Source organism: Cryptomeria japonica, chromosome 2 (assembly GCF_030272615.1).
Source record: "Cryptomeria japonica chromosome 2, Sugi_1.0, whole genome shotgun sequence".
Taxonomy (NCBI): Eukaryota; Viridiplantae; Streptophyta; class Pinopsida; order Cupressales; family Cupressaceae; genus Cryptomeria; species Cryptomeria japonica.
Window position 1 is genome coordinate 375,201,263 of NC_081406.1, and position 72,089 is coordinate 375,273,351.

The window sequence follows — 72,089 nt, forward strand, 5'->3', positions numbered from 1 at the left end:
TTTATCACCGCCAAATATTTCATTTTCACATGTAAACATTTATTACACATATTGAAGTTATGAAAACTCTAAGTTTAAGGGCACACCTTTTGGGTCAAATATGTAGATAGGGGGACCAATGCCACACATGTGATATTGATTCATGCTCATGAACACTTTTGGATTTTGTACAACATAGTCATCAAATATCAATCCTCTATTGCAATCAAATCAACCTCCTCTTCTTCAACATGAAGGTAGCTTTCATTTTAACTAATTTATTCATAATCTAAAATCCAGTGATATAAAATTTGAGATTGAGCTCTTTTATGTAGATGTAGGTAGAAAATATTTTCTCTAAGCTTAATATAAGATAATTAAATAAGATGAGTCCATATAGGCATGCATTAACCTGTATTAATTAATATTGAAACTAAGGGCACATGTCTTCTAAAATATTAAATGCTAAAGTGCAAAATGTAATTGTAACAAAATAAATGTACTTAGATATGTGTTTGAAAAAGAAGAATTATGTCAAAAAATTGAATTTGGAATGCATTAGGATTTAAAATAAAATAAGATAGCCTATAGCTTGCCTTGGGATGTAGGGTTGACTCTATAGACTAGGGTTACAACTACATCTATGAAAATCATTTGGCATCATGCACACTTATGCATGTCAATTTTCTTAATTTACCTTTGCCTCCTCTCCCATTTTTGGTATTTAAAAATGCTTTTAAAGGATTATAGGGGATAATTATCCCATGTCAATCCTTACAAAAACTTAAGTGAATAATCAAAGACAATAGATATTATCTCTCTAAATATTATAGGAATGAATCCATAGACCTAAATTCATTTTAGTGCACCAGATTGAAGTTTTATTCCTTGTAATGCGAATGATATTTGGACAAATTACCTGAATATGAAAGGATAACATGAGATGCAAAATGAATGTAATTAAATATATTTAAACATAATGACAACAATAAATTGCACAAAATATACACGTGTTTAGTTGGCTCTGGGTGGGAAAGGAATGGATGACAATCAACCAAAGTTTGAATTTGAAATTTGAAATTTAGGGGATTGGGTATTCATTGTGTTAGGACGTAATATAACAATGCATATTTTTTCTTGAGTCCTATCTTATTTGTGTGCCCCCTTTGTTTAAATCTACCTCTTATAACCAACTTGAGAAAGTATAAGTGGGATTTCCCTTTTGTTAAATGTTTACCCAAATTTGTTATACAGATCCCCAAGTGGACCTTGGACCAAGGAACTTTAATTCTCAAGGTTTAAGTTGCTCTTGATCTCTTCAACCTGTTATTTTTGTCCATTTTTCTTTATCTAGGTTCCTCATTAAGTCTCAAACCCATGGAGGAACTTTGAACCTTGGGACCTAAGGTTCTTCATGCTAGGTTCCCTCCAACTCTTGATCATTGTGACCTTTCCCTATTCCTTAAAGCTTACCATTGAGCATGGAACTCCAGAGGGAACCAAAACTTTATAACCCTAGATTCTAAGTTCGAGGTTCCATATATTCCCCTATCCTCACTTACATCTGCTCCCACTTCCTTGTGATTTGTTGGACTTCAAACATCTAATTGGACTTTAGATTTCAACACCAAAAAGTTTTGGTGTCATGTCTATCCCACCTCCAATTCCCTATGATTTTTCTTCCCACTCCATTATTATAGTTTCTAATTTGATCCCAAACTCAATCCCTAATCAATTTCTCCTTGCAATTCCCAATTGATGTTCCATTCATGGGCTTGGCCCCTTTGTCACTTTCTATCCTTTGGTGGTTATTTTGGGCCTCAAGACCCCACTTAGATATTTTCCCCTTCTTTATTTCCTAGTTCCTTCTTCCCTCTCATGCCCAATTCCCAACTCGTTCATCATGAGATCCATGGGTTACTCTCAAGCCCACACTTCCACTAGGAGCTTTCAAGCACTCAGAAAACTCTAAGACATGAAAACACTATTTCACTTTCCACTCCAACTCTTTGACTACTATTACAGTTCCAGGAAATCCATTCATGCATTAAAAACATTATTTAATCATAGAATACATTATATCAAGGGAGATTTGGTTATATTTTTGGTGGGTAACCATGCTTCTTTGATGCTTGTTTAGTGAGCTCCAATTACCCTTCATAGCCAATGATGAATATTAATCATATGATTTACAAGTTCCATGGAGCCATATATTTTGTACATGTGATTGAGACATTTTAAGGTAGTTTGCATGCATTAAATCCTAAGTTCTTCTAATGGACTAACTCTTGCAAGCTACTAGGTGTGAAGCCCTTTAAAACTATAAATATTAGTTGAGAACACATTTAAAGGGTCAACCTTTGGGCTAGTCAATCTATTTTTCATAGTCACCCTTGGTTTCAAATATATTAGTCCATTCATCATTTGATTGTGCATCAAAAGGGTTATAGAAAAGTAGATGATTGTAGAAGACATGCGTAATCTAGTGTCTCCTTATCTAAAGTTGCATGCATTTTGGAGAGTTCTAAGCAAATATGGGTGATAAGTTCCTTCTTTCTTTTTTCTAAGTTTACTTCACCATATTTGCTATTGGAAATATAATATAAATATGATCAACGTTGCATCATTTTTTGTTGGCAATTGACACTCAATTGGTTGGTTTCAATATGTTGTCATTTATGGCAACATAACAACATGTTCTGACTTCATATTTTGGTTCAGTTGTGTGCCGACAGGCACTTCACAGACACTTCATTGGCACCAACACCGACACTGGTAGGTTGGATAGATTTCTTTGGTTACCGACAATGCAAGTCGACATGGTTTACATTCAGGTTATCGATATTGGAGGCCAACATTATTTGGGAGATCTGACATCGGCAATTGTTTTGATATTCATGTATTTATGTTATTGAGCCGACATGTATATTCATATTGTAATTATCTCTGTAAGCCAACATAAGGCATGATAGATTGTAAAGGGGTATATAGGTCAGTTGATTAGATCATTTTGTGATATGGGAAGTATATGTATGTGTAAGGTTATGGAATATAAAGAAGATGTGAAACATATGAGAGAGATCATGTATGCGAGGATATTTATGTAAGGGTTATTCTGGTAAGGGTTTAGGGTTTCAAATTGGAACAAACAGAGCTTAACCGAAATTGTATTTAGGCATAGAAGATGCTATCTTTGCACTTCAATCATTTCTCCAGATTGTAGTCTGGATTTGTATGTAGTCAGTGAGGCTCCTTTTGTGATTGAGCAGTGTGTTCTAGGCTATAAGCCTTCCTGCAAGTGCAGGCCCCTATATTTTGTAATATCTCTTCATATGGCTAGTGGATTGATATTGTGGGTCACAAATCCCACCGTGGTTTTTCCTCTTTGAGGTTTTCCATGTATAAATCTGTGTTATGGTATTCATTTGTGTGATTGGCTTATTGGTTGCTTTACTTCTTTCAATTCTATATGTACCGGTATACCGATTGGTGTATGCATGTTTTAATAATGTTAAAATTGATCATTCCGGTAGAACACTAATTCACCCCCCCCCCCCCCTCAGTGTTCTTGAATTCCAACAATTGGTATCAGAGCCTTGTGCCTCAGAGGAAGTTTAATAGCATGAGGAAGATCCTGAATCCGAAATCCATGGATATGAGTTTGGAGAAGCAACTTGAGGTGGCACTTGAAGATTATGATGATGAAAGGATGAATAAATTGAAGTTACAAGATGAATTGAATTCTACTTAGGAATTCATTCTTGTCCTACAGGAGAGGCTGTCATTTGTTCAGGCTAGGAGGAAGGAACTTTTGCAGAATAAGGATAATGAAGAAAAATATGCACTTAATGAGAGATGTCTGAAGCCGAGTCAGGAGAACATGGTCATGAGGAATGAGATGCAAGCTATAACTATGAGGATGTCTAAAGAGATTGAGGACCAGAAGAAAAAGGAAGAAAATCTTGTTGTATCCCTGAAAAACAAATTTGAAGAATGTGATAGGTTGGTTCATGAGAATGATATGTTGAGAACTGATTTAGTACAATCCCAGAGTAATGAACAAGAGCTTGAGAGACAAATGATAATTCTGAGAGATGATCTGACTATTGCAAGTGAGTATAAAGAAAAAATCACGATTAGTTCAACACAACTTGATGGGTAATTGAAGAGACAAAGACAAAATTGAGATTCCAGTGGACTTGGATTTGAACAAGGACAAAGTTCTGGTACTGCAAATGAAGATCAAAATCATAAGGCACCGATAAGGCAGTTTAATGCCTATAAATTTAATGGTAGATGCTTTGTTTGTAATAAATTTGGTCACATGGCTAGGCAATGTAGAAATAGAGCAAATCAGAACCCTGATTCTGCTCCCGGTCAATGTTCCAAATGTAATAAGTATGGTCATAAGACAAAAGATTGCATAATGAATGTTAAATGTTATGCATGTGGAAAATTTGGACATATGGCTAATCAGTGCAGGTCAAGCAATTACACCGATTTTAGCAAAGCAATTCAAAAGAATAATGTTACATGTTATGTATGTAATGAGGTTGAACATGTTGCTAAGTTCTGTAGAAGCATAAATCCACTGGTTGGTAATGAAGGATCAAATGAGAAAGGGAAAGAGAAGGTTAATGAAATCCAACAAGATCATACCCAGAGATGAGTCAGGAAGTCAGAAGAACAATCAATAGATGGAAATGCACTGGTTACTCAATCGACAGAGGAGGTTGCTCCTGCACCGACAGGAAGCTCATCCGGTAACTAAGGCAGATGCCTTAGGGGTAGAAAAATTCATGAAGATACTTCATATTCCCTGGGAAGAGGTTCTGGAAGATGTTCCAGACATTGGAGATGCTTATGTAGCATGGAGATGTTTGATCGAGATCCGGTATCTTCCACCGAAAGTCATTGATATCAATGATGGATTAGAGTTTCTTGGAGGTTAAAAGGTCGAATTCACTTCATTTCTAATCACTTTGCATTCAGAGAGATTAAGAGAGATTCAAAGGATCTCTAAGGTGATTTAGTGCGATCGATATAATCTTGAGCGATTTCACTAGTGATTGGAAGAGTTCTTTAGGGTTTTTCATCGACAACTATTCACATGTATTTATCTTCAATCATGGAAGCGAGATCATCATTTGTATCTATGTTTATTGCAAATCCTACTATTGTTGAGGTCAAGGACTGTCCCAAGCCGATTATCAAGCGATATCCACATATTGCTACTTTGGACGATTCAATTTGCACTTTTTCCCGTGTCCCAGAAGGAGTCGTGTATGTTGAAGATGTAAGAGCTTACATTCATTGCCATATTGAGGATTTGGGAATGAGTGATATTAAGAACATGTACATGAGTGAGCTAATGGGAGATTCTGGAAAGATTAAGCCCAAATACAAACATATTGAGGATCTAGGGTTTATCGACATTCTGGATATTTCAGAATTTGAAGATGAGGTTGTTAGGAATATTTTCAACAGGGTGCATGGAGAGTTTATCTGGTTGGATAGATCATATAAGATCTCGAAGGAGGCCATCAGGGCAATCATCGGTTTACTGCAGGTTGGACAATGTCCAGAGAAAAAGGTTTCTAATGATCAGGTTAGCAAGATCACCGATGCAACATCAGACAAGCGATCAATGAGGATTAGTACTATCACCGACACAAATATTAGATTCGGAAGCATGGTCATCGATTACAAGGTAACTCAATCAAACCGTCTGAATTTTGTTTCTAGTTCTTGCATTTATGCAGCTCATAAAATGATGAGGGAGAATGAGAAGTTAGATCTATGTGGTTGGATGTTGGATGAATTGTTGATTAATCTAGGAAAGATCAAAGGAGAAAAGAAGGGAACATTCTGGTATGGAAACCTAATTGTCTATTTAATGTTGTTTTTCATCAATGAGACTCCCGGTTTTGGGAAGAGACAATGCACATTCGATATCCCGGTAGGGAGGCAACTAAAACAATCAATTGCTACATTGGGTAGTTAGAGAGATGACAAAGTGTGGGGTTACTTTAAAGCGTTTCAGAAGGCTATGAATTCTAGGGTGGGAGTTCCAAAGCACATTGTTGAGAAGTACTCAACTGACATATGCTTCATGGTCAAGAAAGATGAAACTTTGATGGAAGTTGTAAGGCCCCAAAATATTTGGATTGAGAAAATGGGTTATGATGTTGATGCATAGATTCTTGATGCTTATGCACAGATGCTAATTGAGGCACCTATTGATGAAACTGTAAAAACCTTTGGTACTGCTAAGGAGAAGAAGCAAGAGGTTGAAACTGAGTTCAACCGAAAGAAGAGGGAGAAGTAGGAGGGCAAGGGAAGTAAATTTGTTGAAAAGGTTTCAAAGGATATCAAATCATTAATTGATGTTGTTCCGGAGAAAGGCAGGAAGAGGAAAGAGCTAGAAATATTCATTGAGCCTATTGCAATAGAATCTGGATCTGATGATGACACACCCTTGACATTCAAAAGGGTATTGAGGAAAAAAACTGAAGAGACTAAGGTAGAAGCTAAGAAGCAACCGGTTAGGATAGCTACTATTAGGGTACTGACACAGAAGCGAGCACCAAAATAAACACCTTCAACCCCATCCGATACTAGAAGGAGAAAGAAGAAGGATGACATTGATCTTGCACTTAAATCTGGTAATGTAACTATTATTCCACCAAAGACTTGTGTAGAGCTAGTTGATGGAATAACTAAAGATGGTATGTTAAATAATGCACAATTTTATTATGAACATTTAGATAATGATGAACAAAGAGAAGTAGAGGACACATTTTTGTTGTATTTGGATATATATAAGAAAGTCTTGTCAGAAATTGAAAACCAAATATCGACATAGTTATATGACATTTTAGATGCTAGAAGATTATTAGCAATGGAAGAGGACAGGCATATAAAGATTCAAGAGTTGTTATATGTTTGTGTTTCTATTACTCCAGAGGAGATGGACATGACACTTGAGATTGCAGATAGGAAAATCTTTCACAGTAAGCACATAATTATCACTCTTATGTTAGGTAGGATCAATGAGATAATCAAGGAGACACACAAGGCATGGGTTAAGTTCTTTGCAAAAAACCGTGGTTTTTATACTTCATCGGAACCTAAGATAGATACTTCAGACATCCCGGTTGAAGGGAAAGGCAAAGGTATTATGTGTACTTCACCCTCAATTTTGAAAAACATTAAGATAGTGGATATTGAGCCCCCGATAGATACTAATATACAAACAAATGTTGAGATACTGATAGAATCAGAGAGTGTAAAGGTTACTAATGTTGAGGACAATAGTCCTTCGGATTAGATTATACAGGATGAGGTTACAGTTCCTAGGGAGGAATCGACAGTTACTGAGTCTGCACCAAGTTATGAAGCCACCGGTGCAAGTGAGAAAGTTAATTAAAGTTAAACCATCAGAGGGAGAGAAAGGGGAATCCGACAGGGAGTCGATAGTGATACCATCATTGTTGTCAATTGACACCTCGCAGGTTGAAAATAAAAACATAACCGAGATGAGTTCTACTGAACTCATGATGATGGTTGCACAAAAAATGATGAAGGAAGGATCTACGTATAAAGGTGTTATTGATTAGTCTATCACTGTTTTGCATAGACTTGTCCCAAAGTGCAAATTTGACAATGAAGTGAGCCCATCCGACAAGCTTAAGATAATCACAGAGCACATTTCAAAGGATTTTTTAGCCTTTGCAGCAGATATCAAATCGACAAGCATTGGAGAGATTTACACAGGCAAAGAGAGCTACATTTGATCAAATGATTGAGTCGGAGAAGAAGGAGATTAATGATAAGTTGAAGTTGATTGATAATGCATTGAGGCAGTGTACTAATATTTATAGAGTATGTTGTAACGCATGTTTACTCACAGTTGAGATAGATAAAAGGATTAAGGATATTCATGAGGAGATTGTAGGTATAGTCAATTCTTTTGATGGATTGAATTCATTGACTACATCTATTGATGGTTAGATTTTGGTTTTGGAAGCCCAAGTTTTTGCTCTTGAGAGGGAAAAAGATAAAATCATAAGGAGAGCCAAAAGTCTTAGAGGATTGGTGAGTCCCCGGTTGGATTCATTAAGTGTACATAAGGAGTGTATATATATGGTTGGTAAGCCCACACCGGTAGAGCTAAATGAGAAAGAATCATTTGCCCATTTGCTAAATGGACTTGTATCTATTTCCGACACTTTCAAATCTGGCTGGGATACTTATCTAGAGCTGTTGGAGAAGGCCTATTTGGAAATTTTCAAATATATTCAGCTCCGGTAAGGTATTTTGGGACATATTCATTGTACAGTCTGTCATTCTTCATCTCGATTTTTGGCTTTTTGGTATTCTTTTTGGTGTTTTTGATGGCATTGATGTCAAAGGGGGAGTATAGGTGAAAAATATATTCTTGGCATCGGGAGATATGAAGTATTTTGTTCATATGGATATTCAGCTCAGGGGGAGCAGGCTCAGGATGAAACCGACGGATGGAAACCATGATCATTTTTCACATGAGTGTTGCCATCAATGCCAAAGGGGGAGATTGTTGGCAATTGACACTCAATTGGTTGGTTTCAATATGTTGTCGTTGATGGCAACATAGAAATATGTCTCGACTTCATATTTTGGTTCAATTGTGTACTGACAGGCACTTCACAGACACTTCACCGACACCGACACCAACACCGGCACCAAGAAGTTGGATAGATTTCTTTGGTTATCGACAATGCAGGTCGACATGGTTTACATTCGAGTTATCGGTATTGGAGGCCGACATCATTTGGGAGATCCAAAATCGACAATTGTTTTGATATTCATGTATCTATGTTATTGAGCCGACATGTATATTCATATTGTAATTAACTTTGTAAGCCAACATAAGGCATGATAGATTGTAAAGGGGTATATAGGTCAGTTGATTAGATCATTTTGTGATATGGGAAGTATATGTATGTGTAAGGTTATGGAATGTAAAGAAGATGCGAAACATATGAGAGAGATCATGTACATGAGGATATTTATGTAAGGGTTATTTCGGTAAGGGTTTAGGGTTTCAGACCGGAACAAACAAAGCTTAACCGAAATTGTATTCAAGCATAGAAGATGCTATCTTTGTAGTTCAATCATTTCTCCGGATTTGTATGTAGTCAGTGAGGCTCCTTTTGTGATTGAGCAATGTGCTCTAGGCTGTAAGCCTTCCTACAAGTGCAAGCCCCTATATTTTGTAATATCTCTTCATATGGCTAGTGGATTGATATTGTGGGTCACAAATCCCACCGTGGTTTTTCCTCTTTGAGGTTTTCCACGTATAAATCTCAGTGTTATGGTATTCATTTGTGTGATTGGCTTATTGGTTGCTTTACTTTTTTCAATTCTATATGTACCGGTATACCGATTGGTGTATGCATGTTTTAATAAGGTTAAAATTGATCATTCCCGTAGAACATTGATTCACCCCCCCCCTCTCAGTGTTCTTGAATTCCAACACTTTTAAGTTGAACTGTAAGTTGGTTTTTGTAATGGTCATTTTTGTGTTGTATATGAACATTTGCAAATTTGAAGAAGGATTATTAAACAAACTTAATTACTAGTTATCATATCTTTACTATTGTTTAATGTGTATTCCTCCTATGGTTGAATGTGACTCTTTAACTCATAAAAGTCACTGCTCTTGAGATTAGACCCTCCACACACTTTTCAAAGAACAAATCATTTTATTAGTAGTGTAGAAAATGATTTAGTATTTCTGTAGTTTATGATTCAATAATTCAATCAGGGAAACATCATTGCGAGCCTTATTATACAAATCTTTCATGAATCATGTTCTTGTACCCACATCTTACATCTTCTATAATGATGATTGTTTTAGCTACAACAAAGGTCATTTGTGTAGTTGGTGTGCCTTTAACCTAGTGACAACCTTTAAAGTTAAAGTCACCTTAGATACAAGTGCAAATTCCTATATTGCCATATCTTTTAGCACTTTAATATACTATTTATACCACCTTTAGAAATACCATCCTAGAACTAGTTAAGTCTAAAGTATAAGAGAACTTTTCCACTCTCGTTGTTAGCCTTTAATTCTCCATAATTTATGGATGAACATTTGCTTTACCCTCATGACCAACATTCCCTAACCTTGTTGATAAAACTAGGGGAAGCGTACTAGTAATCGTTATAGCTAACTTCCCGCACCCACATATTCTAAACGATACATCATATTTTGATGATTTTTTTTTTGTTGTCTTCACATGTGACTGAACTACTTATAGCTATTGTTTTGGCTTTTGGGTAGTAATGATGCATGTTGTCAGATCCATTATGCGCACAACGGTCAAAAGTACACATTTCAAAGTGTTGCCCAATACTTGCTTAAAGGTGCCCCAATAAATGTGCACTTAAAATTACCAATACATATGCACAAATGCCTTAGTAGTCGTGCACTATGGGTACCAATAAAGGTGTACAAATGGACCAATTATGATTCAAAAGTGCCAAAAAATGAGCCACAATTGATACATGTAAAATTTATTAATAAACTTTGAATTATTTTTTTTTAGTTTTTTTAAGTTAACAATTAGAAATTGAATGTACAAAGAATGACATTATAACATGAATGATAACTGTGCTGTTCTCTTCTCCTATATTTTAGGATTGTGGGAATGCAATTTAACAATCAAATCCAATGATACATGTAGTTCTTCAAGTAAACACAAACCTAAATATAAAGTTACATGCGTACTCAAATTTTACCATTTGAGTAGCTTGTTACTAATCGTTTGATTGCCCAACGACAATGGGGATGATTCAAGAATAGCTGTGGGCGGTTGCGAGGAGGAAGTGAAATTGGAAATGGCGAGGGGAATAGTATGGGCGACAGCAGAGGATTTAGCGCGTAATAGACCAGCCGTTCTGTCGCTTTATCGGAATATTCTGAGAACATTGAACTCCGGAGATTTGCCTTTATCATTGTCTGCGAGACAGCTGAAGAAGGCAGAAGCTCGAGCCATCTTCGAGCTCGGTTCCGAACAAGTTTCTCTGCATAATATTGCCGATCTCATGGACGCTGGCTACTATACACTTTCTCTCCTTCGGAAGGGCCAACTTTCCCCCCATAGAATTGTCTAGTGAGAACACCTTGCTTTCTTCCTTTCCACTTATACTCTTTGATACATGTTACTGTCATCAATGTTTTCCCAATTTTTTTTCAAATCCTCAATAATTGTTTTTTTTTTTTGATATTTCTCTCTGTGACTTTAAATTCAATAAATTTTCGTTTTAGATTGCACTCTGTGTTTGAATACCATTGCAACAGCGAAACCAACTGGTGCAGGCATGTACAATGCCACTGAATATATTATTATGCTTTTGCGATTATCAGAACTCAATTTGACTACATGTCACACCTGAAATCAAGAATATGGTTATTTGAACAAGCAGAAAATGCTTCAAACTTCAAAACAACAGGAACTGCATATTACTGAACACACCTGTGAAATTCATAGCATAAATAGAGGGAAGTCGGAAAACCTACATATCGGCCTGTACTGAAATTTGTGTGGATAGCTAGATGCACGTGGTAGGACCTTCGAGAAGTAACTATTTTGGAATTCGAGGGAATAAGATAATATTAGCTACAATGTTGTCGTTATTTTAGGTGCTACTTCTCTCGAGCATATGCACTTATAGCGGCTACCACTCTCTAACCCCTCCACTCCTCCCTTCTCCCCTTTAGCGAGTTCAATCATAACTCCTGCCCTGGACAGACTAAATCTCTACTTTTAATCATCGTCTAGAAAAGGAGTCCCATAGAAAAATTCCTTGCTTCTATGTTCGGGCAACCTTGGATCCCGCACTTAATCCGTATGGTATCATTATCAATTTGAATGTAAATTGAGGTAAAATTCTCATATTTACAAATGCACAGTTAAATCCATGGCATACTGTAATTATTGTTCACTGTAAGATGATCAATGTTTTAGAAAATTTTCTACAAGTTTGTAGCTGGCGTTTGAGCCATACTTGATGAATGGGAACACTATCTCTTAAAGGGTTTTTTCTCAGCCTCTAAAATGAGATTTAGCGTAAACTTTCTGTTTAAGAAGAAAAGTGGACATATACAATGGAGGGTTCTATGGATATTCTACCTAATTGATAAATTTTGCTCGAGGTCCTGTGCGTAAGACAGAGTTTGATGATGAGGTAACATCCCATGTGCTTATGAGGATGTGGATCACATTCAGTTGTCATAGACATTAGGATATTATGGATAAAAGCCTAACAAATGTGTATAATGTACTTTATTACTGAAGCATGGTGTCATAGATGGTATTCCTGTGCTTTTTGAATTGCGCAAATGGTACGTTAAAATGTTTCACTGTAATTCACTATCTCAGCATCAATTCACTGAGTGCCATTCAGGATTCACTGAAACCATTTTATTCTGCTGCAATTCTTCATTTAACTCTCGAAGGTACTGAAACAAAAATATAACCTCTTAGTAAATGGAATATGCAGACGTAAAGAACATGGTTTGGCTTTATGATTCAAATTAACTTTTGCAAACATAAAGAGCTTGATTGGACAACAAATTCACGAAATCATTCTCTTTCTTTCTTAACATGAATCAGTGTCCCTCTCTTTGCTTTCTACTCATAAAGCAGAGATCGATAGAGTTGTATGTGGACATGCGGGCAATACAATCGAGTCACTTCAATCTCTCCTCGGCAGCCTTCCAGCCTATAGAGGGATTTCTATGTGGAGGATGTTTTGCAAATTGTTGATGGCAACTTCATCCATCTCGATAATATTCCACATCATTGGGGACATGGCCTTGGGATTCCTCTTGGCCAACTAAGTATTCTAAATTTTATCATATTAGTTTTTTCAGTCCAAAAAGACCACATTATTCCAAGAGGTGATAGCGTCTATTGTTTTTATCCTCACTAGGTAGAGGGTCATTTTATTTTGAAGAGTCCTATCAACTCCTATCTACAATGAGATACAGGGAGATCTAACTTTTTATATAAATATTCAGTAGGTTCACCATCTATATTTTTCTTTAATCCCAAATAGAGGTGCTTAGTCCTTTACTTTTGGAAAGTCATCGTTTTAGGCAATGAACTTTATTGGAGAGTTCTGGGACTATCAATTGATCTTCACCCAAGCCTATTCTAGCTTTTGGAGATGTCAAGTGTTGTTTCGATACTACAATTGCTCATACGAATGCTGATATATCAGTTAGACACCATACCTCCTTGTGAGCAGCCATCAGGGTACCTACCCTCTTATTCTTGCATTTGGTGTGAAGTGTCAAGTACTCTCTGGCATTGATAGTTAACCCTCTTCTCTGTTTAGAGAACAACTTATTCACCTCTCCACGTTTAGAGAACAGAATTTTCACCTGACTCATAGTCCAGGCTATGGGGCCAGACATTTTACCATCTTCCTCTTTACATCTGGAGGACCATTGATGATTGATGTTTGGATAGCTTTAGGGAGGACTGTCCAAGAGAGGTTGTCCCGTTAATCCCTCTTAGGCCTAGTCAACATCATTAGAACTTTTGTTAGGTCTTCTTGTGTTTTAGACCTTAAAATAGGTTATAGAGCCAATTTTGGTGTTCATCGCTCTGATTAGTTTTATATTATGGGCGTGTTCTTGTTAACTTGTCTAAGTTTTAACCCATGTAGTTAGAACTTTGATTTTTTAGTTTGAGGCTCCTTTATTGTTGCTAGAATTTGCTTTAGCACACATTTCCTTTTTTAAATTTTTCTTCGGAGTCACATTGATGTATTTTCATTATTCATGGGCTTTTTTTTTTCCTCTGTTCTTTATTGCATCCATTTCTTGATGAGATAACACTTTGATAATAGATATTTCCGCATTATAATCATTGATTTTTCACCAAGCTCAATTTCTTTATGCACAATAAGTATGCCCCTTCCATTTTATCGACAAAAGATATCTTAGCTGTAGGTATATTCAACACACTATGTATCTAGGAACACTTCTTTTGAAAATCCTAACACCTCTATAACAATCTCTTGATGAGTGAATCATCCAAATGTTAGAATTATCCTTCCACAGTAAAAAAGCTACTTTAGTAAGCTCAAATAAATTGTAGGTTAGAGAGCAATAGGAGCAAAGGAGAGTGGAAAGGGAAGGAGAATGTGAAGCAAAATAGAGAGAGGAAGGAAACAGAGGAAGCAAAGGTAAAGAGAAGGAGAAAAAAAGGAATTAGCAAGTGAAGCTAGAAATAGATTGATCCAAGGGCAGGTATCGATTGACATGGATTGTAGGTTGAATAATGAGGAAGAGCAGTTAAATATGGAAAACTACATTTTGTCATTAGATGCTTGGCTATCTTGTGAAGGATAGAGGAATGTTATTGGAGCCCTTGACAACCAAAAAGTAATATCTAGCCCTAGGGAGAGTAGGAGGAGAATAGATTGGTCAAGAGAGGGAGCAAAAAGGAATTAGCAAGTGAAGGTAGAAATGGATTGATCCAAGGGCAGGTGTGGATTGACATGGATTGTAGGTTGACCAATGAGGAAGAGCAGTTAAATATGGAAAACTACTTTTTGTCATTAGATGCTTGGTTAGCTTGTGAAGGATAGAGGAATGTAATTGGACCCCTTGACAACCAAAAAATTAATTTCTAGCCCTAGGGAGAGTAGGAGGAGAATAGATTGACCTTGAAAATTGGAGATCCAAATGACCTTGATATGGGCAAGAATGAGAAGCAATGGTTGATGCCCTTGTCAATATCAATAGGAGAGTTAATGATCACTATAGGCGATTTTTCTCTTGTCATTCAAATCCTATATGAAGTTTTGGATATGGCTACACAATCTCTTTTTGATCATACCCTCATATATGAGTTTATTGATGGGTCGAATGCTATGGATGATCTAAAAATATGGGTGGGTCAAAAATCATTTTAGTACCTTAGGCTGGACGTTGGATTCCTCACAAGAGTTTTTTTTCTTTCAACTTTCAAGTGGTCCCTCAGTCAGCAAAATAATAAAATATAGAGATTGAATTTTTCACGGTTGCCCTCAATTTTCTTTGTGAACTTCAGGCTTTATGTTGTTCGAGTTCCAATTTGATGGGTCCCATTGTGTTATCAGTAATAATATACTATTGGGTTATATATTCATTGAAAGTGTAACTTGCACGGATGAATGTGTACCTTGTATGTATTGTTTGTGCTTATCTTGGGGTAGGTTCTACTGTACCCATAGCTTAGGTCAAATCCTATCCTACGCATAACTTATTTCTTGAACGGTATATATATAAAAGCCACACCTCCTAAAATTTCAAGTATCATATTTATATGTATTCTCTCATTCTTCATATTCTATATTGAGTGATATTCTTTTGTTGTTTTTAAACGCCACCAACATATGTGTACTCTTCTAAGCTTCTGGGGTTTATTCTTTATTCAATTATGGATTTGTGTATTAATCTTACATATTTGAGACCATGGACCCCCATTTTAACCCAAAAGAAGTACCATGGAGGTTCTTTTTTGTATATGCTTCTACAAGTCACCGCTACAGAATTGGGATGAGGAGATTCTAAAATCACCGCTACAGAATTGGGATGAGGAGATTCTAAAAAATGTTATAGAGGCCATTAGTGAGTTTGTAAGGATGGCAGTTACAATAAGACACAAGACACTCTCCACCTACCTAAGGATTTGTGGAACATTTGCTCTGCTTTTTGAGTGTGAAGGCAAGATCTTGATTCTAATGCTTGCTCTTTAGATGCTATTAATGTTGGAGGACATGTCATAAAAATTAAAATTATCAATTACAAGGAACTGATCAACCATAAATATTAATTTTCCTTGTCAAGACTTCTAAAAGAATCATCAAGTGGTGGAGGCCATGGCTACATCGGAAGCATAAAGAGAAGCCTGCAAATGGCGAAACCATGATAAATTATTTGCTGATAAACCAAAAAAAGCAACAATGGAAATGGCTGGGAAAATCCTTAAAGAACTGTAAGTTGTGATCATCCATCCCATGTGAATAAAGGATAGCACTCTTAGAGATATTTTAAATAAGCAAATTGAAGAACTTATCATAGAGGGATTCAGGCTAGGAATTGAACATAGAGCAAAAGAAGCAACTGGATTGGAGGACATCCTTGAGTATTATCCAAAATTGAAAGACTGATGTGGAGTGGGATCATGGAGTCTATTGCATTAGAAGAAACATTGACAAACAGGACAGCTCTTTATCCAATTTGCCATATTCAGAAATTGTAATAGCTCCAAATAGCCAATTTTTTTTGATCAATCACTAAAGGACCTATTTTTCCAACGAATCTTATAAGAAATGTCTGTCTTAATGAAGTGTTCTTAATATCACGTTTAGTGGTAAATAAACCTGTATAGTTATTTGTTATTACTATGCAACTTAGAGTACAACTATTTGAATTTCATTTGCTTAATCCTATTATCGACAATAGTTAAGTATCCTTTTATCATAAGTTTAGATGATATCATCCCATATCTAAAAATTGAGCTCTGAATGCTCTTTTAAGGATTCTTCAGCATTTAGACAATCATGGCTTCTATTCAAACCGTAGAGGCATTCCATTTACACAAAATTGACATGGTGTGGAAAAAATGTAAATTGAATTCAATTATGTGGGTTAGAAATGGGGAAAAAATGGTAACTAAAAACCGTTGTCTTGTATAAAAATAGAGAACAAATTAGTTCTTTTAAAATTATTTTATTCCAAATATTATAATATAGTGCATAGATATAAAAGGAAATAATATATTATCAAAATATTACTCATAAAACTTTGCATAGGATTTAAGAAAGCTATTTTACTATCACCTAGTATGATTTTATTAAAAACAACTGGCTGGCCCTAAAATAGAAGTACATTATGCCATGAAACATGATCTATTAGTTTAGGGGCAACCTCGTGTTTTTTATCTAAATGCTCATAAAGGTAATTAGTTCAAAAGAAAACCCCTCATTGTGTTTTAAAATTTAACTTGAAAAAAAATCTGTTCGAAATAAACTTAAAGAAAATTTAAGATATCATAACCCTACTAAAATGAGTCTACCCATGCTTTATATTTTCCTAAGTTTCAAAATGAATCAAAGAAAGATAAGCATGTGACAAAAATATCAAAACCACTTTTAGAATATCTTGGGAAATGGTGTGGCAAATGTGATGAACACAATTAATTGGGATTAATCGTGAGTTTTTTGAGTATAATTCTACTATAATTGAAACAATGGTTGATCATCTATCATAGAGATACGAATGGCCTTGTCTAGGACCTATCCTCTATTATTATCTTTGTCCATTCTTGCTAAATTCAACGCACTCTCCTTCATCATTTTCTCATTTAAGTTGAGCACGTCATGTATAAGTTGTTGCTAGGAGTTGGAGCTTTGTCATATCCCTCTCTTTTTGAGGTTGACTTGCTAGCACTCTTTAATAAAGGTGTTTATTAACACCACTTAATTATAATTAGTTAATAAATATTTAATATAAAAAAAAATAAAGAATGATGTAAACCTTGTACAATGCATACTGGAGCGTTTTCTGTAGGACCAGAGTCCTTGAGCCAGTCCACAAAAAGAAAAGCTGTCACATGAGAGGAGAATGAGATTTTCTGAAAAGGTGGAACTCTCTGAAGGCAGAATATGATCTGCTACTCATAGTTCCAAGGCCATTGGCATATCTTTGAAGGAGCATCTTGGGCTGACAAAGAGATCCATGGATGCTTTCATGCATGCTGCACAGAATGAACGTTTACCTCTGCACATAGTTGTGCAAGTGCTTTTCTTTGAGCAAGTTAGAACTGCCATGACAGGTGGATTCTTGCTTAATGACTTACCAAATAGTGTCAAAGCATTAACACCTCTGGAAAATGGCTCTCAAGGAAGTTTTTAATCAACAACGGATCCTGAAGATGAGTGGAATACAGTTCATTATGACTTAAAAAGTTTAAGAAGGGATCCTAGAGTTTGTTGTGGCTCTATGGATGCAAGATCATTTGGCGAAAATCATATTTTTATTTTTTCAAAGTGTCAGGAGCTAGGTCAAATGCAGACAATGTTTGCGTTGCTCAAATACATATGAACCTTTCTTAGATTTGAGTCTGGAAAAATTTCAATCGATTTTTTTTGCTAAAGATGCTGCCCCATCTTACTGCAGTAGAACAACTAGGAGGAGAGAAAGTATATGAATGTGAATAATGCAAAGTAAAAGTTTTGGCTCTAAACCAGCTAGCAATAGATAAGGCTCCACATGTTCTTGCTATTCATCTCCAGCGCTTCAGTCCAGTGGGAGAAAAAATCAATAGGAAAGTTGAGTTTGAGCATACATTAAACATGAAGTCCTTTGTTAGTGGTCAACAGGAAGCAAATCTCAACTATACACTATATGGCATCCTAGCGCATGCTGGCTGGAGCACTCATAATGGTCACTATTAGTGCTCCACTCATGTAGCATCTGGCTACTGTCATTATTTAGATGATAAGAGAGTCTATAGAGTGAGGGAGCAAGTTGTGTTAGAGCAGAAGGCTTAGATGCTGTTATATGTGCATGATAAACAAACAATAAATCAACCATAAGTCAATTTGAACCATCAAGGCTATGCGCTCAAGCATAATAAATCAACATTGTTGAATGCCAGCCATAATGAGGGAACTCATTTATCTGTTTCTTTGGCTCAGTTGATCTCAAAAATGTCATCTTGTTTAAATTTTAATGGCACTATAGTTTCATGGAAGGAGGATACAGTACTAAGGAAGGGAACCATGTCAGATAACAATTCTGCTTTTAACGGTGCAGAAGCTAGCAGAATATCAAATAGAATATTCAATATTATAATGACAATCGACATGTTAGCATTCATTCTTTGCCAAAGCTTCCTTTGGTTTCAAACTCAGATATGTTGGAAAATGATGAGGAGGCACAAGGTACTGCAATCATGGAGGATCTCAGTACAGATGATCCTACTACTGATGTTAACTATAACATGGATAAAGATTTGATGAATGATACAGCAGATAATGAGGATAAGACTTCTGCACATTTGAGGGAAGCCACTGGTGCTGATCAGCATCAGATTGTGAAAGGCTTGGGTAATGATGCTGTGATTTAGTAATGGATATCCAGCTGTTGAAAACTTAGGGAATGGTGATAAATTTTTTTCTGCTGCTGCTAAAGTACATGAGGTTACTAATACTCTTATTGAAGTTCATAGGAACCTGTTGTGACGTATTCACACATCGCCCCATTGCAAATGGGGACCCCTACTTTTTTTTTGCTTTCTGGGGTTCGCTTTCTAGGTGTTTAGGGTTTGTCTGTTAGCCTTTGCATTTTGAGTACTGTCGAGGGGATCATTGGATTACAGGCTTTGCTAGAGCCAGGGTGAGTCCACAGGGCCCCAGAATTAGGGTTTCTTTGAGAGTCTTCCTTAGGGCATGGTTTTGCTCTCGTTGCTAATTGTGTCTTGCTTTGTGAGTGGGTATCATTCTTGAAGGTCCGAGCTAGGTCGAGTTGGTGAGTGATGAAGTCTGAAATGTCATCTTGATCTTCAAATGCCCTGAAAATTTGGCTAAGTCTGGAATGCCCTGATCCTGAAATTTGGCTAAGCCTGGAATGTCCCGATCCTGAAATTTGACTAAGTCTGGAAAACTGAAGAATCCTCCAAAAACTAGATTTTGCAATATAACTCCTGGAGGTCCGAAACCACTCTCAAACATCCTGAAAGTATATATGGAATATAACTTAAAGTATAAGAAACTTATACTTAATTGTTATATTCCATAAATGATCCTGATGGAGAGTCCAAAATGTCAAATTTCGCTCCTGACCCTTCCAAAGGGTCCAGAGCGAAATTCTCCATAAGACATTCTACTTTGACCAAAACCTAGAACTAACGCATTCCCAGGCTTGAATGAAGGCAAGAGCACTTGTTTGAATGAAGAAATGCAAAAAAATGAAGTCAGGATCATGGCCTAAGGTGAATTTCGCTCCTGACCCTTCCAAAGGGTCCAGAGCGAAATTCTTATTTCCTCTATTTTTCTCCCAAGTTTGTAGACTCTTGAGGCATAATTGAGAAGGTTTGATGCAACTTTGCCTTGGAGAGGAGATTTTAGACCTTGGGATGATGGATTCTAGCCTGGGAGAGGAATTTCGCTCCTGACCCTTCCAAAGGGTCTAGAGCGAAAATCCTTATAACTCTCATTTTCCTTCCTTGTTTTGGATGGGCATTGGTTTATTAGGCTTTGTGTGTGAGTCTTGATGTGTTCTTGCCTTGAGAAGTGTTTTAAAAAGTGAGGATCTTGTCCAAAAATAGGAATTTCGCTCTTGACCCTTCCAAAGGGTCCAGAGTGAAATTCTTCATAAGCCTCATTTCCTCCCTTGTTTTGGATACCAACCTTGTTCCATGGGCGAATTTGGGAAGGAAATAACATGTCTTTGCCTTTTGAGGTGATGGAACGTAGAAATGTGAAGGATTTTGGCCAAGATTAGGAATTTCGCTTCTGACCCTTCCAAAGGGTCCAGAGCGAAAATCCTTATGCACCTCAATTTATCACTTGTCAAGACCAATTTCATGGTTCCTTAGGCATGTTTGGGGGATTTTTGACATGTTCTAACCTTAGGAGGTGAGTAAAGGTGGATGAGATGAAGATTTTAGCCAAGAATAGGAATTTCGCTCCTGACCCTTCCAAAGGGTCCAGAGCAAAATTCACTATAATTGTCACTTGCTACCTTGAATGGGCTTGAAACCTGGTTCCTCAAGTGGAAAATAATCTATATTTGCCTCCAGGAGAAGATTGAAGTTTGAAAAATGAGCAATTAAAGCCTAAATCAAGATTTTCGCTCCTGACCCTTCCAAAGGGTCCAGAGCGAAAATCAACCTAAGACTCATTTCTGGCCTTATTTGACCAAATTTTGATTTGCAAGGCATTTTGAAGGGAAGAGTAGACATGTTTGGACGTTGGAAATGTTTGAAAGCTTTGAAAAAATGAAGGATTTTAGCCAAGAAGGTGAATTTCGCTCCTGACCCTTCCAAAGGGTCCAGAGCGAAATTCCTTGCAAGCCTATTCTTTTGACCTTGTTTTGGCTTAAGACCTTATCCCTTGGGTGAAGGATGATGTTTAGTTACCTCTTGAGGTAATTTTGAGTTGGAAAAAGGAAGAATCAAGCCCAAATCATGATTTTCGCTTCTGACCCTTCCAAAAGGTCCAGAGCGAAAATCCTCCTAGACCTCATTTCCTTCCCTATTTGACCAAATTGTGATGTCCAAAGCATGTTGAAAGGGGAAATGGACATGATCTTGCCTTTGAGAGTGTTTGGAAGTTGAGAAAATGAAGGATTTTAGCCAGGAAAGGAAATTTCGCTCCTGACCCTTCCAAAGGGTCTAGAGCGAAATTCCTTATAAGCCTACTTTTTGACATTTCTTGGACATGAAACCTTGTTCCTAGGCCAATGAAGGATGAGATTCTACCTTGCAAAGAAGTTTCAAGTTGAAAGAATGATGATTTTGGGTCAAGAATGAGAATTTCGTTCCTGACCCTTCCAAAGGGTTCAGAGCGAATTTTCTCAAAACCTCTCTTTGCTATCAATTTTTTGCTAGATCAAGTGTGGGATAAAGTAAAATCAAGGAGAAGTTGCCCCTGAGAGTGACTTTAAGTTGCTAGAAACCATGAAAGATGAAGGAATTGAGCCTAAAAGTGATTTTCGCTCCTCACCCTTCCAAAGGGTCCAGAGCGAAAATCCTAAAAACCATCTTTTCTTCCAAAATTTGAGCAAAGTTAAACTTGGACAATGGTGCGAGAAGTCATTTGGATTGCCTTAGAGTGGATTTTGGTTGCCAAGAATGCAAATTTTGAAGCCAAATGAGAATTTCGCTCCTGACCCTTCTAAAGGGTCCAGAGCGAAATTCCTAAGATCCCTTATTTTCCTAGCAAAATCAAGTCAAACTTGGGTTTTTTATAGCTTGCATGAGTGTGAGGATTGATGTTCTTGCCCTTTTAAACGTTGGTTGAGGTTGAAAGATGGAAGAATAGCTCTAAAACAAGAAATTCGATCCTGACCCTTCCAAAGGGTCCAAAGTGAAAATCCCAAAATCTACCTATTCCTTTCAAATTTATGCTAAGCTATGCCTAGACCAAGGTAAAAGATGCCCTTAAGATTGCCCTTGTGTTGATTGTTGTCTCCAGGAATGATGATTTTAGGCCAGAGGAGGCAATTCGCTCCTGACCCTTCCAAAGGGTCCAAGGCGAAAATCCTTCAATCACCTATTTTGCCTTGCAAAATCAAGCTAAACTTAGGTTGGATGAAAGGAGTGAAGTGTTTCCTTGCCTTGTGAGGTGGATTGAAGTTGAAATGATGAAGAAGTGAACTACAAGCAAGAAATTCGCTCCTGACCCTTCCAAAGGGTCCAGAGCGAAATTCATCAAAATCCCTATTTTCTCCTTGTGTCAAGTCAAGACTTGGAGTCCTAAGGCGTAGTTGAGGTTGAAATGATGTTTCTTTGCCTTGTAGGGCAAATTGAAGTAAAGGAAGTGTGAAATAAAGCCTAAAGAAGGAATTTCGCTCCTGACCCTTCCAAAGAGTCCAGAGCGAAATTCTCATTATCACCTAATTTGCCCATGTGAGAAGCTAAAAGGATGGATCCCTAGACTTTGTTGGACTAAAACAAGCATATGCTCACCTTTTGGAGGATTTTGGAGTGAAAAAATGGGGTAATTGAGGCCTAATCAAGAAAATCGCTCCTGACCCTTCCAAAGGGTCTAGGGCGAAATCCTTAGGGAAGCCTGTTCTTCACCTTGTTTGGGCCAGGCAAAGTGTTGGTTGTGAGGTAATGTTGAAAAGAGGTCTAAATTGGCCAGGAATGCAAATTTCGCTCCTGACCCTTCCAGAGGGTCCAGAGTGAAATTTTGGATAGGGCCTATCCCTGGAAAGACTCTTGAACAAACTTAATTTTGATGTCTTCTTGTTGATGATTTAAGGTATAAAATGCTATGTTGAAATGAATTTATTATGTGTCCTTAATCATCTTTTGGTTTGTCTTGCAGTTGAAAGAAGACCAGGCCAAGACAAGGACGACCTTCTCCAGTCCAACATCAACAAGGACAACCTTCTCCAGCCCAGATCAAGGACGACCTTCTCCAGTCCAACATCAACAAGGACAACCTTCTCCAGCCCAGATCAAGGACGACCTTCTCCAACATCATCAAGGACGACCTCTTCCAGACCAACATTTGAAGGAAAGGTACACCACCCATCCTGCACATCAAAGACAAAGGAGGTTAAAGCAAGGGTTCGTTGAAGAAGCAAACGGTGTCAGAAAAGTTAATTAAAGTCATCTTCTCAACATCATCAAATTGAATATCTACCAAGTTGCAAGTGTCAGACAAGGTGGCGTCCTAGTCATCATCCCTCCATTTGGATTGGTCCACCTCAGCATGTCCAGGTTCAATGTACCTGACTCATCAAAAAAGACACAAACTTCGATGTACCTACCTCGGCTATCCATTGGTCGAATATTCTAGAGAAGACACGTGTCCAAATAATGCAATTATTTCATTGGTCAGAATTAAGTTTGTTGTAACAAACCCTAATTAGGGTTTTCATTGTAAAATCTCGGCCATTGATCTCAAATTGATCTAAGCCATTGAATTGTATTGTGGGCACTATATAAGCCTGGCTCTTCATTTTGTAAAGGCTAATAGTTAGTCAATAGTCAGAGAATAGTTAGTCAATAGTTGATAGTAGGTGAATAGTTAGCTAATAGTGAATAGTCAGTTGATAGAATAGCAATTAGAGTAGAATAGCAAGAGAAGGCAAAGATTGTTGCCAAGATGTTGTTGTAAAAGACTTGTAAAACTTCATTGAAGAACTGGTGAAATCTATGGGTCGATTCAACAATTTGCATGGTCTTTATACTTCTCAGATTTGATTTCATGTTATTAGATGAGTGGAAGAAATGTGTTTGATTGATGGTGAAATTTGTATATCCATACTACTAGCAGTTTGTTGATTGCAGACTTGCCTTGTGTAGTCAACTGGAATCATTCAGCTTAAGCCTAACTTCAATTGTCGCTTCTTCACTGATATGCATCAACCTGATGGTGTCTATGCCTGTAGCGATGATTTGAACATCATAAAGCTTTCCTCCGAAGATCGCACTAACCTTGTGGAGATGGTCCTGGGATGTCAAAACAAGACTTAGTTAGAATTTCATCAAAGATCATTCATTGCTCCTACATTCTTAGTGTTAGAATTAGATCCTTTCCTTGCCCTCATCCTTTTTTCTTTTTTTTCAAAATCTAGGCTAGTGAAATCCTGTGTTCCATCAATATTCAAAGCAAATCAGACGTTTAGTCATCAAGTGTAAGTCCCCTTGTGATTCCAACAAAATCACATCATACCACAAAGAGCTTATCCACGAGTAGAGAACCTACATACAAGAACCTTGGAATTGCCTCGACTGATCCTTCGGCGAGATCTTCAGCAGTTGGGAAACTTTGCTCAAGAGAGGATAAGGTACCTTTAGGTATTTTATTCTGTGTTCGCATGTGTATAAAAAACACATCAACAGAACCACCATCTGACTGGCTGCGAATTGCATAAGAAAAGATTCAAATTTCAAAGACCTATTGGATATTCAAAGTTTGCCATGCCATTGTCGAGGCGCTTCCCACTTTTTGAACACACACAATGAAAGAAACCTTGTTAAATCTTGCCTGAATTCGGTCTCTTCAAATTATTGAGATATGTGTGAGCAACATTGGGAAATTGTCTGCAAAAATGTAGTCACCTTGGTACCTAATTGGGGTGTTTTTGAGCAAGGGATAGTCCATGCAACAAGTGCAGAACCCAAGATTGAGGAGCACCACTTCATGATCAACTATATTGGCATGAAGGAGAGGGCAATTTCCCTTGATTTATCATTGCTTGTGGGCAAGCAATTTGGGGAAGGGAGGATCGTCATGTCCCTCTCTCTTTGATTTTGACTTGCTAGCACTCTTTAATAAGGTGTTTATTAACATTACTTAATTATAATCAATTAATAAATATTTAATATAAAATATAAATAAGAAAATAAAGTAAAGTGGATTTCAAATTGGGGTGGGGATTGGCTAAAGCATCCTGTTGTAGGCAAGAGGTTATGAGTTCCAGTCTCCTCCCCGTCTTCATGGTACTAGAGGGCATGTTGGACCAATGTTGTTGGGCATGTAGCCCGCACGAGTAGCGGAGTTGGCTTGGGCCATGGGTTTGCTCCCCATTGGTCTCGGGTTCGACTCCGAGGTCCGGAATCACCCGATGCACCTGGTTTGCGGGCGGCTTGGTACATCCCCAATGATTAGTCTCGCCTCAGCTCGCCCCTTCCTGAACCCCAACTTGGCAATAAGTAAGAACAAGGTAAGGCGGGTTGGGCACTGGGCTGGGTCGTGGGGATACCACTGGCGCAACAACAAAAAAATATCGTTGGGCATGTGAACAAGTTTCTAAGGTACACTAGAGTTTATAGGGGGGCTACCCGATTCTTGCAGTCTAAAAGAAAGTGGATTTCAAATTAAAAATAAAAAATAAAAAATACCTTGGAGCCCAATTTGGGGCCTTGGAACCTAAATCTAGAATTAGGTATTTAAGCAGGTCTGGGTGCTATTTCGAGTACGTTAGATTTTGAGCAAGAATTTTGAGTTTAATCTTGAGCAGGTCAGCTGGGATGCAAACCCTAGCTGCCTACCCAGGTCAGGATGGAAACCCTGATTTGGATTCTTGCTTAAATCCTCTATCTTCTTGCTGTTTGTGATAAGGAAACTGCATTCTAGATCTGATTTCTTGCTTTTGCAGGAGTTATAGTCAAGGTTTGCTGGGTTGTTCTAGGATTTGAACCCATTCGAGTGTGGCAGAATGCCCAGATAAACTGTGTTTCAGAGTTGGGAAGGGCTGCACCCTAATCCTACAGCCAGTTACCTTTGAAACCGGGCACCTATACCACCAAACCTGCTCATAAGAGTTGCTGCAGGTCTGATTAGGGTCTTCTGATACTCTGACATCCACCCAGCATATGCACAGCAGGCAGAAATACTGTTCCAGGATGGTTGCAGGTCAATGAGTAGTGTATGTATGCATTTTGTAAGCAGCGAAGACTGTTAATATCTAATTTTCAGGCCTCTATTTGTTTTTGGTGTATTTATATCTGCAGTTCTGTCTATAAATTGTTTCTATTTACCATTTAATCAAGAGGTGTAGTTTAAAGTTTACTTTCTTTTAAAAGTAGTCTGTTGCTTGAGGCATTTTGTTGTACAATCATTAAGGGAATTTAATTAAGTTATTAAGTTACCAGAAAGCCCTAGATCTAAGGAGAGAGGAAATAACAAGCTTCCATTTGATTTTTGCACATGCATAGTCTTGATTCACAAGAGGCATCCCTCCCCAATGGTGTAGACATATGTTAGACTTATGCCCATACATTAGTCTACATGACCAACACACCTTTTGATTCCCCCTATTCTGAATATGTTGGATTGATTGTAAAAAGTTCTTCAGCCACAGTGGTAGGTTTCCCACCATTTGCCTTTCATTGAACCTTTTTATTTATTTTTTATTTTTTATTGAAGGATTTCCATTTGAACCTTATGACATTCAAACCTAGTAAGTGGTCCTAAATAACTTTTAGAAGCATATAGTGTCTACAAAGTGTCAGCCAAACTGTTTACAACACTAGAAGGGAGACATTTTGTTTCTTGTTGTTCAACCCATATTTCAAAATTAAGCGAAACTTTATACGTAGCTCAATATATCATTGGATCTGATTTTTTGAGTAGCCACTGTTGTTTTAAATTCTATCTAGGAGTTGATTATTTTATGAAGTAATATGGTTACTTGATAATCACATATAAACTTTGTAATAAGTAGGGTCCCTTGTATAAGTTTGTGGTGTAGAAGAGATGTTGGCACCATTGCAAGCCACTCCCATGTTTTGGTGCTTTTATAATAAGTTGAATCCCACACATGCATATTTGTAAGTGAACTAACTCTTGGGTGCATCTTTGAGTGATAACTATCTTGTGTGCAAATTTATAGGTTAGTAGTTTGTCAGTATTTTAATTCACACCTTTTAGTGCAACACAAAATGGAATTGATTTGGGTAGATCGGGTCTTTGAATTAAAAGGGGAAGCTCTCTATAAACAAAACTAACCTAATTTAAACAATATGTACTTGTTATTTACAATCTATATAATGTTCTTTTTGTGGTTCGTGTTCATGTTAAATAAAACTAAAGGTGTGCCTTTTTGGATTCAGTTAGGCCAAAAGGGTGACATACTCTTCAACTCAAAACAAACAATTTTTACCTTTTTTTGACCAAAAGAAAAACCTGCTTATGCTGTTAAGCTAAAAGCAGAGACTGAGTAGTGCAAGTTCACAAGGTTGGAATTTGTTTACACAACACAAAAAAATGACAAATTGAAAGGAAAGCAATACATTACAGAGCTATGACGATTGCACTTCTCTTAACTTTGGAATGCAAATCTTGCAATGTTCAGAAAACAACTCAATTACCTTATCCATTTGAACAAATGAGATATTACGAGTTAACATGAGGATTGAATACAAAACCTCAAGGGACAACTTAATTATAATTGCACTGCTCTAGTGGACATCAAATCTATCCTCAGCCAAATTTTTAAATTCAAACACACAATTGGAAAGTTATCATTTTAGGCAATGCAATTTGCACTTCAAAGTCCACAGTAGTTATATAGCGATGTTTGACTCCAAAAATCACATGAAATGTAGAATACTTTAACAGCAATTTTAGTAACAAGTAGGCATGAAAATTACTTATAAATCTAATTGTGAATAATACTTATAAGGATTACAGTCTTCATGAAAATAAATAAAAAAAGCTAAGTGTAGTTAGAAATAACTTAATTGCATGCAACACAATCCATAATACAGAATTCTAATTACCAAAACTAAATCAAAGCTCAAGCATTCTTCAGTTAGATTGCTCATAAAGATTACTACAAACTGAAACTGTAATGTAGATCTCTTGAATGGTAAGAAATTGAAAAAAGACTTCTAAAAATGGGTAACTCCTCAAAAAGCATATCAGGCTAAAAGACCACTAAAAATAGTGCAAGCTATTAATAGGTCCAGCTAAAAATAGACTTTTCAAGATATATCTTTTCCTTTAAAACTGACTTCTAGTGTGGGTCAAGACTCAAAACTAACAAATCTTGACAAGTGGAATTGAAGATGTTTTTAATGAAATTTTTCTGTACTCGAAATATGGTAAACCCTTTGATAAAACCCTAAAAATTTAACAATCATGGCAACTTGAATCTGAAGCTCTTATTTTTTGTTGATTCTGCATCAAAAGCTAGTTGAAAATGATGACTTTGAAATTTTGAATACCCTGAAAACCCTAGTATCTATCCTTCAAATAGTCACAAATTATAGAAAAAACACTTAGCGCTAGCCACCTTGGAGAATATGAACAGCTGTTTGTTAGATGTGGATCATGACTGAAAATTGCTTCAACACACTAAGCCCATGGATTACTACTAACTAACACCATAACTTACATCTCTTAAACTCAGATACCGGTTCTCCCCTATTTTGGCTGGGTCCTGGTCCTGGTCCGTGCCCGGTCCTGGGCCTGGTCCGGTTCGCTCTGGGTCCCACCCGGGTCCTGCCCAGGCGGCTGGGTTCCCTGTGGGTCCTGCCATGCAGGACCCACAGGGAACCCAGCCGCCTGGGCAGGACCCGGGTGGGACCCAGGGCGAACCCAGGAGGACCCGGGTGAACCCAGGAGGGCCCGGGTGAACCCAAGCCCGTGGGTTCCCAAAAACGGGGCCCACGGGTTAGCAAGCATTTAAAAACAATAAAAAAACAATATTTTTAATCATATTCATAATTTGCAAAAAAGATAATATTCAAGTTTCAAGTTTCAAAATGTGAAAATGTCATGACACAATAAAGTATAAAGTTAAACATTCAAATTACAAGCCATCTATGGGATTTAAATTCCATATTCATCTTCATCTGAAGCATCCAACCCAAGCCATTAATTCAGAATATTTATTGGCATTGGCAATTATGGATTTATGATTTATTGATTTATGATTTATCTGTTATCATCTATGTATCATTGTATGGGAAAGTTACATTGTATGTTTGATGTTTCATATTTGTATGTTTGAACTGTGAACATATATAATTTTGATGTTTGAAGTTTGAACATATATATATATATATATTAAAAAAAATTAAAATATATATATATATATATATGTACGGACGAACCTGTACCCGTACCGAATTTTTTTTTTTTTTTGCCGAATCCGCGAACCCGTACCCGAATCCGAACCCGAATCCGAACCGGAACCGGTAACTTAGCTCTTAAATGATAATAATCTAAAAATAGACTTCTAAAAATCCATAACTCCTCAAAAAACATACCAGGATAAAATTAGAAACAGCTAAAAATAGTGCAAGCTATAAATAGCACTGAACAAAAATAGACTTTTCAAAATATGTTCTTCTTAAAAATTGTGATTTCTAGTGCAGGCCAAAAATAACAAATTTTGACAAGCAGCTGCGAAGATGTTTCTATTGAAACTTTTCTCTATTCTAAATATGGCAGACCCTTTGAGAAAACCTAAAAACTCTTAACAATATTGTTAACTTGAATCTGAAACCCATCTTTTTTTTGTTGATTCTACATCAAAACTTAGCTGAAAATGGCAACTTTGAATACATCGAAAACCCTAGCCTCTATACCTATCTGCAGAAAATGTGGGAATAAAACTACTTTAAAACAAACTAATCCTTAAACAATGAATTAAATACTGTTGTCTGTAATGTCCCTATTAAGATACTTAGTGATTATGGGACAGTTACTCACTTTCTTGGGCTTATTATAGATCACAATAACTGATTTCTTTGTTTATAAATTGATAATTAATAGCACAAAGATAAATATGCAAATAAGGTCACTACGTGACATGTCAATGGCACTTGCTCTTTCCCAAGATGGAATGGTGCAAATGCTAAGTGAAGATAGGCCAATAAATTTTGTATTCCCCAATATTGATGAGGGATACAGAATGAGTACAGTGCTGTCTCTGGTTGTGTGATTATTGCCACTGTGATATTCTGACCTGCACTAGATGCCAATGCCTTGCCTGATATGTTGATAGGTTTTTGCAATGATCCTTATCGCTAGGTCTGATGCGAACAACAATGTATGCAGATCTGAAGTTTTTGCCCCTAATGTGAATAGATATTCTTGCAACGAAATAAAGACTTTGGTTCCAGATATATTAATTGATGTATCTAGCGTCTGGGTGCCTTTCCCGATATATGTCTTGCTCCTTATGCAATCGATGGGGGGCCTTAATGACAAACTGCTCTTAAAGATCAAATCCTTTTGGTTATAGAAAAGAGGTATATCTCCTTCAGCAATCTGCTTTGATGTGCTTGAAGTAACCTGCTTTTAAACCTTCAAAACTGAAAGGTTGCATCCCTTGGGTTTGATGAATCAAGTCTCTTGGTTGTTCTCCTCATGACCATTTTATTTACCAATTGTCTTGCTGATACTACAATTTGCTATCGCTGGTTATTATCAACGATATGATTAAGGGTGTTGATTATGTAAGTCACTGTCTTAACAATCGCTGACTAATCACTTGATTAGTGTCTTCTCCTTAGATTAACTGATGCTTGTTATCATATCCTATGTGCATATTATATCATCCTTGATAAAAAGAATCTCTATTTATTATTGGTCTTACTTATCATTGATGTATGCTCTTTCTTATCCTCCGTCGATTGTTACTTTCAGATTCTATCAGATTATGTGACTAGTGGTACTGCCAACGTTGGGTCTTCATTGCACTTGATGATGGTCTATATAGATGTTATCCTACTTAATCGATCTTCTAGAATTTGTTCATCATTAGAATTGTATTCATGCGTCTTCACACACTATTCAATAGCTGCTTCCCATTGCTGCTTTATGAAAATGTTAAATACTAGAAAATCGCGAAGTCTTATTAGTAAGACGATTTTCTGAGCATGGATTTCCCTATTCATTTTTCTTTCCAGGTGGGCGCATGCTAGTCCGCCCTTCCCGAGATTGTTTGTCCTCAAGCAATGATGGTCCCCAAACCAATCCCCAGAGGTTTGTATTTCTTATTTGGTTTGGTTGTCCCATTGTTTCTTGATTCTCTGTATCAAAACGATGGTGATTCTAACATATATTAAGATGAGGATTAGAAATACACATCTATGATAACACATGCAATTTATTTCTTTCTAATTATTCATCTATCAAGTATGGACCAAACACGGAGTTACACATAAAAACATGAAGTATACACTTGAATATATGCAAACACGGAGCATACACATACTTGAAGTATACATATGAATATATGCAATCATAGAGTATAAAAACAAATACACATGTTGTCAAACATTGTTTGAAATTCTGCATTAGGTTAGAAACCATTGGAACTAATAATATAAATCTCTAAAGAAAGATAAATTAAGCATAAATTAACTAAAGTAGGGTCTGGTCCAACTCCCTATAGGAGCTTAATCATAAGAAAGTGGGAGTAAGAGGAACGATGAGTTGTCTAAGAGACCGTGTACCCTAGGCCCAAGAGCGAAGTGAAAGCCAAAGCCCCCCTTGGCCTCATGGGACCATCGGTCAAACTACCAATGAGGTGGTCTACCTAGTGAGGTATCTTATAACCGTTCCTCGTCATCACTTCCATCCTTATCCCCTTGTTAATAATCAATTATGATAGAGTTTGGAAAGATACAATAGGGTGTCTTGAATGTGCTTCCCCTCTAAGTCCAAGAGCGGTGGACTCCGTCTTACACCCCCTTGGCCTCATGGGACCATCGGTCAACTACCATGAGGTGGTCTACCTAGAGGAGGACCTCATCACTGTTCTCCCTCCTTGTACTTCCTTATATTACTATCGTGGCAGTTTGCTCAATAATTTCATCATGGATTACTTATACATTTCATAGTTGTGTAATTTTAAGACAAGTTTTCTCTCTTTCTTACTCGTTGTTGGATCTAGTTAGGTGTATGTATTTATGATCACTAAATGTGTTCTTCCACAAAAATCCATTTGTTTGTTGTCTCATCCTCTTTTGGTTGAAGGAATTTAAGATTTCCTTTATCGTATCTTGTTTTCTTGCAGAGGTTTTCCCCTTCCTCCCTACTCGTTCCTTTATGGGGTATAATTTCAATACGATGGGCTTCACCTTTTCTTTCACACTTATGTCCTGGCTCCCAATTTTCTTTGCACTTGTTGCACGAGCTTTTATTCTTACGATTACTTGGGCTGCAAGCATGCCCCTCCTCCTAGGGATCTTTACACTTGTAACACAACTTTTCCTCTTGATGTCCTTTATTACAAACATGCCCATGCTTCCATGGATCTTTACATTTGAAGCACAAAATTTTCTTTCGAAGGTCTTCTTGAGTGGCTTGAGAAAGAAATATTCCCTCATGCCTGTCCTCTTTATGGGAATACTTAGATGCAATGTTTTTGGACTTTTCTTTTAATGACGGGGTGTCAAATTTTAGGGCCTTTTGAATGGCTTCTTCCAGATTTGTTGGTTCCATGGCACTCACTATGTTTCTGATTGATTCCTTTAATCCTTCCACAAAGAGGTACGTGAGTTTTTCTTGAGATATTTCTGATACCATGACGGCCAACCTTTGGAAGTCAGTGGCAAACTCCTCTACTGTCCTTTGTTGTTTAAGTTGAGTTAATTCTTTGAAATACCATTGTGGATGCCTTTGGTCAAATCTTCTGATGAGTTTTTGTGTGAACTCATCATACGTGAATATTTGTTGATGGTCTTGGGTGACAAGACCATGATGCCACCATTCGTGGGCTGTCCCTGTTAAATGCAGCACCCCAAATTTGATTGCATTCTCTTCTGTCATAGGACTTAAGGATAGGTAAGTATCTAACTTTTGTACCCACGAGTGTGCGAAAGTTTTTCCAGTTCCATCAAAGTTGGGCAAGGTAATTTTGCTGATTCTTTCTTTAAGATCTTTATCAGATTGCTTCTTCCATTTCGTGTGAGGATTGGCTTTCATTTTGGCATCACAATAGTCTTTGAAAGACACATGTCTCCTAATTCGGGATCCAACCTAGAATAAGTTCCCAAGATTTCATCAACATTATCAGGAGGGGGTGCATTTTCTTCTTCTCCCTCTTCCTCATGAATCTCATTGGGTAGGAATGAAGGTCTTGTTGGTTTGGAACTTCTTGTTTGGTTGTTGTTTTCTGAATGGTTTGAATGAGCTTCTCTCCCATTGCTCTGATTGGGCCTAGGCTGGTTATTACTTACGGTTTGAAGAGTTTGCATAAGTAGCTGATTTGTTTTCTGATTTTGTTCAGAGATGGCTTGGGTAGTTCGGGCTGTTTGTTTCATAAAAGCCCTTAATATATTGCTTAGCTGTTCACTCATTTTATTTCCTCCTCTTGACATAAACTAGATTTTACAGGATGGAAGGAAAATAGCTCTGATACCACTGTAATGTCCCTATTAAGATACTTAGTGATTATGGGACAGTTACTCACTTTCTTGGGCTTATTATAGATCACAATAACTGATTTCTTTGTTTATAAATTGATATAATTAATAGCACAAAGATAAATATGCAAATAAGGTCACTACATCAATGGCACTTGCTCTTTCCCATAGATGGAATGGTGCAAATGCTAAGTGAAGATAGGCCAATAAGTTTCGTATTCCCCAATATTGATGAGGGATATAGAATAAGTACAGTGCTGTCTCTGGTTGTGTGATTATTGCCACTGATATATTCTGATCGGCACTAGATGCCAATGCCTTGCCTGATATTTTGATAGGTTTTTGCAATGATCCTTATTGCTAGGTCTGATGTGAACAACAATGTATGCAGATCTGAAGTTTTTGCGCCTAATGTGAATAGATATTCTTGCAACAAAATAAAGACTTTGGTTCCAGATATATTAATTGATGTATGCAGCGTCTGGGTGCCTTTCCCGATATATGTCTTGCTCCTTATGCAATCGATGGGGTTCCTTAATGACAAACTGCTCTTAAAGAGCAAATCTGTCTGGCTATAGAAAAGAGGTATATCTCCTTTGACAATCTGCTTGGATGTGTTTGAACCTACTTTTAAACTTTCAAAACCGAAAGGTTGCTTCCCTTGGTTTTGATGAGTCAAGTCTCTTCTTGGTCGTTCTCCTCATGACCATTTTATTTACCAATTGCCTTGCTATTGGTGGTTATTATTAACGATTTGATTAAGGGTGTTGATTATGTAAGTCACTGTCTTAACAATCACTGACTAATCACTTGATTAGTGTCTTCTCCTTGGATTAACTGATGCTTGTTATCATATTCTACGTGCATATTATATCGTCCTTGATAAAAAGAATCTCTATTTACTATTAGTCTTACTTAACATTGATGTATGGTCTTTCTTATCCTCCATTGATTGTTACTTTCAGATTCTATCAGATTACATGACTAGTGGTACTGCCAACGTTTGGTCTTCATTGCACTCGATGATGGTCTCTATAGATGTTATCCTACTTAATAGATCTTCTAGAATTTGTTCATCATTAGAATTGTATTCGTGAGTCTTCACACACTATTCAATAGCCGCTTCCCATTGCTGCTTTATGAAAATGTTTAATACAAGAAAAACGTGAAGTCTTATTAATAAGACGATTTTCTGAGCACGGATTTCCCTTTTCATTCTTCTTTTTAGGTGGGAGCATGATATGTTGCAAGGTGTGCACCCTTGGTCTCCTTGTGTTGTGTAGTGCAACGCTCAGGTTTGTGACATGGCTTAACCGCCTCCTGTGGATCCTATAAGTCTAGTGGTTGTATCAGGCATTAACAGATCGATCTTTTGGTGCAACGGCAACTGCACTTGTAACAAGTGGTATCAGAGCTTGGTCACAGGTTCAAACCCCTCGCTTGAGCACAACGCTCGGGTTTGTGACATGGCTTAACTGTCTCCTGTGGATTCTACAAGTCTAGTGGTTGTATCAGGCATTAACAGATCGATCTTTTGGTGCAACGGCAATTGCACTTGTAAAAAGTGGTATCAGAGCTTGGTCACACGTTCAGACCCCTTGCTTGCGCGCAACGCTCGGGTTTGTGACATGGCTTAACCGCCTCCTGTGGATTCTATAAGTCTAGTGGTTGTATTGGGCATTAATAGGCCGATCTTTGTGGTGCAACGACAACCGCACTTGTAACATGACATTGTTACAAAGGATTGCGTCGTGTTGCTAAGCTAAGAGCTCAACAATCCTGTAAAACATGGGATGATTTTCAGGCCTATGGGTTGCCTATAACAAAAATCAACCTCCTGAGCGAGCTGGTTCTCTTATAACACCTTCTAAAGACTTGGAAAAAGGATAGAAGGAATACTGAAAATTAAATTCTCTGGCTAACAGGAGGTGATGCACCTAAATTAAAAAGATTTGCTTGCAGCCCCTAACTCACAATATTACTCAAATGAAAGCTTTATCCTGTTCACAACTCAGTTGGGATCATTCAATACATCAATATTTCATGAGGATTGGGATTTTAATGTTTGCATTGAAGGAAAAACAATTCGGATTTTACAACATTCAACTTATTAAAATTAAATATCACAGCTCATAACCTATAATAAACATGATCTTTTCTGTTTCAGCACTACTTTGAATGGGACAAAAACAAGGATTCATATACAAAATCACAAAACTTTCATCAAATCATTCATCCATAACACGAAAACAAGAAAATTTTGAGAAAGAAGAAACTGCTTCTTTATTGAAAAATAAAGGAATTTGCTGCTGTTACAAATCTGAAAGTATTCTGAAACTTAAAATAACTTGCTAAAACTGAGTTACAATGCTATACTTGCTGCTGAGAATGCAAGCACGAAGAAAAGAACTGAGAAAGAAAGGGAAAAGGAAAAGCCTTATAGAAAAAATGTCAAAGTCTAACTGGAGGTGCAACTGAGCTTGAACTGAGGAAAAAACTCCTTCAAATCAGCTTTAACTGAATGTCTCTAACCTTGAAATTATCTTTAATCTGCATGAAGAATCTCCTTTGGGTCACAGATGATGAAAATGCATGCAAAAAGAGGGTCAAAACTACTGAAAACTGAGGGTTTATAGGTCCAAAGTGCTTCTCCACTGATACACTACCCATGAGGGGTCATCTGTACTTGAACTGCCTGATTTGCTGCTAAAACACCTCTTTTAAAGCCTCAAACTGCTGAGAACGAAAACACTTCATTTTTTGCTTTCAAGACTACTCCTTAAACTGAAACATGATGATCTCAACTGATTGTGTGGATCTTGACTCCACCCTTGATTCTTAGAACTGAGATGCCAATTCATGTGAATGATAATTACTGTTTGTGTGTCTTCCTAGTATTTGCAAGATATAGAACTTGATACTTACTAAGACTTGCTTTGTTGGCGGGGTTTTGAGGATTCTAGCTTATCATGCTGAATTAATGCTTATTAGTTCTAATCTGAAAAAATTTAACTCATACTGCTTGTTCATGATATTCATGGATTTGATAGAGCTTCCATCTCATTCAACTACTTGTTGATCATCTGATTGCAATTGCAACTCTGAAGCATGGCCCATCCTTCCATCAATTATCATGCAATTACTGCTGAAATTTCTGGCAGTTGACTCTTAACATTGACAACAATGACCTGTTCTTTATCTTCTGATTATTGCTTTATGGTTATTCACTGCATTTCCATTTGTTCGTTGGGATGCCTTCAAACCCTGGGATGCTCTGAAACCCTTTGGCATTGGTTTGATCTCAAGACCTCTTCTCATGCAGAATACTGTTTCTGTGCTATGTTGTCTTTCTTTGAGTGCTGATGCCAAGGAATGATTGTTCTCACTGTAGATGTAATGTCATTGGTGTTTGAAGGTGTTGCTTTGATCTCAGTGTATCAGCAATATCTCTGTGATCATGCTGCATCTCTTGTAACTGTTATCAATGAGCTGTCTTCCCTGTGAAGTATGTGGTCTGCTCACCGTCCAATGACTGCAAATTCATCTCTACTTCTTTCACTACATTTTATGAATGTCCTACTTGCTCACTGTAACTCTCCTATGACTGTGTTTTGATTGAACTGTCATCTTGCATTTACTTCTATCCTTTCAACCATGAACAAATGACTGGAAAGCCTTGTTTGCAGCTTATAAATCACTGTCTTTATAGACTGTTTTTCTCTATGTGCTGAGACCTTTGTTTAAACAGAGAATAGACCATTGTCTTAGATTTCAAAATCAGTCCTCTTTTGTTTAGGCCTGCTCTTGGTTGCTAGTCTCTGTTATAACCTTTTTCACTACTGTATTTGCTTCATGATCTGAAGCTTGTAATACTTGTGTTTCAACTTTCAATATGGAAAACCATTTGAAGAGTCTTAACTAACAACCAATCTCTTTGATAACTACTTCATTACAACTGTATAGTGGCTCTTCCGATGAAAATTCCATCAATATTTTCCTTATAGAGAGAATGCTCACTTCAGTATAGAACCGTTCAAAACTACTCCCATTTCTTCTCTGGAAGAACTGTGTTCTGATTCCACTGTTAGGACCAAACACAATATTCAAGATCAAACACAGAGAGGAAGAAATGGAAGAAACACAGCATATGCAGTAAATATGAGAGGTCAGATTGAGTTTTTGGATCAGATTTAAAGTTTTGTTGATTGATTGAAGACCAGATTTTTGAGTACCTGAGTACTTGATTTGTTGATGGATGTGTGATTGTGGATATGATTTACAGTTGTTGATGCTTGTTTTAGTCACTACTGATTTTCACAGTTTTTGATTCTTGATTTGGTCCTAGATGTTGATATCTCTTCTAGTGCACTCGATGGAGTTTTTATAGTTGTTAGAGTACCTATTTGTTAAGGATTAGAGCACCTGTTTGTGTATCTTGTTGCTCAAGATTTGACGATTGCCAATGCACCTGGATGTTCGTTGATTGAATATTTGTGATCAATGTGTATGTTGACTTTGCAGTTTTTACACACTACTTAGAGCATTGAGAGATTGCGTATGTGTTTTTTGCAAGGAGTTGTCCTAGTTGTGTTAGTTGGAGATTACTCATACTGGCCTTTGAGGATTGGTCATTTCAGTTTTTGCTATGGGATGTAGGTGTGGTACCTAGAGGCTAGAGACATAGTTACAATATTTAGACTCTCGGAATTGGCACTTAGACTTCATAAATTGAAAAATCATGATATTAAGTGATTTCTTAATGATATAAAGCTTTTACTATAAACCCTTTAACAAGTCAACTTTAAAGACATAATAAACTTGTCAATTATAATCTACTTTGATCACATACAGGGGTAATACATTGATCAAACAAGTATGAAAAAGAATTTGAATTGAAGGAAATGACTTTTTCAAATATATAAACATTCTCAAGTGTTTTAGTTGTACAAAACTCATGGATTATGATATCCATGGCATAAAAATACAGATTACAACATATAGTTATAAACTATGACAGAGAGGAGCTTGTATCACTTGGCCTGACATTACTACTACTCTGTGGGGTCCTGCACTAGTATTTGAGACAAGTCAACTTTATAGACATAAAAAATGATCAATTACTAGCTACTTTGATCACATATACAAGTACACATTGATCAAATGAATTCAAAAGTGAATTTGAATTGAACGAAACAACATTTTTAAATATATAAACTCTCAAGTGTTATAGGCTTATAGCTGTACAAATCTCATGTATTATGATATCTATGGCATTAAAGAAAAAATCACAACATGGAGTCCTGAACGATAGGGTAGAGATTGTATCTCTTGGTCCACCATTACTAACTCTATGTGGGGTCCTGCGCTTGTATCTGAGACATGTCAACTTAAAAGAGATAATCAACTTATCAATTAGAAGGTACTTCGATCACATACACAAGTATACATTGATCAAATGAGTACACAAGTGAATTTGAATTGAAAGAAACAACATTTTAAGTGTAGGTGTACAAAAATGCATGGTTTATGATATCCTCGGCATAAAAATTAAAAATCAGAGTCATGAACTATGAGAGAAGATTTTATCACTTGGCCCAACATTACTAGCTCCATGTGGGGTCCTATGCTTATATGTAAGACAGGTCTACAAATGTTGCTACAACCATAAGAGCATCCCTTAGGATAAGGATTGACTCAAAAAACCAAAAGTCTAAATGTAGTTTAATTACTTGGGATTTAATTGGAAAAAGTTGAAAGAATAATTTAAAAGAAAATTTGCACTTGACATGGCTCAAATTCTTATTTGTTGCTTTTAAAAACTAGAGTTGGGGTTTGGGTGTGGTAGTTCCCAGTGGCATACATAGGTAGCACCCATGGAGGGGTATGGGGGTAGCGACTTCAATGGGGTTGAAGGGCTATGCCCCTTGCAGGGTCTAAAGGCATTGCCCCTGGCTGGCTGCTTCTTGTGATACAAGGCAGAGCCCCTGCCACCAAGCCAAAATCAAAGACTGAGACCACAGAGACTTGCATGGCATGTAATTTTTATCATTTTTACCCAAGTTCCAACAGTCTTCCAAACCTTTCAAAAGTGTGAGTGTTGAAGGTATAGAGTGAATTATTATTATTGGATTTTTTCAAATTTTCCACTTGATTGTCATGGCTGAATTTTTTAGACAAGACTAAGTCTGGCAAGTTTGGCAGACTGAGCTAGAGACTACTCATATTGGCCACTGAGGATTGGTCATTTTTTAGTGCAAATTATTACATATTGCATCATTGCAGCTTATGATAGCTTTGGACATTGTTTGGTCCTGATTAGTGCAGCATTAAGGATGGGTTGTGTGACATGTCCAGAATTTTTTATATCTAGTTTGAGTGACTAATGTTCAGATTAGTAGGTAATACACCATTTATACATGACCTTTTAAAATATTGCAGATTACAGAGTTTGACACTAGATATGAGAGAGCTGAGTGAGCTTTTGATGACTATGCATGGAGTTGAGTATGAGTATAATTTGGAGTGAGCACCAGTGCTGTTGATGAATCAGCCTTAGATTGATCATACATGATTAAAGAGTGATTGCATTGATGATTGGGAGTGCAAATCAATCTTTTTGGGAGATGGTGAATGGCAGGACCTGTGTCATCATATTTGAGGATAGACACTTTTTTCTGATAGAGGAGAAGATCACGTGTCTTTATTTATTGAGTTCAGGCACTTTCTGGACTAGATTGGGTTTCACACTTTCAAATAGTGCAGCTAGAACACATTTTTGTGGTTTTGGATTATCCATGAGCATCAACATGAGTTATCCAGTTTCTGCTCTTTTTGGCACATAATTGATTGGGACAAGTTCTGAGTGGGTGTGATTCCTTATAGGGATTGAGATGGGTCATGTGTAGTGATTTCTGTTAATTTTAAGCAATCAGTTGTTGATTTAAGCAATTAGATTATAATCAGACTGTGAATGAACAGTAACAGCAATAAAACACAAGACAAAAGACACCAATACCCTGGGAAAACCTCCCTCTTGAAGGTGGAAAAAACCAGCCTCAAATACAATATGTATTTTCTCAAATGTAGGAAATTACAAGGCAATACACTTATCTCAGATTGCTGTTCAATATATCAATGAAGCTTGCAGCCCTTATCAACAACGGATGGATAGGAGAATCAGCAGCAGATGTATAAGGTCAGATTCGCACCACAGAAGTCCTTCTCAAGTTCGTATGAGGGTCTTTGACTACTTCGCCACAATCAACCTTGAAGATTTCGCACAATAGACTTGTATGAGTTTGCTTGAGTGAAGGAGACATCGCTGCTTGGAGAGCAGATAACATTTACATGAGATGATGTAATTGTATAATGACTTTGTTTGCTATTATATTTATATCTCATCTTTGGCGCCAACCCTCAAGTCGGCTTGCATCTAATTTATTAATTTATTTTCATTTATTGCCTTTCACGTTACAAATTTGGGTCCAGCGCAAAGCTTCAATTAAGTGTCTCCACGTTACAAGTTTGTGTCCAGCCCAAATTTACAATTAATTGCCTTCATGTTACATGATTGGGTCCAGCCCAAGATAATTCGATTTACATAAGAGATAATACATTTGTATTTATAATGCAATAATTAGGTATCCGAACTAGCTATTATTTTCAACACTCCCTCTTAGCTAGAGATGATATCTGCCACTTGTCATGATCCATTCATGACTTTCATCTTGCATTGCCCGCAAGGATGAATGTATAAGCTCCATAGAGTATACCTGCATTAAAACACATAAATATCATGAACTCATTTCATGATGTCCATCTTGCATGGCCCGCAGAGGATGGATCCACCTTGCATTGCCTGCAGAGGGTGGAAGAGGTCTTACACCTCAGCCTTCTCCCAGAGAAAGATACAATGTCACCTTGCATTGCCCGCAGAGGGTGGAGGATGCAAACTAAATTGCGTCATTGAGATTGAGACTCCCTCTCAATCAATGCTATGTTCTCCACAATTCCAAGCTTCTCTTTGAAGTACTCAAACTTGACTCGAGCTAGAGGCTTGGTGAGAACATCTGAAATCTGTTCATCAGTGCCGATATATTTCAGCTAGATGACACCTCTTTGTGCCATATCACGAACATAGTGATAATGAGTTTCCACATGTTTTGACATCTCATGAAACACGAGATTATTAGACATTTTAATACAACTCTGATTATCATAGTAAATAACAGTGGATTCCCAAGGTTGTCCAAACAACCCAGCAAGAAGCTTGCGAAGCCAAACTGCTTCTCTAGTTGCTACACTTGACGCAATGTATTCAACTTCTGCAATACTCAGTGCAACTGAGGACTGTTTCCTACTGGTCCAAGAGATCATAGCGGAACCCAAGCCGAAGCAGAATCTTGAAGTGCTTTTCCTGTCAGTAACACTTCCAGCCCAATCAGAATCAGAGTAGCCTTCCAAATTGATTACTATGTTGGTTGAATACTTCAGTCCATAGCCAACTGTTCCACGCAAGTATCTCAGGATGTGCTTGGCTGTCACCAAGTGAACATGCTTTGCTTGGTTCATGAATTGGCTAAGTGCACTCGCTGCATAGCAGCTATCTGGTCTAGTGTTGACTAGATACATCAAGGATCCAATCAACTGCCTGTACTATGAAGGATCTGCAAAATTAGAGTTAGCTGCAGAAATACTCAACTTCTTCAAGTTAGTTTCCATAGGAGTAGAGATAGGTTTACAATCCATCATACCAAATCTTTTCAATATATCAATAGTATATTTACCTTGACTTAGAATAATTTCATTAGGTCTTTGCCACACTTCTAACCCTAGAAAATAATGCATTAGACCTAGATCCTTCATTTCAAATTCAGTAGCTAATTCTTTCTTACACCTAATGATGAGACTATCTTTACTAGTTAGAAATAAATCATCTACATATAGAACCAGAATTAGCATTTCACCATTAAATACTTTAAAGTAAATGTTAGGATCAACATCATTCTTATAAAATCCTAAACTAGCTAAGTACTTTTCAATTCTTTCATACCAAACTCTAGGAGCTTGCTTGAGGCCGTAGAGAGTTTTCTTCAATTTGCACACATGAGTTTCTCTATTATGAATCTCATAACCTTCAGGTTGTTCAATATAGACTTCTTCCTCAATAACACCATTAAGGAAGGCAATCTTTACATCCATCTGATGTAATTTCCAACCTTTGGCTGCAACAATAGCTATAATAGGTCTAATGGAAGTATATCTAGCAACAGGAGCAAATGTTTTTTCATAATCTATGCCTTCCTTTTGAGAAAAACCTCGAGCTACAAATCTAGCTTTATATTTCTCTATACTACCATCAACAACATGTTTAATTTTAAACAACCATTTGGAAGAAACAACAGACTTACCTTTAGGTCTAGGCACAATATCTCAGACATCATTCTTGATGATGGATTGATACTCTTCGTCCATAGCTAACTTCCATGCTTGCTGGGTCATGGCTTCTTCTATGATGGATGGTTCAGCCTCAATGATGTTGCACATCATTGCAGCATAGTTGGAGAGCTTCTGAGGTCTCTTACTTTCTCTGAAAGTGCCACTAGGAGCTGCAAACTTTTCTGCATCTTGAATTGTGCTTCTAACCCAAAGTGGTCTTTTCTTGCTAACTGCAATGTCTCTAGGTCCATTAGTTGGAACCAGAGGCTCAGGAGGATCATCATGCTCAATAGGTTCAGGAGGTTCAATAGTCTCCCTCTGAATCTCAGGCTTAGTATCAATGTCCATATTTTGATTATCATTGACTTCTTTATCATTATCAATAAGAGAACCTTTAGATTTCTTGAAAGCAATATTTTCTTCAAAGGTGACATCCCTACTTACCTCAATGTACCTTTGACCAGGAATGTAGATGCGAAATGCCTTGGAAGATTCACTATATCCAACAAGGATACCCTTCTTCTCGAAAGGCTCTAACTTAGTCCTCTTTTCCTTTGGCACATGAACATAGACAGGACTTCCAAAGATCCTTAGGTGGCTGATATCTGGTTTGACTCCAGTGAAAGCTTCCTCGGGAGTTATGTTCTTCAGGACACGGTGAGGGCATCTATTTTGAATGTACACTGTAGTCTTGGATGCTTCAGCCCATAAGAAGGTCTGCAGGTCCTGATCGTGAATCACAGCTTTGGCAGCTTCAACAATGGCTCTATTCTTTCGTTCAGCTACACCATTTTGCTGAGGATTGTAGGGAATGCAGAACTCCCTCTTAATTCCTGTTTCTACACAAAAGTCATTGAAGCTACTTGAGGTGTATTCACCTCCATTGTCAGATCTTAACACTTTAAATCTTTAACCAGACATATTTTCAGCTAGAGCTTTAAATTCTTTAAACCTACTTAACACTTCATCAGATTCTTTAGATTTTAGAAAGTAAATCCAAGTCTTTCTAGAAAAGTCATCTATAAATGTAACATAGTATAGAAATCCGCTAGGTGAGGGAACAGACATGGGTCCACATAGATCAGAATGAACAAGTGCTAATTTTTCCTTAGCTCTACTTTCACTTTTATGAAATGGACTTTTAGTGTTCTTACCTAATGCACAACCTTTGCAAGCACTATCATGAAATTGATTAAGTTTAGGCATACCTTTAACCATCTTTTCAAGTGAAGGAAGTGCCTGATAGTGAAGATGACCAAGCCTTCTATGCCATAGCTCTCTAGATTTAGGAGCTTCATGAATGAGTGCTCGAATGGGGTTAGCTGAAAGCTTATACAAACTATCATATCTATTTCCAATAACACGAGCAAATTTAATACTAGATTTCTTAGACCATGCAAGTACTTTACCCTCAGAAAATGCTATTTGATAACCTTTATCTTCTAGGGCAGAAATAGAAATTAAATTCCTCTTAATTCCAGGGACAAATAAAATATCACTAAGATGCAAGGACATTCTAGATTCTAAATTTAAAGTAGTGCTACAAAAACCTCTTACTGAATACTGAACATCATCACCAATTACCACATGAAAGTTGGACTCTTTCTCCATCAAGTCTGAGAGATGCTCTCGATATCTCGTGATGTGTCTCGATGCACTATTGTCTATCAACCAAGTGTTACTATCAGTTGGCACATTGCTGGACAAGGCAGAAATGAAGAGATAGTCTTCATTATCCTCTGAGTTTGCAACTTCATTCAGGTTGGCCTCTCCTTGCATGGGCGGATTTTGACATTCTTTGGCATAATGTCCAAACTTGTCACATCTGAAGCAACAAACACGTGAAAGATCCCTTGGCTTCTTCCTTGAACCGAAAGCAGGAGGTCCGAAGTCTCTATCTCTTTTGAAGTTGATCTACTTCCAATGGCCTCCCTTTCTTCTAACATGTTGAGATGCAAGCACATGTTGATCTCCTCCATGAGAGCCTTTATGCATTTCTCTGGTAGCAAGGCGTGACTCCTCTTGAATGCAATCTGATCGGAGGCGATTGAAGGAAGGGAATTCAGGTCTTCCACTTATGCTTTGAATGAAAGGATCCCAAGAGTCAGGAAGACCATTCAAAGCAATCATGACAATATCCTTGTTCACAACCTCGCTTCCAATGGCGCTGAGTTGGTCTTTCAATTCTGAAATCTTTATGAAGAAGGACATGACTGAATCTCCTTTGCTCATTTTGACTTGAAGAAGTTGCTGCCTCGATGTAAGTGTCCGGCTGATGTTGTTGATCTCATATATCCCTTCAAGATGTTTAAGCATCTCCTGGGCTGTCTTCAGTTTGGAGATAACTGGAACAAGATGATCCTTCACGGAATCAATAAGGATCTTCTTTGCCTTGAGAGCATTCTTCTTGAATTGCTTTAGTTCTTCCGGATCTGAAGGTTCAGTCAGATCCTTGTCTTCCACAAACTATAACAACTCCAATTCTTCAAGAGCAAGGAGGACACGAACCTTCCATGATGTAAAATTGAGGGCACCTTCAAGTCTGTCCTCTACTTTCAGACCTGTAACCATCTTGCAAAACTAAAACAGCAAACTGAAAGTGAAGTACAACTAATAATCTGATTATTTTGAATGAACCTAAAGCTCTGATACCATGTTAATTTTAAGCAATTAGTTGTTGATTTAAGCATTTAGATTAAAATCAGACTGAATGAACAGTAACAACAATAAAACACAAGACAAAAGACACCAATACCCTGGGAAAACCTCCCTCTTGGAGGTGAAAAAAACCAGCCTCAAATACAATATGTATTATCTCAAATGTAGGCAATTACAAGGCAATACACTTATCTCAGATTGCTGTTCAATATATCAATGAAGCTTGCAGCCCTTATCAACAGCGGATGGATAGGAGAATCGGCAGCAGATGTATAAGGTGAGATTCGCACCATAGAAGTCCTTCTCAAGTTTGTATGAGGGTCTTTGACTACTTCGCCACAATCAACCTTGAAGATTTCACACAATAGACTTGTATGAGTTCGCTTGAGTGAAGGAGAGATCGCTGCTTGGACTCTTTCTCCATCAAGTCTGAGAGATGCTCTCGATATCTCGTGATGTGTCTAGATGCACTACTGTCTATCAACCAAGCATTACTATCAGTTGGCACATTGCTGGACAAGGCAGAAATGAAGAGATAGTCTTCATTATCCTTTGAGTTTGCAACTTCATTCAGGTTGGCCTCTCCTTGCATGGGCGGATTTTGACATTCTTTGGCATAATGTCCAAACTTGTCGCATCTGAAGCAACATACACGTGAAAGATCCCTTGGCTTCTTCCTTGAATCGAAAGCAGGAGGTTCAAAGTCTCTATCTCTTTTGAAGTTGTTCTTCTTCCAATGGCCTCCCTTTCTTCTAACATGTTGAGATGCAAGCACATGTTGATCTCCTCCATGAGAGCCTTTATGCATTTCTCTGGCAGCAAGGCGTGACTCCTCTTGAATGCAATCTGATCGGAGGCGATTGAAGGAAGGGAATTCAGCTCTTCGACTTATGCTTTGAATGAAAGGATCCCAAGAGTCAGGAAGACCATTCAAAGCAATTATGTCAATATCTTTGTCCACAACCTCGCTTCCAATGGTGCTGAGTTGGTCCTTCAATTCTGAAATCTTTATGAAGAAGGACATGACTGAATCTCCTTTGCTCATTTTGACTTGAAGAAGTTGCTGCCTCAATGTAAGTGTCCGGCTGATGTTGTTGATCTCATATATCCCTTCAAGATGTTTAAACATCTCCTGGGCTGTCTTCAGTTTGGAGATAACTGGAACAAGATGATCCTTCACGGAATCAATAAGGATCTTCTTTGCCTTGAGAGCATTCTTCTTGAATTGCTTTAGTTCTTTCGAATCCGAAGGTTCAGTCAAATCCTTGTCTTCCACAAACTATAACAACTCCAATTCTTCAAGAGCAAGGAGGACACGAACCTTCCATGATGTAAAATTGAGGGCACCTTCAAGTCTGTCCTCTACTTTCAGACCTGTAACCATCTTGCAAAACTGAAACAGCAAACTGAAAGTGAAGTACAACTAATAATCTGATTATTTTGAATGAACCTAAAGCTCTGATACCATGTTAATTTTAAGCAATTAGTTGTTGATTTAAGCAATTAGATTATAATCAAACTGTGAATGAACAGTAACAACAATAAAACACAAGACAAAAGACACCAATACCCTGGGAAAACCTCCCTCTTGGAGGTGAAAAAAACCAGCCTCAAATACAATATGTATTATCTCAAATGTAGGCAATTACAAGGCAATACACTTATCTCAGATTGCTGCTCAATATATCAATGAAGCTTGCAGCCCTTATCAACAGCGGATGGATAGGAGAATCGGCAGCAGATGTATAAGGTCAGATTCGCACCATAGAAGTCTTTCTCAAGTTTGTATGAGGGTCTTTGACTACTTCACCACAATCAACCTTGAAGATTTCACACAATGGACTTGTATGAGTTCGCTTGAGTGAAGGAGAGATCGCTGCTTGGACTCTTTCTCCATCAAGTTTGAGAGATGCTCTCGATATCTCGTGATGTGTCTAGATGCACTATTGTCTATCAACCAAGTGTTACTATCAGTTGGCACATTGCTGGACAAGGCAGAAATGAAGAGATAGTCTTCATTATCCTCTGAGTTTGCAACTTCATTCAGGTTGGCCTCTCCTTGCATGGGCGGATTTTGACATTCTTTGGCATAATGTCCAAACTTGTCGCATTTGAAGCAACATACACGTGAAAGATCCCTTGGCTTCTTCCTTGAATCAAAAGCAGGAGGTCCGAAGTCTCTATCTCTTTTGAAGTTGTTCTTCTTCCAGTGGCCTCTCTTTCTTCTAACATGTTGAGATGCAAGCACATGTTGATCTCCTCCATGAGAGCCTTTATGCATTTCTCTGGCAGCAAGGCGTGACTCCTCTTGAATGCAATCTGACCGGAGGCGATCGAAGGAAGGGAATTCAGGTCTTCCACTTATGCTTTGAATGAAAGGATCCCAAGAGTCAGGAAGACCATTCAAAGAAATCATGACAATATCCTTGTCCACAACCTCGCTTCCAATGGCGCTGAGTTGGTCCTTCAAATCTGAAATCTTTATGAAGAAGGACATGACTGAATCTCCTTTGCTCATTTTGACTTGAAGAAGTTGCTGCCTCAATGTAAGTGTTCGACTGATGTTGTTGATCTCATATATCCCTTCAAGATGTTTAAACATCTCCTGGGCTGTCTTCAGTTTGGAGATAACTGGAACAAGATGATCCTTCACGGAATCAATAAGGATCTTCTTTGCCTTGAGAGCATTCTTCTTGAATTGCTTTAGTTCTTTCGGATCCGAAGGTTCAGTCAGATCCTTGTCTTCCACAAGCTATAACAACTCCAATTCGTCAAGAGCAAGGAGGACACGAACCTTCCATGATGTAAAATTGAGGGCACCTTCAAGTCTGTCCTCTACTTTCAGACCTGTAACCATCTTGCAAAACTAAAACAGCAAACTGAAAATGAAGTACAACTAATAATCTGATTATTTTGAATGAACCTAAAGCTCTGATACCATGTTAATTTTAAGCAATTAGTTGTTGATTTAAGCAATTAGATTATAATCATTCTGTGAATGAACAGTAACAACAATAAAACACAAGACAAAAGACACCAATACCCTAGGAAAACCTCCCTCTTGGAGGTGAAAAAAACCAGCCTCAAATACAATATGTATTATCTCAAATGTAGGCAATTATAAGGCAATACACTTATCTCAGATTGGTGCTCAATATATCAATGAAGCTTGCAGCCCTTATCAACAGCGGATGGATAGGAGAATCGGCAGCAGATGTATAAGGTGAGATTCGCACCATAGAAGTCCTTCTCAAGTTTGTATGAGGGTCTTTGACTACTTCGCCACAATCAACCTTGAAGATTTCACACAATAGACTTGTATGAGTTCGCTTGAGTGAAGGAGAGATCGCTGCTTGGAGAGCAGATAACATTTGCATGAGATGATGTAATTGTATAATGACTTTGTTTGCTGTTATAGTTATATCTCATCTTTGGCACCAACCCTCAAGTCGGCTTGCATCTAATTTTTTAATTTATTTTAATTTATTGCCCTTCACGTTACAAATTTGGGTCCAGCCCAAAGCTACAATTAAGTGTCTCCATGTTACAAGTTTGGGTCCAGCCCAAAGTTACAATTGATTGCGTCCACGTTACATGATTGGGTCCAGTCCAAGATAATTCAATTTACATAAGAGATAATACATTTGTATTTATAATGCAATAATCAGGTATCCAAACTAGCTATTATTTTCAACAATTTCATCATGATTTATAGTTTTTGGAGTTTTGAGCGCGCCATCTGCATTGCATTAGTTGCAGAAACTAGCATTTCATTGGAGACTTCAGATTACAGGGGGGATTCTTGACACGTTTGCATATCTTGGTGCTAATACTAAGTAAATATATGAGCAGCTGGACGGTATAACTGAAGCACAAGCAGGTGGACTATAGATTTTTTGTTTAATGCTGGCAATAAGTGTTCATTTTTATATTGCAAATAGGTTTTGCCAAACAGAACTTTTGTAATTGAAGTATCTGAAACACCGTTTGACAAAATATTGAGGCCTAACAGAAAGACAAAATGAAAGAAAGCTACAATATCAAGTGTACTATGTTGTTTTCCTAGATATGCAACATCAAGATATTATGTCAACAAGGCTAGTTTTGTAACTCTCCTTAAAATATAATATATAATTGACATATTATAACATAAATTTGGTCAGAGCAGAATCTGGAGGTGACCATGGTAATGACTTAATGCATGTCAAGGTCTTATTAAACTGCTTTGGCATAATTTCATGGAGGTGCCTATTATAACTCAAATACGTAGATCAAGTTAGAAAAAGAGCTTGCTCCTTTGCTTGCATGCACCATGCACCCATTCCTGAACATAGACACATACAGACATGTAGAGAGATCTTCAACTCGATGTTAATAGCTTGCTGCTTTTAACTGTTTTTTAATCTTTATTAATTTATTATGAATTATAAAGTATTATGATGTTCTATTTTCATTTGCTGTTGCCTAACTGGTTAAATTGAGCATGGCTCTCATTAGGGAGTCAGATAGCAATAGCTATCCATTAGTTTTTAGAGTTTGATCTAATTCCATTTTTTGATGTAATTTGCAGGTATTTGAATGACTTAAGCTGCAATAGATGAAGTTAAATGAATGCATATGCTATCCTATCTCAGTAAGCATCAGGTTTTGTAATTTTTTAATTGCATTGAATAGGAAGACACCTTGTAATAATAGACACTCGATGCTTTCTTGCATTAAGCAAATGCTGTGGCAAGGAGTTTTCCCGATAAGTATTCTCTTTAGATTTCTTTGAATCAAGTAACGAATTTGAAAATATAACCATTCAAAACAATGCCTTACAATTATATATAAGTACTAGGAAAGCTTTGGAATATATAATTTTCTGAACGATTTTTTAACATGCATTTACTTCCTTATTATAAATCGCGTGTTGTAAAAGAAGATGGCTGTTATTATCACCCATAACATAGCCACATCTTGGATAGTTTGATAATTGGAGGGAATTCAAATAACCTCATGGTTAACACAACTGAAAAAAGCAGCATGCACCTATAGTAGAGCCTAGCAACCTCTATGTGTGTGTTGCACGTATGCTAATTATTCATGTACACAACAATTAATTCTTACCTCTAGGTGCCTTAAAGAAAGGCAAATCTTATATGTATTTGAGGGAAATGTGTTAGAAATTAGGATCTTAGGATACAAATCATTATAAAAAAAATAATATAAATAAAGTGAGAATCATACAATCATAGATTTAATACATTACACAATATATACTTGGAGAAAACCTTTTAGACTAAAAAACCCTATAAAGCATCTTTTTATTAAAACGCTTACAAAATTTAATCTATTAAAATTAGATTGAATTTTGAGATACTTCTCCTTACTTCCAATGCTTACTATGCACAGCGATATAAAGAACTAAATTTACACTCTCAAATGAGAGAGAGCCTCCTTAAATATAGGACGAAGGGTGGCAAACTACCCGAAGGGCAATGAGTCAGACATATTCAATAACTCTCATTCACAAGTAATTAATAATCTAACTCTTATTAGATTATAATTATATTAAATGGGACATGCTTAGTAAAGCATATAATATAAAGTTTTATAACCTTATAGTAGAACAATCTATAAACATTATAAGAGTATTGATCCCTAATGACATCATGTTCTAACACTCCCCTTTGATGTTTCGATTAGGTAAATTGGGATAGGACTCAAACTCTTAACAATGCTGCCCAAAAAAGGCTAAGCCAAAAACTGCCAAGTGGCAAAAATAACAAAATTCATGAAGAGAGAGGTAAACCAGCAAGACAGAGAAAGCAGAAAGGGAACAAGGCTACAAGCAGTCTTAAGAAGAGAGAGAAATCATGGGGGTTTGAATCCAAACTTAATCCATAACCTTATGAGAGGGGCAAGCTGAAAAGATATAGGCAACTCCGAAGAAACACTCCCATGATCAACAACAAAGTTTCTCTTTCCCTTACAAGAACCTAGAAATAAGGGGAAAAAATCTAGCTTCTTTCGATCCAAACCCCATCAAAGGGAAGCGAACAAGAGGAGACAACAAAGGAGGGGCACGATAGGGGGCAATCTAAATATTTAAGGTCCTTAGAAGAAGAAGGAGGAACTTGCACAAACTTAATGGATCGAGTGAGAACATCCTCAACCCCATGAGCAACATTAGGGGGATCAAACTAATGAGAAACTTTGCAAAGAATAGAGTAATTTCCAATAGCATGGAAATGGTACAAGTGAGAGTAATAAAAAAGAACATCTTGATTTTGATCTCCCAATCTAAAGGAAAATTTAATGGAGTTGGGCAACATGGAACCCACACATAATCTAGCAAAGAATAACCTAGATTTGGACTTAGTGAACTCATACATGGTAATGAACTATCTGAAAGATTCAAACAACATGAAGAATATTGTCATCCCAGAACTCCAAAGGGAGCTCTGGAAGCTTAATCCAAATAGGGAGAAGATTGCTCTTGTAGCATCAAACCAAGCCACCCATTTCTCAAATGAAGGAACACTACCTTAGAATCCAAATCAAACTGCCCAATAGGAGCGGTCACTGTTCTCGTACACCATTAGTCACCTAGAACCTACAAGTGAGTCTCTTGAAGATCCCATAGCAGGGTATCTTATCTCCATCCTCTTCATTGCATTTAGTGTCTCTATCACCAAGGACCACTTGAGAGCCGCTGCCATTACCTACCTTCACTAGGGTTTTTGCCGCCATACTCGCCTTTCTTGCCTTCACCTTCATTGCACATAAATTGACATTTTCAAGCTTAAAATCTTCACAACACTCCCCTTTTATGTTAATAGGGGGCATCAGATGTCAATTTTCATTAAAGAAAAAATGAAGTACCCCAATAATGTAGGTTTGCTTTGACACTGATAAAGAGGGACATAAATATACGCCAACATGAAGACCATGTATTTTGGATTGCGTGAAAGTCATCTTGTCATAATTATAATCCCAATTTTTTGAAAAAGATGCTACGAGGTCTTATTAAAATTTTGATTGGAGCTTAGATCTCCTCAAATTAGCCTCGCCCAAAGTTCATTACATAATGCATGTAGGTCTTATATAATACAATGTGTTGAAGAATAGCGTCAGTCAGTAATCTGATCTGACTGAGTCATCTAAACAACTTAGTACTGATTAATTATATTGTTATAATGAAATAATAATTAATATACATGGTATTCAAATCGACTATTATGTGATTCGATTCTTTGAGATAATTAACATATATCGATTAATATATTAAATTGATTCTATGTAATGCATATTACATATGAATCGATTCATATATTTATCGATTTTATGTAATGACAAAGTGTGAATCGATTCCTTGTTAATCCATGTTAACTAATTAATCTTTGATGTGTTAATACATGAACTGATTCAATGATTAAACATTTTGTCTTAACTTGTTGCTAGACATGTTTTGTCTAATCGATTCAATGATTAAGGGACAGTCGTGTTGGTTGAATTAGTTACTATGCTACGTATATATGTTCAATCTCTCCCTCAACTTTGACAAGGAGAACAACAGTAGATAAAAGTATTACATTTCTGTCTTACATTCCACATATTTGAACTGTACAAAATCAACAGCAGTCCGTGACCTCTGATATTGTCTTCACAATTATTAATCAAATTGAATTCTCTCTTTTGTGTCGTGATTCATCTGTTTACTGCAGATCATCATTAAGGCAGATTGAACTTATATGTTTGAACTGTATAGATTCTATCCTAAGAGGAAGAACTTGTTCATAGGCAAATAAAATTGAAATTATAATCTGATCACCAAAATTTAATACAATGCTTTTACAAGTGGAAGATTTACAAAGCAAATTATTTACAATATGCATGTAGGACTTAAAAATGGCCAAAGGATTTACTAATGGCTAGAGGACTTATTTTATTCATGTTAGAACTTGCTTATGCAAAGGACTTACATTTAGGATTTAGCCACTAGGTGGTGCCATTGACATACGCACCCCCCCTCAAGGGCATCAACCAAGGTCAATCATTGATATGAAATTGGAGCATATAATGCCTGAAAGTCTTATGCTTATTAAGTCTTAGATCCAGGATTTAGCCACTTGGTGGTGTCATGTGATAAGTCTTGGGATTATTTTGGTTTTTACTTATTTTTTGCTACTTCTATCAAACTTATTAGACTTATTATATGTTTCAATTATTGCCTAGTTTATGGTATATACATGACATGTTCATATGAAATATGCTATTTGATTTTATAATTGGAATGTTGTCCATGTGTTGTAGATGATGATTTATGTGGATGAATGCTTGTTATAAAGGACTAAAATGCAACTTAAAGGAACTACAACCAACCTGCAGCTTGTGAGGTTACTGTTCACCCACAACCAAAGGAGGTTCACCTTGTTTGTTTGTGTGGAAGCAATCAAAGGTTACAAGAGGTGTGGTTGTGTCGAGTCTTTGATTGACTTTGTCTACCTAGCAAACATGGAGAAGTTGTAGCATCATGGAGAACGATGAGGTTGTGCCTCATAAATCTAGTTTAATGTATCTATGCACATTCTTGGTTCTGTGTTACCACCAAATAAAAGAGTTTGTTTTAGGATAGGACTCCTGTTAATGTAGTCATTATAGTTTTAAAGTCTTCCTCAACATTAGGGAGGAATGACACATGTTTAGGATTATTTGAAGATCGTAAATGCTCCACTCTTTCTTAGATTGTTCAAAAGGGAGAGTTCTATTCAAGTTCAGTCCATCGTTACAATATACAATTTTCTTTCAATTACTTAATAGTTAATCAACATGATATTGCCGTTTGCCTTGGCGATGCCGTCTGCGTCTTCTGTCGCCGTCGCCCTAAGGCCGCCTGTGTCTGCCGCCGCCGCTGCCCTAAGGCACTCTGTTACTGCGAAACCGGCCGTTCAGCTCCCTGTTCCCCTTGTTGTGGCTGGTTTGCCTGGTGCTGCGAATGGGGGCTTTGCGGGGGTTTCACCTGGTGTTGTGAATGGGGGCTCTGCGGGGGTCTCGCCTGGTGCTGTGAATGTTTCCTCTAAGGATGGAGATACGGTGCTTCCAGCGCCCTCTGCTGCTGATCGAGATGCTTGTGGCTTGGGGCCTGTGGCTGTTACTGTTTGCAAACCTTTGATTTTCAAGGTGTCTGCTGATACTGATATGAAGATCATCCACACTTCCTCTGTGTTTGAAGCTCATGGTCTGATTTGCAGGTTTCGGGGTTTTTGGCCAAGCCTTCCTCAGCTGCACACTTGGATTTCTCAAAGCTGGGAACCGATCATAAAAAGTTCAGTTAACATTTTTCCTTCAGCCAAGGGTTTTTTCATTGCCAAATTTGAATATGCAGAGGATAGATCAAAAATCTTAGGTATTAATCCTTTCAGCTGGGAAGACAAATTTATTTTGATGGTTAAACCCTGGTTCCCGGGTTTTAACCCATCTACTGATTCATTTAATGAGATTCCTATTTGGGTCCCTTCATCTATGGACGGACTCTCTGCTAGAGGAAGTGGGGGATGCTTTAGGCGAATTCCTAATGATTGATAAGGACTCTTTCCAAATTTATCACTCTACTTATGCCCGGATTTTGGTTAACATTGATGTCTCTAAAGGGCTTTCAGCTGAGTTAGAGATTGAATCTTCCTTGGGATCTTGGGTCCAACCTCTTTCCAAATTTATCACTCTACTTATGCCCGGATTTTGGTTAACATTGATGTCTCTAAAGGGCTTTCAGCTGAGTTAGAGATTGAATCTTCCTTGGGATCTTGGGTCCAACCGCTCGACTTTGAAGGTATCCCCTTTAGATGTTGAAAGTGCTTCCAGACTGGACATGTTGCTGCACGATGTGATACAGATAAAAAGAAAAAAAGATCTGCTACTTGGTGGAAGGGTGCATCCTCTGAACACTATTTTGTTAAAAAGAAAAGCTTCTCCCCGGTGGTGGCACAGGTTCCTCAGGCCGAAGAGCCTTTGGTTGCTGCCTTTGTTCCTCAGGAATGTGTGGATGCTTGCGATGGTATCCCGACTGATCGTTTGAAAAATGCCGGATCTTCTTCTTCAATGGATGACCCTCCCGCGTCCCAGATTGCTATTGGATCTTCTGCTGGCCCTGCCTCTGTTGTCCCTGCCTCTCTGGATGCTGGCTCTGTTCCTCCTGATGATGGGAGGTCCTCTATTCTCGATCCATCCTCTTGGCAAAAGGCTACTGCTAGGGTTGAGGAGGGATGGATAACTGTTAAAAGTAAAAAATCTAAATTGTCCCAGTCCTCTTTTGATATGACCCTTCGATCCCACAAGGGTAGGACAAATTCTTGATCCTTCCTGGTTGGGTTAGGGCTGCTGGTTTTTTGCAGCCTGTTGGTTTTTGGTGGGGGTATTTGTTGTTCCCCTTCTTTTGATTGGCTATGCCAAGTCTCTATTATGTTCTGTTTCTTTGAGTGGGCTTTCAAGTTTATCTTTCGGTTCGGGTTACAGGTCCTTCTAAAACCTGTCTTGTAAAGGGTTTCTGGTCCCTTAAAAACTTGTTTTTCCTTAATCAAAAACATGATATTGCAAATTAGATTTTCTAAATCTTTGAGATTATTGTTGATTTGCTGAACTTGTAATTATGAATGGACAATGATTATTACACCTTGAGTTAGCATACTGTTACTTCCTAGAGATTGCATTCCTTGAGCCGACCCCTTGAGGTAGTGTGACTTTCAGTTAGATTAGTTTCATTTATTTATGCAGTCACTAGATTATTGTTTTTTCTAGTCACTAGATTATTGTTATTTCCTTAGCCACTATTATTTATTTGATGAGTTCTATTAATGCAGTCATTTAGATGGTGTCCTAGGTGCAATTGGATTAGTATAAGTGTTACTTGTAGCTACTACTGAGTTACTTGTAGCTTACTACTGAGTCACTCTTCAAGTAACCCACAATAATTGATGTATAATATAATTTTCGTTTTCTACTTTTTTATGCTTTCTTACTAAGTATTTTTTCTTACTAAGTATTTTTGACTAAGATCATCTTAGAGTTACATCCATGTTTGATAATTAGATGAGCCTCCACTTAGGATATTAGGTTACCTTGTTGGACACTTTGATTGGGCTGAGTGCATGACATTATGCACCAACTACATGTATGTAGTGGAGGCCAATCATTTTTGGCATTGTTGTTGGGGATGGTGCTAAGGTTTAGGATCTTAAGTCCAGGTTTGCTTTTTGTTATTTACTTTCAATCATTAATTTTTTGTCCTTTACTTTTTGTTATTTTCTTTTCATTTGAATAGCTGTTTGTTTCTAGTATTAGGAACACTAGACTTTGAGATTAGCATCAACTTGTTTACTAACAAGTTCAAGAAGATAGTCCATAAGCTTAGTATTTCTATGCATGCGTTGATAGACTCAAGAGGAAGGTTTCTTCCCTTCACACAATGTGTAGAGGACATTTTGGCTTCAAGAGGAGAGCTAGGGGACTCACAAGAACCAACTCAAGAGTTAGAAGATCCATTTAGTACACTTGTAAATCCAATATCTTCTGACGACATTCAAGCACAAGAACTTGCCCAAGAGTATGAACAATAAGTACCAGTTGCAATGTTTAAAGTAGAATTAGAGAATCCTAAAGTATCTATTACCTTTGAATTTCCTATCTCTGACCAGGAAAGAGTAACAACAATATAGAACATGTTTGCATCCGTTCTCCTACTTTTCAATGGTCTAATCATAGAAGACCCTGACACATTTTTGTATGAATTCGATGTACGTATAGAAGTTATGATTATGTTACTGATGCCCATAGACTTTATGGCAAACTTGAAGGATTCTGCATTAAGATGGTTAATGGGCTTAGGAAGAAATGCAATCACTAGCTGGGCTGCAATAAAAGAAAAGTTCTTGTAGAAGTATCAGGTCTAATGCAAAGGTAGAGATACTAGGAATGATGATATATTCATGATGTTTTATAAAGAAGATGAATCTCTTGAGCAATATATGGAAAGGTTCTAGTTTTGTCTAAAGAAATCCAGACAAAATAGGTTCACTCCAAAGTCTCTCAAGTTGGTCTTCCTAAGGGGAATTAATGAAGACTACATAGATGCATTAAAATTGATGGGAGGAGGTGAGATTACCTAACAACATTTGATGACATTTGTAAATTGGCTAGGAATTACTCTAGGTCCACATTGAGAAAGAACAAGAGTTCTAGGTTGCTTCCCAACACTAAGACATCTACCAATATCTTAAGGGTGGAGTAAAACAACCTTCTCTTTGACATAAAGGAGGATATAATCAGTCATTTGGCAAGTCAACTTGACACTCTTCCCATAAAAAAGAAATAAGAGGAAACAATGGCTTCTCTTATAGAGTATTGTCCTCATTGTAGACATAAGAGGTCCAACTACAAATGTAAGAAGATTGTTGCATTTCTAAAGAGAAGCCAATTCGTCCTAAGTTGCATGCACTTGAAGATAAAAAATGACGTCTTTTACATTGCCCAATGCAAGCCATGACAACAAAAACAAGGTATGCCACATGACCCATTGTCTTACAATCCACATTTCCTGGGTTACTCAAAATGCTACAAATCGGAATTACCAGCCCTGAAACACCATGCCAAACCAACAATGGCAAAGTCATGCACCAAGCTAGACGCCACAACAAGGATCATGGCCACCACGATCTTAGTATCAATACCCAAGCTATAATCAGTGGTAAAATCTGCAAAACACATGGTCTCAGCTGTGGCATGGAAATCAACAATGACAACAATTCAATGCATCCTACTGGCAACAACACCAACCTTTACCCCAATAGCATGTGATTATGCCTAACACAGTTCCTCAACAACTAGCTATTATGCCAAATTAGAATACACCCACCTCTACCCCACCACGTGCTCTACAATTGCTTGCTCAACTTGCACCAAAATTTAACAATAAGCCTATCCAACAGGTTTACTCTAATGAGACAACACAATATTCAACCTATACGGTTTAAATTAATGGTGTCCACCTTTGTTCAGGAAAGACTCTAGATGGTCCTACAACTCTACAAATCACCAAACTATCTAATGAGAAACCAATGGGAGATGTCACTAGCAATGAACCATCTGAACAAATTCTACCACATGTTGAAATTTCAAGTAAAGAACCAACCTTTATAGAGAGATTAGCCATACAAAAAATCACCTTGAGCTTGAGTTCGACCTCCTAGGAGAATTAAAGAATGTGTGTGTGAAAATACCTCTCATTTTGGCCATCAAGGATGTTCCTATTTATACCAAGACTATCAAGGAAGTGTGTCTCAAATGCCTAGGAAGAAAGAGGAAGGACTCCCAAATTATCCATGTCATTGGACAACTTGCTGATAGCATGCTAGGAACTCTAGTAGTTCCCAAGTATTTCGACATAAACGATCTTGTGGTGGATGTAAACATCAATGTGAGTTTTATTAAAAACAACAGTGATAGATCTTGGAACAGTAGCCGACGTCATGACTAATGAGATTGACTAACCTACAACTAGTCAACATCAGGCCAACATCAACAATGCTACAATTGGCAAATCAATCCACTGTCAAACCAGGAGTCATTAAAGATTTGGTGATAACAATAGATTATGGAGTACCTTGTTGATTTTGTGGTTTTACAACCTGAGGCCAACTTGGGTGGGTAGCCATTTATTCTTGTAAGGCCATGGTTGGCCATTGTTTATGCATTAATTGGCCGTAGGTTTGAAAATATGACAATCTCTAATGGGGATGTGATCAACAAATTGGTATTCTATCCTCCAGCTCAACCTCATTTTGATTTAGAATAGTCCATTTGGTCTACCCTAGAGGAAGAAGAGAAATACTCTTTGCAAAATCTTATGACAATAGAAAGGACCTTTATGATCGAAATACATGATGAGGTTGTTCTTGCTCAAAGCATGCAAAATTCTTACGGTCTGGACCCACAGACAGAGAAGATCCATCTACTTCACATATGTTTTATGATTTTTTGCCTCATGACTGCAATCTTAATATTTTAGGATTCAACATTGCCTTAGTCATGACAACTGCTACTCCCATAGAAGTGTCCCCGACACTTAATTTCAACAATGACACACTGTGCTAGCTTGTTGCAGATGTTACAAGCCCATACTTAAGCATTTGCATGGGATTATCATGATATGAAGGGCATTGATCCAAGCATATGCATGCATAAAATATATATCAATGAAGGTTGTAGGCCAATGAGGCAACCACAAAGACGAATGAATCTAGCATTCAAAGACATAGCGAAGTCTGAACTACAAAAACTCCTTGATGCATGATTTATATACCCAATATCAGACAATGAATGGGTGTCACCTCTGGTAATTGTGCCAAAGAAAGGAGGCAAGTGGCAAATGTGTGTAGATTATAGGGAAATGAATGCAACCACACGTTAAAACCGCTTTCCATTGCCCTTTATTGATCGTCTTGGATTCATTAGTTAGAAAAAGGTATTTCTCCTTTTTAGATAGATTTAGTGGATATAATCAGATCAAAATAGCCCCTGGAGATCAAGACAAGGCAACTTTCACATGTCCATGGGGGACATATGCCTATTCAATGCTTCTATTTAGACTATGTAACACACCAACTACATTTTAGAGGGCTGTCTTGAGTGTCTTCTCAGACTTCACTCATGATACCATGGAAATCTATATGGATAATTTCACAACATACGGTAAAACTATGAGGAAGCATTGACAAGTTTGGAGAAGGTATTCAGTGGTGTCAAGACAACAATCTCTCTCTTAGCCATGAAAAGTGTTTTATGATGATGCAAGGAGTTTTTCTTTGGCATTTTGTCTCGCACAATGGAATCCAAGTTGATCCAACAAAAAATGCAATTATCTCAGAGCTTCCAGTGCCTCAAAAACAAAGAGATGTCAGGAGTTTCCTTGGCCATGATGGATACTATAGGAATTCAATTAAGGTCTTCAGTAAAATTGGTGCACCATTATTCACATTGTTTAAGAAGGAGATAGAGTTTCAGTGGATTGCAAGCTGCCAACAAGCTTTTGAATTACTTAAGTCTGCTCTCATAAAAGCACCAATACTTAGAGAACCTATTTAGACTCTTCCTTTTCACATACACATGGACTCCTCTAACCTTGCAATTGGAGCAGTATTGCGTTAAAAGGAAGGTAATCTTGAATATGCATCTTACTATACTAGTAAGAATTTGCAACATGCTTAGGTCAATTATTTAGTTACAAAGAAAGAGATTGTTGTTGTCATTTATGCCATAAATAAATTTAGACAATGTTTTCATTTATATTGATCATACAACAATATGTTATTTGATAAATAAACAAGTGGTGGATAGCTTGTCAGATAGCTACTCTTGTTACAGGTGTTTGACATCACCATAGTTGACAAGCCTGGTAAGGCTAATGTGGTAATAGATTTTCTTTCCAAATTGACAACCTCAACAAATGATTCAATGGTGGATGACTCTTTTCTTGATGAACATCTCTTTGCCTTGTTAGTTTATACCCCATGGTATGTTGATATTGCTAACAATTTAGTTGTAGGTCAAACATCTCCACATATGTCACCCAAAGAGAAAAAGCAACTGGCCTACCGCAATTTAATTCTAGCCCTAGCGATATCACCAACAATTCACACCACCATCTCCATCCACTTCTCCACTACCTTCCACTCCACCTGACTCATCTGTAGTACCCACTTCACAATCACCACTAGTAGAAGAGGAGCACCCAATGATTGTAGCTGAACCATCTGGTTCATTGGCAACAACTGGACATCTGAATAAAATGTCAACTCAAATCACATGTACACACTCCACATATTTTTCTTTTCTTCAATAAGACTCCACTTAATTTAGTTTGAACTTGACACATTGCATCGCCACTTTCACCTGACTAATACTACACATGCACAACTGCAATTTTCAAAATCAACAAATATTTTCTCTAGTTACATGCAACCACGCGAAGCCTCATTTTGCATGAAACCACTAATCACTTCACATATGTATGACCATTTTATCTTTCAAATTCTATGTGCATGCTTCTTGTCGCTAAAATCCAAATTTTCAACATGGTGTCACCACATCACATTTTGCCCATCGACATCTACGTCCTTTCCATCATATCAATCACATCACCTACCTTTCGTCTGCCTTGCATATCTTTTGTGTTGCTCTCCAGCAACTCACCGTGCACACTTTCAATTATTCAATGCATATCTTTTGTGTTGCTCTCCACCAACTCACCATGCACACTTTCAATCATTGAATGCCCTTTATCCAGGTATAATCCACATTAAATTACATTTATGATAGCATTTTCTATATTCAATTTGCCAATTCACGTGTATAGTTGTTATGATTCTTTTGTTTGTAATTTGCCCAAAATCGGATTTTCATGATTATTTGGTGAAGTCTGTACATGACAAGTCTATACTTTGGTTAATCAAGTGAAGCAATTTCCACATGATAGTCATACAATTATCCATGCATTGTTGGGTAAAGGAACTTGAGTTGACTAGAGCATTTGAGTGGATAGAAAGAATGACGAAATCAAGTGAGTTGAGGGTGTAGTGAAGAAAGTTGAGTTGAAAATTGGGATAACAATTAAGCCAAAATTGGAAAATAGTAAGTGTTGTTAGAAGAGATAGCTCAATTGTAATAGAAGGCAAACAAAGAACCAAAGTAAGGAGTTAAGGAAAATGATAGAATGGGTGGTGACCCTATCATAAGGGAGCCCACATATCATACTCTATTGCTCATAGACACACAGTCCTTGCCATTTTTTGAAAGAACATGATGGATGCTTTATTGTTTGCAGTTGACAAAATACAGTGACAAGATGACCGAACAGTTCACAACAACCTTTTGTAATAATGAGACCATAGTCAAAGCACTAAGGGTTGATGCATTAGAGGCTGCCATTTCAAAGGTGACTGGTCTTCCATAGATTAAAGAAGAATTTCCAACATCTCCAGATGCAGTGTCATGAGAGAAAAATTTGCCTACCCTAGTGAGACTTTTGACTCAACCTCTCAAGGCACATAATGGGTTTCTTTGCTTTAACTTTGGAGAGAAGTGACATCTTAGATTATTAGGTATTTCACTTGTGATGGGATGCACTCTTTTCTCTATACAAGTTGATGAGTCATCTTCATCATAATAGGTTAACGTCAATGTGTCGAACTACTTCCATTATATGTTGACAACCATGACCATTGAGTACAAAAAGAAGAGGAACTCTCTTCTTTATCTCATCATTGTTTAATTATTCTATTCGTGAAAAGAAGCTTGTTCTCCCAATTTTTGAACGTTAGCTAGCAAGAGTTTAAAGAATGGGATAATATTTATGAAACTTTTAAGACATGTTCCGAAAAATGTAAACGATAGGGCTAAAGGGTGTAGAAGAATTGAGAAGGAAGAACAAACAAGAGTGGTAGAAGAGACTAAAACCTTCATACGAGAAACATCATGAATTAATGAGGGCAACATACCATCTTCTTTCTCACCTACCCAAAACCCTAGGAAGTCCAAGAGGAAAGAATTGGAACATGAAAGTGATAAAGGTAGTGGACCAACAACTTCACTCATAGCATCAGTGAAAACACTTGCAACCTCTAGAAAAACCCCCACATCATCCCCAAAACAAAGCCCTAGACCTTCCACCTCACTAGCGAAGATGAAAAGAAAGGAATTTGCCTCCTCTACGACATTGAAATTTAAGAAGAAAAAGGCTGAAGTAAGGATCGAAAAGTAGGTGTCAAAGAGGAAGAGAGCTATAGATGAAGCTAGGAGGATATCAAAAAGAGGGTTTGAAAGGGGGAAATTTTTAAAAAAATTGAAACCCCAAAAGTTGAGAGACAGTCTCAGCATAAGAAGCCAAAAGAAAAGGGACCTCATGAGTCACAAAGTCTAGAGAGACACTCTAATAGTCTCTCGAAAAAGGGGATTTCATTTAAAACAAAAGCTCCCACACAAGATACTGTATACATTGACATTGAATCAGAAAGGGAGTACTTGTTTAGGGACTCTGAGACTCCTAATGAGGATTAAAGGATATCAGAAAGGGAACCAATTAGAGAAAAGGTACAAGGAGAGCAAGAACTATATGATTCTAGTAATGGGATTGATGATGACAATCCCTTCAATGCAAGGAAAAAGACCACCAAGCTACTAAGTCCAGCATAAGGGATAATACCCCCAATGGAGGATTATGGTGGCAATATCGAGTCTAATGTAGGGCTTGATATCTGTTTTAGTTCTGAATACACCATAGAAGGGAAGAAAAAGAGCAATGAGATGCAAGTGGTCCTTAAAAGGATAAAAGATTTGGAGCAATGGTTGGCATGGTTCAAAGAGATGAAGATGGGATTAATGGGTAGAGTTGGAGACACAATTGACTCTCCAGTAGCAAGGAGTGGGATTGGATAAGTTAGCTAATTTGACTATTGCAGAACTGCAAAAGAAAGAATGCCTCACTATTAAGGAGAAAAATAGATTAGTACTACTCATTACATTCACTCTAACATTGCCTTGTGGAAAGCATACTTAAAAGTTGAATGACATAAGAATTGGTGGGAAAAGGAAAAGAAAGCATTTAAAGCGGGATATGAGGCAAAATTGGGAAAGAAAGACAGAGAGGTCGATAAATTGACTATCATCCTAGAAAAGATGGTTAATTTGACCAATCAACTTAGAAGGTGTCGACCCCACTCTATGCCTTGTGTTTAAAGAGAAATTCCTATGCTTCCAAATGAGCCAACTGCTTAGCAACATAACCATCTCTATGATTTCACCAAGGTCATTCTTTACTGCCTACTCTAAAGTAACCCCAAACACACAAGACCATATGTGTGAATTCTACTTACACAATTTGGCATCTCCCTTTAATACCACTTGGAATCCCTTACTTTATCTAGGGGATTTGTAATTAAAAGCATTGACATCCTACTTGAGGAATGAGTAGGAGCAAGGGGAACTATATTGGCTCTATCAAGAAAGAGAAAAGTCACATCCATTAATGATAAGAGTTGAGTGTGATGAGACAAACCAAATTATAGTTGAATGGTTCAGGATGACCAACAAGTTGGAGGTTGCAATGAAAATCCATGGATGTAGGGAACATGACTGTCATAGGTTCAAAATTTTCATGCAAGAGACAAGAAAGGGAAAGACCTTGGCACATTGTCAACACAGGTGGTCAAAGTCGTCCCAAGAACTCAAATGGAACCACATTTCCTTTATAAATTTATTGCCTTGGAGTTGAGAGGACATAGATATATGAAGGCCTCAAAGGATACACAAACATCTTGGATTCCACTTAAATTCCATCCTCCTCTTCTTCTCTACTCAGTGCCCCATTGGACAAGAAGACATATGCTTGGTGTGACAAAGGAAAGGGATCGTTGGGAGTGGATCGCAAAAGACAAAGGCTTCTATTTACAATAGCTCTTTGGAGTTACGAAGTCCATAGATTACAGGCTAGATGTCCTAGGATTTAATCTTAGGAATTGGTTTGCTTGAGGACAAGCAAAGGGCGAAATTGCAGGGGGGGGGGTGTGATGAGTCTTGAGATTGTTTTGGTTTTTACTTATTTCTTGCAACTTTTATCAAACTTATCAAACTTATTATATGTTTTAATTATCCTTTGAACTATATTATCACCTAGATTATGGCATATACATGACATGTTAATATGAAATATGCTATGTGTTTTTATAATTGGAATCGTCAATATGTTGTAGATAATTTATGTGGATGAATGCTTATAAAGAACTGACATGCAACTTGAAGAAACTATAGCCAACTTGCAACTTGTGAGATCACTATTCACTTGCAACCAAAGGAGGTTCACCTTGTTGGTTCACATGGAAGTAGTCATAGGTTACATAAGTGTTGTGACCTCATCACACATCACCCCATCCCAAATGGGGACCCCTACTTTTTAGGCCCTCTCGGTCTTTTGTTTTGGTTTTTGGGGCCCTTTGGTGGTAGTTTCATCAGTCTCTCAGCTTTGCGAGTGTTCGGGGGTCAAATTGGTTAAGTCTTCTTTTCGTTTGAGTGAATTTGATGAATTCTAGGGCCCGTTTTGTCAATTTTAGGGTTTTTGCCTTTAGTCCTAGATTTTACGGGTTTTTGTTAGGGTTTTGGAAAAAATGAACATATAACTGGAATCAGGACCCTTCAAGGAGCCTCTCGGTAAAATTTGAGCCAAAACGGAGCAACTTTTTAGAAAGTTCCAATTTTTTAGGGATTTTATCGAGTCCTCGAATGTCTTCATTTTGCCAAAAATCAAACTTACTATTTTTTAGTAATTTCTATTTTAAGTAAGTTTCTATTTATAGTAAGTCATCCTGCATCCTGTTTTGGGGCCCTAACACCGATGTTTTGAAAGTTTCTATTTTTGGAAGTTTATTTTTGACAGGACCATTCAGGCAAGATGATGAAGATCAAGCATTCACGACTACTTTTAATTCCGGAAAGTCATAAAGCAGACAAAGAAAGTTAGAGATGGCTAAGTGTTGGCATCACGTCCTGAAGTAGAAAGCTCAAAATTTTCTAAGTACGGCAAGCTTTCTTCGATTTTCCTCAAAATAACTCAGAAATGATCAAATTGGAGGAGGCAAGGAAGATCCAGAATACTGTGAATTTCATGGTAAGGTCAAAAATCTGCCCCAAGCCAAGGTAAGGCGCTAGAACTCAAGAGTCATGAAAGGAGGGAACAATGTTGAATTCCTTTCTTAGGGTGAAATAGTGCCCAAAAGAGATAAAGGGCGCCAAAACCAATGAGTCTTGGAATTCATAGTAAATCAATGAATTCCTTGCCTTAGTCAAAATTGCGCCTAAGTAGTGAAGGAGGGTGCCAAATTGGGGGGTGCAAGGAATCCATGGAAATGTTGAAATTCTCCACCAAGTGCAAAATGCTGCCCTAGGAAGATGTAGAGCGCTAAACCTCAATGGTCTTGGAAAATGATGCAAGGCATGAAATTCCCTCCTCAAGACTAAATTGCACCCATGTCGTTGTCAAAGCGTTAGAAGGAAATCAATGTGTGAAGCATGAACAATGATGAATTCCATGGCCAAGTCAAAATGGCACCTAAGAATGATGAAGGGCGCCAAATACAAGGGATGATGGAAAATCCAAACGAAGTATGAATTCCTCCACAAGCAAAAATGCTGCCTAGGAATGATGGAGAGCGCCAAAATGGACATTCCATGGAGGGTGTGCAAAGTTCAAAATTCCATGCTAGAGTGAAAATTCTGCCCTAGAAGAGCCTTGGGCGCTAAAACCTCATGTCCAGGGATAGTGAGAAAATTCATGAATTCCATACCAAGGTAGAAATTCCGCCCTACTACTTAGGTGGGCGCTAAATAGGAGGATGCATGGAAAATAGACAAAACAATGAATTCCTCCTTTAGGTGAAAATTCCATCCTAAGACAAGGAAGGGCGCCAAAGTGTAGTATGCATGGAGGGATAGAAAAAAATGTGAATTCCTTCTCCTAGGTAAAATTATGCCCTAGCACTGTGGAGGGCGCCAAAAGTCAAGCAGCAAGGAAAATTTGGAAGTCATAGAATTCCTTGACCAAAGGAAAATAGCACCCAAGGGAAGAATGTTGAAATGGCTAAGTCAAGGAGAATCAAGGAAATGATGGTGAAATTCCAAGACAGTGAATTCCATGCTTAAGCTTGAAAACTTGAAAAATTCTCTAAGGCATGAAAATTCAAGGGTCAAGGAGGAATGAAAAGTAGAAAACCCGTCGGGATTTTTTTTGAAATTTTCATTTTCAGGCACCGAATCTTGTCAGAATCCGTAAATATTTACAGATTTGGAATCGTGAGAGATTTCTCTCTCTCTCTTGGACCCAGGTCCTATATTTTAGGAAAGTTCCTAAAAAATAGGAGATGGCGGAAAAACATTGAAAACCTCTCCCAGAGCAAGGAAAGTTTGACAAACTTCAAGAAAATGTTCCAGAGTCAAAGATTCTCTCTCCTGAAGTTTTCTCTCTCCAAGGGTTTCTTGCCAAGTGGCAGTTAGGTCAACACATGTTGAGTCAATGGAGCATCTTTTTTACATGCAACCGTCGCTTGAAGGCATAGTGGCGCATTCATTGCTGGAATATTTGACCATGGTGACAACTAATTCATTGCATGGCAACTGTCGTACTTAATGCAGTGGTGGAGCATCTTTTGCATGTAACTATCGTATTCAGGAGATGATGGAGCATTTATTACACATTGGGCGAATTTGAAAGAAGTGGTGCATTTAATCCACAATGGATGCCATTTTGGGCGTGTAAAATTAATTGTTTATGGGCATGATGGGTCATTAATTGTTGATTCTCACCTTGTTGCATCTTGAGTGGAAAATATTTTAGGGAAAACCCTAATTAGGGTTTGCATGTAGCCAAGGCCAGAAGCCTATATAAAGGGGTGACCCCACTCCCTCATTTGTATAGGGGGGAGACTTGTATGAAATTGTTTTGATAAGTTTTTGATAATAACAATGAAACATTGTTCTCTGATGGTGTCCACTTAAGTTATTTTTCAAAACTTGCATGATTTCACCTTTCTCACTTAGAGAGTGCTTTGATTTCAATGGAGAATGTAATGGTGTCTGATGAATTTCCATGGTTCATACTTTTTGCATCTTGCTGATTGTAAGTTGCAGTGTAAAGTTAGCTTGAACCCCCAGATTTGTGCTAAGTTCGATTGTGGATAGTCATTTGGATTGTGTCGTGTTGGGTATTCAAATGCACTTCCTCAATATGAAAATTCTTCAACATCCTCAAAAGATTGCACCGGTTCTTGCAGAGTTGTAGTTAAACTTGGCGAAGCAGAGCTTGGTTTATTTGGAATTTGTCCACCAAAGCATTAACTGTTGATATCACTGCCCTTAGGAATAGATTTAGAATTCTTCTAAACCTTTTCCCCTTTATTTTCAGTTCATTTTAGTCCGTTTGAAGCAACAACATCACAAAATTGCCATATCCAATGATGAAGTTCCAACCACAATGAAGAAGTGAAAGAACAATGCAAACGTAAGGCCCCTTGGATTATCAACAATCACATCTGCCAATTGAGTCACGTCTGTTGCATGAAGGAACCTTGGAGTTAGCTGTTTGAAATTTTTGCAATCTTAGCATACGGTTAAACTTTGATCAAGAGAGAGTGAAGTGACCATGGGTAACTTTATTCTGTGTTAGACGTCGTCATAAAAAACATGTAGGTAAATTTGATCTTGTGGATGATCTCTTTGCACAAATTTAGAAGGTGTTTTGGTAGGAATTTTTGCTGCATTTTCAGGAGCATTCTCTTCCACTGATGCTTCTTGTTCTTGTGTTGTATCTAATGAGTTATCAACATCTTCCTCCTGTCCATTAGGCTATGAGTTCTCATCAACTTCAACATTAGCACTTTCAACTATTTTCCTTAGGCTTTTATTAAAACATCTATAGGCTTTACTGTGAGTAGAATAACCTAGGAAGATGTCGTCATCACACCTAGATTTTGAGATACCTAATACTTCTTCATTTCTTCTGACAAAGATTTTGAAATAACCAACGTTGGCAGACTTACCATACCAAAGTTCATAGGAAGTATTTGAGATTTTACCCTTAACTGGACTCTGTTTAGAGTATAGATTGTTGTATGCACAACATCTTTCCAGTAAGCATTTGGTAGACCAACACTAAGCAACAAAGTTCTAGCCATCTCCTTCGCTGTTCTGTTCTTTCGTTCAACCACACCATAATGTTGTGGTGTTCTTGCTGCTGCAAATTGCCTCTTAATGCCATGTTGTTCATAGTAATTTGAAAACTCTTGAGAAGTAAACTCCCCTCCTTTATCAGACCTCAAACATTTCAGTTTGTAATCTGATTCCTTTTCTACCATCTTCTTGAAGACATCAAATCTGCTGAGAGCTTCAACTTTGTGCCTAAGAAAAGTCACCTAGGTCATTCTTGAAAAATCATCTACAAAAAACATAAAGTATCTCTCTCCACTTAGAGCTCTTGTTTTAGTGGGCCAAACACAAATCAATATGGACAAGTTGTAGTGGCTTGGTTGAAAGTATTATTTTGTTTTAAAATTGCCTCTAGTTTGTTTTCCATGTTGGCTCTCATTACAAATGTCATTAACAGGCTTGCTAATAGTTGGCAGATTTCTAACATTTTGATTCCTACTCACTTTGACAAGATTATCAAAGTTTTTATGCCATAACCAACTTTCTTCTACTTGACCCATGAGACAAATGTTTGCATTATCTTCAGTTTTAGTTCCTGAAAGGCTATACGTTACTTCTTGTTCTCACACCTTTGGCCACTGGCTTGCTTGATTTCTTTCTTATTTCACAACTATTAGAATCAAAGGAGACATTAAATCCACTATCACAGATCTGACTCACACTCAAGAGATTATGCTTAAGACCTTCAACTTAATATACATCGTGGATAGGTGTTTTATTATTTAGGAGCAAAGTGTCTTTACCTTTTATCTGCACTCTAGCGTTATCACCTTGTGTAACAAACCCTCCATTAAAGTCTTCAAGTTCAATGAATTTGCTTCTATCCCTGTCATGTGGTTTGAACAACCACTATCTATAATCCACAGATCTTTCTTTTTCACATGTAAAGCAACTTTCACAAACATGGATTTTTCAGCAAGATTTTCTTTTGGCTTCCAAACAAGTTTAGTTTTGATCTTTTCTTAAAAGAAATGATGACTGTGCTCCAAGATTTTCTTTTTAAAGTTGAGTCTACAAAATTTGGCTATGTGCCCAAACTTGTTGCAACTAAAGCACTTTAAACTGTTCATCATCATAAATTGATATTCCCTTCAACACATTGTAATTATTTGCTCTATGTCCATATTGATTGCAATAAAAGCAATATCCTAAAAAGGATGACTTAAACCTTGGATACATACTCCTATCATAATTTGACCATGTATAGTTTTTAGAACTACTATGACCAGACAAAATATTACATTGGTATTTGTGCAACTTAGATGTATTAGAGCACTGACCTATCTCAAAACCCAAACCTGTCTTATCTGTGTACTATTTTTGCCCTTTTAAAAGGTCCTCTAACTCATTGTTATCATATTTTTCAAGTTTCTTCCTTAGACCAACAATCTCCGATTTTAGACTTTGACAAGACTTTTCTTTTGCTTCCAAATCCTTCATAGTGACTTCTCCAATTCTCTTACTCTTTGCAAGTTGAGTTTTTAGATTGACAACTTGTTGATTTGTATCATTTAAGAGATTTTCATTTTTAGCAAGTTCTTTCTTTAATCTCTTTATTTCCTTTAGTGCACATAAGAGTTCACCTTCAAGACCTATCTCTTCTTCTTCTTGTTTTTTTTTATCAGAGTGAATATCTTGAGTTATTTCATCTTTATTTGAACATATGGCTGCCATGAAAAGAATTTCCCAATCTTTATAATCAGAACTATCAGAATTATTTTTAGAATTGTCAACGTCTTTGATCAAAAGACTCTTTTAAAAAAAACAAAGTTCTTTCTTTTAAAATAGGATTGTTTCGTTTTACCTTGTCTTCTAAAATCTTCTTGATCATTTTTAGATCTATCATACGAGCATTTTGCTGCAAAATGCCCTACTTTGCCACAATTAAAGCACTTGAAAGGGAGTTTTCCCTTATATTTTTTTGATCCTCTTTTTAGTTTTCTAATCAGGTTCAATTCTTCTTCATCTAAATCCTCAGATTCAAAATCTGTTTTGGATTAAGGCAAAAACAGGTTTTGAAGGGACCCGAAACCCTTTACAAAAGAAGATCCGTTTAGACTTAACAAGACATTAAGCCCAAACCGACCACTACAACAAAACAGCCCCATAGAAGACAAATACAATGTAATACCGATGTGGAAAAGACAAAGCAAACTAGGGAAAGAGTTCCCAAAAACAAAGACATGGGTTTTAACAGAAGGCTCCCACAACCTGAACCAAAACTAGAGAAAGACCAAAAAATCCAGCCAAGGCTCCCCCAACCAAAAACCATCAAGATTTACACTTTGCACTACTCTTGTGGGAACGAAGAGTCATATCAAAAGAGGGTTTTGAAGGCTTAGCATTCTTTCCCTTAACAGTATAACGAAGAATCTGTTATACTGTCTTTCTTTGTGGTTTTAAAGGCTACTTCTTTGCTAATAGGTAGCTCATCCCGCTTTCTCATTTCATAAGCAGCCAATGATCCATTAAGCTCATCTATAGTGAATGTTTTTAAGTCCTTGGCTTCTTCAATTGTTGAGACCTTTGAGTCACATCTACAGGGTAGAGATCTTAAGACCTTTTTAACATTTGTTTTGTTGTCAACAGTCTCACCAAGACCTCTCATAGCAT

At 37.4% G+C, this 72,089-nt stretch overlaps 1 protein-coding gene across 2 annotated transcripts; it reads left to right on the forward strand.

Moving 5' to 3' along the window:
- The first annotated feature begins 10,713 nt into the window (after nt 1–10,713).
- LOC131027052 (uncharacterized) lies at nt 10,714–50,575 on the forward strand. Of its 2 annotated transcripts, XR_009102439.1 has the most exons (3): nt 10,714–11,138; nt 31,137–31,212; nt 50,266–50,575. XR_009102439.1 is itself a non-coding variant. In XM_057957037.1 (2 exons), coding segments are annotated over exons 1-2 (276 nt in total). In that variant the 5' UTR covers nt 10,714–10,863; the 3' UTR covers nt 50,267–50,575. The 2 variants fall into 2 exon arrangements, 1 of the variants encoding a protein (XP_057813020.1); XM_057957037.1 differs by lacking the exon at nt 31,137–31,212.
- The last annotated feature ends 21,514 nt before the right edge of the window (nt 50,576–72,089 follow it).

What these genes read in the sequence shown, in the direction of transcription:
- LOC131027052 (XM_057957037.1), top strand. Translation starts at nt 10,864, where the DNA reads ATGGCGAGGGGAATAGTATGGGCGACAGCAGAGGATTTAGCGCGTAAT.